This window comes from Phragmites australis, chromosome 1 (assembly GCF_958298935.1).
Source record: "Phragmites australis chromosome 1, lpPhrAust1.1, whole genome shotgun sequence".
Classification (NCBI taxonomy): domain Eukaryota; kingdom Viridiplantae; phylum Streptophyta; class Magnoliopsida; order Poales; family Poaceae; genus Phragmites; species Phragmites australis.
The window spans coordinates 16,955,402-17,027,490 of NC_084921.1; the positions used below are offsets into that span (position 1 = coordinate 16,955,402).

Here is a 72,089-nt window from a genome sequence, read left to right on the forward strand (position 1 = left end):
ATTCAAGGACGCCGGCCGGACTTCTGATCTAACCCGGATCAGGAGCAACCCCTTCAGTCCATTGTCGCAGGCAGGAGGAAGAAGATGACCTCGACCATGGCGGCCAGCAAGGCCGGCGGCGTGCGGGCAGGCCGGTGGTGCGACAATGCAGATGGCGGAAAGGAAAACGCCACCAAGATCGCCTCCAGGAAATCCGGAGGCAAAAGCCACTCAGTGGGCGACTAGGTATGGCGTTGCTTGCGTCATCGACTTCCCACTCTCGCGATGGAGCACACCCGCGGGAAGCTGTGACCTCACTTCTATGGCCCGTACAGGGTTGTCGAGATGATCAATCCGGTGGTGTACCGGCTCGAGCTGCCATCAGGATCCCGCATTCACGACGTCTTCCATGTTGAGCTACTAAAGAAGTTTGTGGGCATTCCCCCTACAGCTCCACTAACACTACCGCCCACACATAATGGTGCAGTTATCCTTGTTCCTGGCCACGCTCTCAAAGTCAGGTTGGCTCGTGGAGTCCGACAAATTATGGTTCAATGGCACGGCCAGCAGGTGTCAGCAGCTTCATGGGAAGATCTTCAGGAGTTTCAAGCGTGCTCCCAGAATTAACTCGAGGATGAGCTCTTATCGAGGGGAGAGAGATGTTATGCGGGGCCGGGCCTATAGCTGCCCAACCAGCAGTCTGATTTGATCTGGCTAGAAGATAACGGTAAGAGTCCGATTTGATTTGGTTAGGCGATAAGTTATGTAAGTTAGGATTTGGATTCGGATTGAGTAGGAGATAAGTTTGGTAGACCACAACTACTACCTACGCAATCAGCCCCAAAACACAAGTCACAACACTTGTATTCTATAGATATATTATTTTTCATTCAAAATTGAACAGAGCAGTAATTGCGAAAAGATGACCAAGGTTTCACTTTATAATTTATTATGAGAAAATTAGGCACAGTTAGACATGAATGTCAGTTTGAGTTCTTTTTATTTTCGATTATCATGCGGTGACTCAATTCTAAGGTCATCCAATTTTTTGGTACTTTCCATCTTACCGATCTACTCTAAGCTCATCAAAGCAGGACTGAGAGTCTGGCTCTACACACTACCGGAGACAGCTTCTTTGCCGAGTGCCTCAGGCACTCGGCAAAGGACGATATACACTCGGCAAAGGCTTTGCCGAGTGCTACACTCGGCAAAGGGCGCTCGGTAAAAAAATTGTCGGCAAAGACCTCTTTGCCGAGTGCACTTTATCGGGCACTCGGCAAAGGCTTTGCCGAGTGCTAAGCTGACACTCGGCAAAGGCCTCCGCTTTGCCGAGCGCCAGTGAATCAAACACTCGGCAAAGGTGGCGTCTGTGCCGAGTGCCACCTGGAGGACACTCGGCAAACAGGCCATCTTTGCCGAGTGCCTGGACCGTGGCTCTCGGCAAAGCATGTTGTCAATTTGCCGAGTGTCATGGCCATTGCACTCGGCAAAGTGACTGACAACAGCCTTTTTTATTTGTTTTTGACATCCCATCCAAACAAACAGATATATATATAACAAACATCACCAACATCACATATATATCATCAACAGCACATATATATCACCAACACCACATATATATCACAAACATCACATGTCTCACAATATATCACAAATAAGTTCACAAGTAATCCAAGTGCTCCATCATCTACAACCATAATTGCAAATAGAAGTACCATTAACAACCACAAGTATCATCACCAAGATGGTCAATGAAACTGATTTGGTGAATGATTCGCTGAAGCATGAGGATCGTTCGATGCCGCCGATTGATTCTGCACAAAGGAGAAGAGATTGCATGTGTGAGACAAGATAAATATATACCATACATGAATAAAACTTTCATACTCCACTAGGTTTGACCGTAAGCATGAACATACAAACTAAAACATTTATACTCACAGGAGTAGAATAGTGAGGAGGTGGAGGTGGAGGTGGAGCGAATAGCGAAGGTGGCGGAGCCACACCCGTAGCGGCGCCAATACTTTGCATGTACTGAAGAATCTCCACCATCCTCCGCTGCTCGGCCTCCATCGTCGCCTGCATTTGCTCCCGTATCCTCCTCTCTTGTTCCAGCTGGGCCTACAATATATTCACCCTAATGTTACAATAATGCAAAGGAAAGGTATGAAAAAACCAATGAACGACGAATAAACCAGGAATAACCTCGAGTGCCTCCACCCGGTGGTGTGAAGTGTCCTTCCGAGGTCGTATGGCCGGGCTCGTGCTCGTGCTGCTTGCTCGAATCTGGGAGAGACTGGGAGTAGCGGCCGAGTCGATTGCGCCGTCGCCAATCCAGTATCGCCCATGCTTCTTGCCTCCTCCCACCCTCACGACGACTTCTCCATCAAGGTCCTCGGTGCTCGGATCGTACTCTGGCCCATGGACCTCCCTTGCCATCGATGTGTACTCACTAAGGCAGTTGTGGACGGTCGCATTGCTGTACGCCTCGGGCCCGTCCTCCGGGTTGTAGTCGACGTCGGACGTCGCCTTGCCCTTGTGGGCCATAGAAAATGCCTTGAAGATGGAGCAAGGCTGGCCACCATGTGACGCCGACTGCGAGAAAAACAGCAAGATGATTAGAAATCATGCAGAATTGAGCGTTAGAATAAATAAATGAATTCGCGTACCCATGTTTGTGCGTATCCGCTGAGGTTGCGGCTGCCTTGATGGTGTGCTACACCTGGCATCATCAAACGCCGCTCCCGGCACAAGTTGTGCGTCTCCTCCCACTCGCGTGAGCACCACTTGTCCACCATCTGTTCCCAGCACTGGGGATGCACGGCGCACCAATAAGGAATCATCTACAGGCCATCAAGTACATGACATATCAGAAGATGAAATTAAGCCTACTTAATCTCAAAAGGAATCAGTATTAATGTTCTGTATTTACCTGCAGGTACTGGTCCCGGGTCAGCGTCATGGTTCTTGCGTCCCTTTTGGTGACCTTCGTTCCAACGACGGTCCCGTGGTAAGTTACGACGGCCTGGATGCGCGCCTCGTAATGCATGTCCACAACGAGTTTTTTGCAGCATTTGGTAGCCACCGCATCCGCCCTGGCCTCATGTCCGTCCTGGCATCTAAAGAAATCCTGCATACAAACACGATGTATCCATTCATTATTTCAAGAATGTCCAATAAATACGATGTATTGAGCAATGTAGTGCGAGGAAGACTTACCCACAGCTCTTGCTTCACCCGCTCCGCCTTGTTGTTGAATACCCTGCGGGCCCGATCTGCAGCATCGGGGGCGGCGGCGTAGTGGTCAAACGAGTAGGCCGGCCCCGTCACTCCGGCGTACTCAACCAGGCCAGGGAAGTGCTCCTTGCACAGAAGACCGAGGATGCCATTGACTTGGCGTGTGTGAGCACCTCCACTCGCCACAATCGTCCAGTTCCTGCCCAAGTGATTAACAATCGTCCAATTTCTATTTTGATATTCAACATATCATATAAAGTAGTGATAACATCTAAAGTTACTTACTTTTCCCCCTCGGGTCGAATCAGCGGGCGTCTCTCACGAGGTATCGGTCGCTGAGGGAGGCTCGCGGGACCTCGCAAGTAGACGCTGGACGAACTAGAGGAAGCGGAACCCCCTGCTGTCGCCTCCTCCAGCGCGTCCTCCAGCGCCTCCTCCTGCGCGTCCTCCTGCGCCTCCTCGGCGTCCTCCTGGGGCACCTGCTCCTCCTCCTCCTCCTCACGCAACGGGGCGGCAGGCGACGACTCCCTCCTGCAGCTGCTCCTCCTTGTCCTTCGGTACAAGGACGTTAGCTTCCTCATCCCACCGCCCACCATCTTTGTTCAATCACCTGCAATTAAAAAGAGTAAACCAATAAGCACAGATAAACAAGAAGTACTTAGAAAGAGATGCAAAATAAACAAAACGTAATTACAAAATAACATAGTATTACATGTATTAGAAATAATCTTCATGATCGGGATTAGCTGGATCATAAGTCTCATCATCACTATCAATCATGTCGAAATAATCAACACTATCCGAATGAGCAATGTTGCCATTGTCATTGTCTAAATGTAATCGCTCAAGCATTTGTAAGTCCTTCACATTTTGCACCTCATCTCCAACGTCCTCTTCAATAACCGTTTCATTGTCTACTTCCATTCCGATCGCTTCGGTTAAGTCTATCTCAAACCTCCCTTCTAGTCCCTCTTCTTGAAAGAACTCTCCGTCATATGTGTTTGGGTCTAAGTTGTAATCTTCATCGTTTGGGACAGGCACTTTACCGTGTGGCGATACCCTGTGCACAATATCCCAACCCTTAAGATGCCTTATGGTTTGACACGCATATGGGAGATAATAAACTTGCGTGGCCTGTTGGGCCACAATATAGACATCGTCTCCTGGTAAGACGGAATCCTGTCGAATTTTGACTAGCCCAAGATTACAATATGTCCGTCTCGTTACTTCAGGATCAAACCAATGGCATTTAAATATGACGGGATTAAAAGGTTTGGAACCATGAAACTTGAGTTCGTATATTTCTTCAATTCTTCCATAATACTCGACCTCATCAACGCCGGGCGTAAAAACTCCAGAACTTGTGGTTCTTCGATTGGGCCGACTCTGCTCGTAGCTTGTTGTGCGAAAGCGATATCCATTCACGTCATAACCAGAAAATGACCTGACCCTATAGGCAAAGCCATCGGCAACCTGTCTCAACTCGGCACACATAGACGCATCCCTCTGGCCCTGCAAGCTCAAGCAGGATACATCGTTATATTATTCGCACGTATGAGTAACTTGGAATGTCAAACTACGTACGAGATTGAGGGGGATAACGAACACGGGCCAACATGTGTATGGGGCAGCCATCATTCCATAAGGATTGAACCCATCTGTTGCCAGCGCAACACGTACATTACGAGCCTCTTTAGCTTTCTCATGATGAATGCCATCAAAGTGGGTCCATGCTTCACCATCGGATGCATGTACCATCCTGTCAGGATTGTATCGTTTGCCATTTTTGTGCCATGTCATCTGTTTCGCGGATTCCTCGGTCATGTATAGCCGTTGGATCCTCGGTATGAACGGAAGGTGCCGTAGGATTGTCACGGGAATGTCAAGCTGCCTCTTCTGGCCATCACCAGAATCTACCTCCAGGAACCTAGATGATTTACACTTTGGACAGTACTTTGCTTCCACGTATTCTTTCCTAAATAGGACGCACCCCTTCGGGCAAGCATGTATTTGCTCATACGGCATCTTAAGTGCACGAAGGAGTTTCTGGGACTTTAAAGCCATTATGCGTCCAATGGCATCCAGTTGAGAAACCTTTGTCTGGCCGTGAAGGGGTTTCTGTGCCGCGGCAAACATGTCGTAGAACGCCTTTGCGGTTGCCTCTGGCTCCTCCTCCGTACATCCTTCAGCGAACTGTGCCTCGTGATAGTCATTTAACATGTTTGCTACCCCGGCATCAGCATCATAATCCTCGACGCGTGGTCTCACCACCTCCTCTCTCATACGATCGGCTTCACCATGGTAGACCCACCGGGTATAGTCCGCCGTAAATCCATTCTTCCAAAGATGTTCCCCCATGACCTTCTTCGTTTGTCTTTTCCTGTTTGCACATTTGCTGCAGGGACAGCAAATTTTACTCGCTCCTTTAGCAGCCACGCCAAATGCCCGTTCCAAGAAAGCATCGGTCTTGTCGATCCATTCATTGGTGACCTGACCCTAACTTGCGCGGCCCGTGTACATCCACTCACGGTCCTCCATCCTCTAACATATATAGCGGCGAGTAATATAAACATCAATTGCATCTACACGACGTTCCTACTATCTAATAGGTGAGGATAGGTCCTAATCCCACGCGAGGATCCGTAGATGAGGTTAGTTTCCATGCTCTACTCCTATTCGAGACAGAATTTCGGCAGCACCTCCCCGCTGTTCTCCAAATACACGTCCTGCTAGGGAGAGTGTGTATCCGGAGAACAACAGGGAGATGATGCCGAAACTCTGTCTCGGATCGGAGCAGACCATGGAAACTAACCCCACCTACGCATCCGCGGGCTGTCCAAAAAACGTGGACAATTTGAAACAGATACGGTTTTAGATATGGAAATATCTGCATATTTCCAACCGTATCTCTTTCGAACGGGAGACGCCTAACTGGGTTACGTGATCTACGACCATGATACGGAAAGAGGGGTTATACCTAGGGTGGCGGTGGAGTCAGGCTAGCGGGGCCGTGGCGGGTCGGTGCAGTGGCGAGGCGACGCGGTGCAGGCAGACCCGCAGCGGCAAGGAAGGCGATCGGGGTCGCCGAGGTACTCCGGCGCCGCTCTGACTGGCTCTTCTCTGCAAAAAAAGAAACATAAAACTGTCAATACAAAATTTCGGCAGCACCTCCCCTGCACGGTGAGGTTTCCAAAACCTGCAAGAAATCCAACGGCACGATGGCCGACATGCACATATATATGAACGGCACGATGGCCGACATGCACAAGATTATATCCAACCACATATATATAACAATGTCATCATTCTTTTTCCCTCTAACTATGGTTCTAGCTTTATCCACGATGTATTGCAAACTAGGAAGGTAATCACACTTCTTCCATGAGCAGTCTCCAACCAAAACTACCGACTACCAAGGTCTTTTTTTTATACAGCACCAAAGGTTTAAATTATGCATTAGGACAGCAGGACTCTATCGCCGTACCTGCGGCGGACGGAGGAGGCGAACGCCGAACCGGTCTAGGGCCCGAGCGGCAAGGCCCTAGACGGCGCAGGGGAGGCCCGGGCGGAGCACCTGCACGGTGCGCACGGCGCACCAGGGCGCGGGCGGGCGCGGGCGCGGGCGCCGCGGGCGCGGGCGGGCGCGGGCGCGGGCGCCGCGGGCGCGGGCGCCGCGGGCGCGGGCGGCCCGGGCGGAGCACCTCCACGGTGCGCACGGCGCACCAGGGCGCGGGCGGGCGCGGGTTGCAAGCATCGTACGTGACAACTTGTGCAAAACCTTCTCAAATTTTTATCACAGCCTCCACATATGATATCATGACATCTTGACAAGTTTCATGATTTTCGGACTTCGTTTGCTTTTTATACAATTTAAAAATAACTCGACCGCAAGTTCGTGGTCATGTTTCGTGAACAAGATGTTCGAAATTTGTGGTCTGTTCCTGGATACGGCCTCACATTATACTAAATAACATGAATATCATTTTTCCATTCATTTTTTTTCATTATTCGAATGACTAGCAGTTATAATTTGAATTATCCAAGAAAATTTAATTAATTGAAATAAATTAAAGAAATATAGAAAAAGTCCGAGAAATGTGCCACATTGGAACATGGAGTACCAGGTATTGTATGAGGACTGCAGAAAAAGTTTGGAGGTCAAAAGTGAAAAAAAAAATTAGGGTTTGCCGAGTGTCAAAAAATGACACTCGGGAAAGGAGCCTCTTTACCGAGTGCCATATGTTTGCCGAGTTCTTTATCTCTGGCACTCGGCAAATTGCCTCTTTGCCGAGTTCTTTCTCTGTGGCACTCGGCAAAGAGCCTCTTTGCCGAGTGCCAGATGTTTGCCGAGTTCTTTCTCGCTGGCACTCGGCAAAGAGGCTCTTTGCCGAGTGCCCGATAAAAAGCACGCGGCAAAGTCTGGGACACTCGGCAAAGAAGCCGTCTCCGGTAGTGACAGGTATGCTTCCTCTTAATCATTTTACAGTTCTCCTATCTAAGCAAAGTAGACATTGTTGCTTATCCATGTACAGATATTTTCCTCTGAAAATACTTGCTGTAACCTTTCTGCAACATAATAAAGATTCTTATCTTTGGCAACTTAAACCTATAGAGTAAATGCCATTTTAGTGTTAGGGCTCCAAAGATAACTCTGTCAATGCAGTGGAGATGCAGACGGTAGGGTCCCAGTGATCGGGTCACGGTGTTGTGTGGAAGCCCTTGGCCTGCCTATCAAAAGACACAGTGGCAACCTTGGTACCTGAACAAACAGGTCGGAACTTCTGAAAAATTTCTCCGGTTACGACGATACTGTTCGTTAATTTAGTCTCTGAATGTATATCTGTTCGGTATTGTAGGTTGCAGTAAGATTTGTGGAGTACCATGGCATGACTATGGTGACAATCCAAGGGGCTGGCCATTTGGTGCCCCTCAACAAGCCTGAAGAAGGGCTTGCACTAATCGACACATGCCTTCTGGGGAAACAGCTTACCACGCACAGATGACAAAGTTTGGGGTTGTGGTGAGGTTTATTTGTGTCAAAAGTTGCTCAAGGATGAAACAATTACGTGAGAGGTGGGGAACAATAACATAACTGAAAGATACATAAGTTTTCTCTATCAGGAGTAGTTTTGATTTGAGGCTGATCCTATTGAACACTGAAGTTTGCCATTGCAGTTACATTTTGTATTTCCTACTGTCTTTCGAAAAGCTGCTTGGAAGTTTTCTGTTGATCAGGACATTGCACATCTATGGGATCTCAAATCTCAGGCACTTACACTGATGAAGTTGTGCTAAATGGTAAAAACAAATACCGGTGGCATGTACGAGTCTTTGTGACAATCGAGGCTTTGTTTCTCTTCTTCAGAAGAATGGAAAACATGTGCCACGTCTATGAATTATCATACATGGCCGATATCATTAGTTGAATTGACTATAAACCATTTCTCATGGTCAAATTAGCAAAAGTTTATTTAAGTTGGTGCGTACAATTGGTACATATAGAGCCTACACTGTATGATTTGTTATGTCGATCTCAATATTGATTATTTCTTCACTCTTTCTCATTCAGTAAATTTCATTCTGGTACTATCCATCAGTTGTTTTTTGTTGGCAGTTGTCTGTCTGAAAGGAAGGAAGTGATTATCACAAGCGCCTCTTCTGGCTTATCTTGAGGCACATCATGGCCAGCTCCTCTGACAGTGGCCATTGTCAGTCCTTCGTACTCGACAAACCTTCCAGCAACCTATATTGCATTTATTTAACATTGTTATAATATTAAATGGCTATTGCAAGATATTGCCACAGTAAATAGATATGGGAACTTAGGGCTTGTAATTAGGTGGCTAACCTGATCTTTCAAGTACCATGGTTGCCACTGTGACTTGACAGGAAGGCCAAGTGCTTCTACCCAATACCGGGATCCAATAACCGGAACCCTACCATCTACGTCTCCACTGTAAAAATAGAAGAAAAAAAAACAAAAACCTTAAATAACAAGGACCCAGTAAACGATGGAAAGAGTTGAACCAGTATCAAGGCTCAAATGAACATAAGAACCGGTCCTGAATGCAAGTCCGACAGTTAGGAAATTCAGTAAGCAAAATGAAGACATTCAAGGGCAGCCTGAGATGTTACAGGAAACTATATTTAGTTGAAACATGATGTAAGATTGACAGATAAAAGTAATGCCAATTAGATAACTCTACTCCTCTTTCTGATTTCTGATATATAACAGTTGTTCTCTTGCTCTAATTTCGAAAGGAAACAAGTAAATTGCTGGAGCCAAACCTGTAGATCCAAATTCTTAGTCCAGCCTTGACAAGCTTAGAGTAAATAGGACGAACAGAAAAGATGTTGTCGTGGTAGTTGTCGAAAATTGAGTAACTGCAACAAAGTGTACGAAGATATGCTGTCATGCCTGGTACCAATTAGTATTAGGGATGCATTAAAAAGAAGCTCATGCAAATATGCCACCTGCAGATACTCCATTTTCTATCCTTGATCCATCCACTGATATTCGCATGAAGTGATTTCTGTACATCCATCCTGTTCAAGTAATCTTCGATGTGGGTTGAGTAGCAAGGATCATATCCCGTGTACATCCTCAATCTTTTGAACTTCTTCTGAAAAAATTACATTCAGCTATCTTCAGTAGCTACCTTCATTTCACCCCATTGTCGTATTCCTATAGTACCAATAGAAGTCATTGAACAGTGCAATTACCTTGGCATTCATTTCTACAGTGCTGTCAGAGGTGGACGAAAGTGCTGATTCATCAGTATTGCACTTAGGTGCGTACACGTTAAAGATGTCGATCTTATCGTACTGCGTGTATACAAGGTTCATTGCATGTGCACATTCCTCGGTACGGGTATGGATCCTGAAGTCACAAACATTTTTTACACGCTCATAAAGTTGATCTGAGATCACAGAGTGGCTCCAAGCGAACTCGACTAGCCCGTTTTCATCATAGTAAACATCAGTCACTGCATTGCCAACCTGTTAAAGGTAGGTGCATATTAGTTGCTCGAAGTATTTTTGAGGAGCATCCTGTGTGCAGAATATGCTTTAGCTATAGTTATTGAGAGAAGTGCATACAAATTATTCGAAACTCAGTCACAGAAAAATGGTAGAACAACTAAACAAGTAACTACAAGGAAAAGAAGAACCATGTGAAAGACAAAATAAAAAAATGCACCACTGATTACTCATTTCCAGCTTTTTTGCGGGAATACTCATTTGCAGTTTTTGAAACTAGATGTATTCATTTTTTTCCAATAGAAAGAAATTCAGCAATTATCAGAAATAAACTATTTATGTATGACATGTACAAGAAACTACAATATGTGAGAAGTCCTAAATTTTATTTGTCCAAATAGACTTCTCAATTTCCAAATTCCCAATACAACAGTCATTGAAGAAGACTTAATTATTATGACTTTAAATGAAAATAATTGTCATGTATTTAGTATTTCCCCTTTCTAAATTGCCAAAAATGAAAAGGAGATGGTTTTTAAGTGCTTACAATAAATCCTTTCAAATTGGTATTTTGATTTGCCTCAAGGTGCTTGTTGCGCTCATACACCACTTCAGCAAGCTGAGGAACATAATGGCCTGTTACATCAAAGTTGGTAAGTGCCATAATCCTAAAGAGTTTGTTACATGTGTTTCACGGATTGGTTGTTGTGGTTTGCCGCATAGACTCTCATGCGTTTGTGTGTGATCAGTAGGATAACCACCATACTTTTCACCCTACATTTTGTTGGATCAGACACTTTTCTACTCTTTGACCCTCAATATGATTGTTTTGTTTTTTTCCTTTTGCAACAACAAACAAAAATAAGTATTCCAATTCCACTATTCCGACGTATTTTTTAACGGAACAAGCCCCATCAACTTGGTTCGGGACCTAACCAAAGGTGGTGATGGGATTCTTGCATCGGCGTGGACCGAAGACTGTAGAGAATAGGAACCGCATGTATTTAGGCCTTTTGACTAGAGAATATTGGACAGTGGAAAGATATGATTTATTCATGTTTCGCATGATTACTCTACTGATCATTAAAAAAAGGCGAAAGGCGGTATCTTTTCGTTGTGGGCTTATTCAATCTTGCAATTTATGTGTTGGGAGAAAGGGAGCTGTCTGCCCCCCTTACCTGCATAGCTCTCCCCTGAGATGTAGAAGTCATTGTTCTTGTACTGGGGAAACCTGTTGAACCAATTTACTAAGAAGGTGTAGGTGTCCTCGGCTGCATCATTTCAAATTTTCGGTTAAGAAACAGAGTATATCAAACTTGACTTTCTGTTCAGAAAAAATCATGAGATGAAGGTCAATACCGACAAAGCGATCATCAATGTTGTCTAGGTCAGAGGTGGTATTTGTGTATGAGAAGCCAACTCCAACAGGAGACTCCAAGAACAGCAAATTGGCCTCTGAAGAAATTTAGACCAAGGGAAAAAAATGAGTAACTGGGAATTTCTGAAACTATACTGAAAATCACCTTGACTTTCTGAAAAAAAAAAACATAAACACATTAATGCACCAAACACAAAAAATGAATCAGAGGACAAGAATGCAATATCTTTTTTTACAAAAAAAAAAAGGAATCTGGCCTTGGATGACTTCTTTATGAGAACATTCAAGAGATGTCAATGAAATTTTATATATAAATGCTAGATTTTTCGATTGGGCGCATAACAAACTGAGTCACATGCTCATATGGAGAAAGAGACATTATAAATCGATGAAGTTTTTTTCTTAAAAAGAAATGTCGATGAAGTTTATATGAAACATGAAGAGGCAATCATGTGGGTTTAATTTCATTAGTAACAGCGTTGCTGATGCGTCATCTGGATGTAACACACCATTCAAGTAGTAGTAGAATAAGATCGAGAACAGCAGACCTCTATTCCATGAAAATTCGTTGAACTCCAAACCGGTCCCATTGTCATTGACCAAGAGAGGCCCCAGCTCAGAAGCTGCTCCATAACCCACAGATGAGCAACCAGGGCCTGGACGACGGAAAAAATATTCAGTTAAATGACAGTGCAAATAAAGCAGGCAAATATTAAATTGGAAAATAAATACAGAAAGAAGACATGACTTCTAAAAGCAAACCAATGATTTTCTGTAGTAGAATAGAATGATCATAACTCAACAAGAAATAAATCTTATAACAAGTTGATTATTGATCATGGTTCATAGAGCATATGGCCATCATGTACAGCGAATCGCAGCACCAGCGAGGGCAAAAGGACAAGAAAGAGCCAAGAACTGCTTGTTTGCTAACTCATTGTGCATGGCAAGTCATGAAGCAAATTAAAGAAATGAGTCATGAAAAGGTATTTTGGATGAAGTAAGTGACGACCTCCATTGAGCCACAGCAGGAGAGGCTTCTGAGCCGGCGATGCCTGAGCCTCAAAGAACCAGTAGAAGAGCGCCCTCCCGTTGTGCTCGTTCACCGTGACGTACCCCGAGAATTGCGACACCGGAGGCCTCCCCGGCTTCCCGGGGAGGAACCCCACCCGGTCGCCGTCCTGGTCGTCTCGCGCTGCGATCATCGTCGGCAGCAATGAGAAAGCAACCAAGATGGCGAGGAGCGGATGCCAGCGTCGGTACCGGAGCTTCGTCGCTGCAGAAGAGGCCATGGGATCTTAGTGGTGGAGCGAGAGAGTACAGAGCTTTGTGTGTGTGCACTGTGCAGTGTACCACACTACCACTAAGCTCAGGAGGATGGGAGGCAGAGATGTTGCTGCATGGTTCGAGCCATTTATAGCAAGGCGCACTTCACTCATTTGTTTGTCACTTAAGGTGCTTTCCAAATATGCATGTGGGATAAATGGGAAGTCAGTGTTCGAAATGCGTTGACTGGTCAGATGTTCGCTTTGTGACTTGTGAGCCTACTACGCGTGTCGCATGCTCGATGCTCATCTTGCTGCAGCCTCTCGAGCCTCGAGGATGATTCTCTAGAACAGAGTAAATTTCCGAGACGAACTGGTGTTTTATCAGAACAATAAAAAGGCTATCCCTGCGAAACATAGTCCAATATCCCATTGTATATGCTTCAGAAAAGGCACTGAAAAGGAATTTTGGTCGCCCTTTTCAGCTTGGGTGCTTTTATGTGAACACATTGGCTCATGATATTGGTGCATGAACTGAGGTAAAAATAATCTTATTTCACCATTTTCAGATTTGATTTGTCAATCTTGTGGGCGGCCATTGATGTGGTTCTTATGGTTGCGTGGTGAAGGGTGGTATAAAATGTGCAGACCCAATTAATGCACAAAACAAGTGCATCACCGCCGCGCGCGCGAGAGAGAGAGAGGTCTTCAAATGTCATTTTCGTTGGTTCAGAAAAAAGAGTCACGCCAGTTGAGACAATCTAGGAGTCATATTGACGTGAACATCTGCAAAATCAAGTGCAGCAACAAATGGAACCACCTTCCCCTTCTTGTGTTCGTGCTTCTCGGTCGGATGTGGCTCCTTCCCCGCCTCTCCATCTCGCCGCCGGTGAAGACTTAGAACCCTCTCGGTACATTCTTAGTATATATATAACTGGCTTAATCTATGTTAGTGGCTTACACTTTGGGTGGGTTAGCGTGTTAATACGGTTTTAATGCGCGAACGAGTATGGAACCCGATTGGCAAAGCCACAAGGAGTGGCTGAGCCCGTCGGGGTTCGAACCATAGCGTCGCACACCTTGTTAAATAGCTTGTAAAGAAAGCTCCAGGTAAGAGAGATTGGCTTTAAAAAGAAAAAAGAAAAATGCCGATGAGCAGTTAGCATGTCACGCGAAAACCGTTTTGAACGGACTTATAGTGTAAATTAAACTGGTTTTGATAGATTGAGTGCTAGGTTTAGACAGTTTGTGACTTGTGGTTAGGGCTGAAAATTTAGCTCGAAGTTCGTGAGCCTGCTCGGACTCGGAAAAGCTCGGCTCGGCTGTGCCGAGCCGAGCCACATCTCTAGCTCGGCTGCAATTCGAGCCAAGCCGGAAGTGGCTCACGAGCGGCTCGGCGGCCCACTCGCGGCCCAGCCCGTGAGGCAGCAATAATGGAACCGGAGCGGCATGACTCATGAGCAGCAACAACCTGCGACTGCGCGCAGCCCACAGGCCAGAGCCCACTTCCTGGCACACGCGCACGGCTGTTTAGGCCTTTAGGGTTAGGGTGGCACACACAGCCTGTGGCCTGACGCAATGACACCCCGCACGGCCGCACTGCCGCACTGCCGCACGGCCGCCCCGTCGCCACCGCCCGCCCTGTCACACAGCGCACCATCGCCACCGCCCGCCCCGTCGCCGGCTCGCCGCCCCCGAGTTGCCAACCCGCTGCGGCTGTAGCGCTGCGCTGCCCTTCGGGAGTCGGGACTCTAGCCGTGCTGGCCGCCCGCAGCCTCTCCGATCGCACCGGCGTGCCGCCGCAATAATGGAACCCGAGCGGCAATGAAGCGTCATCTCACACGTCACCACCGCCACACAAGCAGGGAAGGGGCGCGCTTCCTCCGCCGGTGCCGAGGTCGCTGTGATGGAGTCTTCACTGGCAGCCGCTACAGATCAGGTACATCACTGGACTCTTCACCGCTGTGATGGAATCATGGAATTGCCTGTCGATTAACAGTTTCGCACAAATGGACCATTCGGTCTTCGTACAATTTTTGTGTGTATAGCATGATAGCACGAGCAACTGAGCAGTGAGCAAGAACGCATGTAGGAATGGGAAAGATTCAGTCAGTTCTTTGGGTTTGTCTGTGGGAAAGCAATTCGTGATTACATGAGTGCAAAAAAGCATAGTAAAATGTAGTTTGGTGCTTTTGATTCCTGGTCCTGCACTCCTGCTTAATTGCCCCGTCGGTTGCGTGCCTTTTGCAAGGAAATTTGCAAATACTCTATGGAAGTTTGTCAAGTTATATTTTCCCTGTTATTTGTATCTAATGTTTTGAGCAAATGTCACTTCTGACAGCACAAAGTAGTCTAATTTGTTGGAGTTGGAGCGAGAGGGAATGCTTCCAGGAGCAAGAGATGATGATGTTGCATGGTATTTATAGGGATCGATGAGTTTGCAGGTTGTTTTTGTCTATTTACATATGCAGATATGCTATAGCTTACTGTCTTGTGGACTTGTGGTGATGAGAGCACCAAACCTTGAACTCCTGAACCTGTGTTTTTATTTCTGCATCAATCATTTTGTTTCTGCAATGATGAATGATGATGTTTGTTTTGTATTTGCATTTGTAGCTATCCAACCCGGACGAGGAAGACCAAGAAGAAAATTCTTTTGCCAAGAACGATGACATGTCTGATATGTCAATGCCAATCGAGAGAGACTCGATTGATATTTCTGATGATGGATTGATCTCTCCAAGATGTAAGAAACAAAAAGGGGTGAAGGTTGGCAAGCGGTCCCTATCAACTTCAGAAGTTTGGAACAACTTTGAGAAGATCAAATTGCCATCCAAGACAGAGAAAGATAAGTTTGTTCTAAAGGCAAAGTGTTTGTTCTGCCATAAATTATATTCTTATACTCAAGGATCAAGTACTTCTCATCTTGGAAGACACATGAAGAAGTGTGCTGCATACTTGAACAAGTTGGCGAAGAAACAAAACCAAGCTCTCCTCAATTATGCTCCATCCAAGGCAAGTGATGTTGGTCTTCCTGTTGTAGTCTCTCCTAGTGAGTATAACCATGAGAAAATTCAAAAATTAATTGCTAAGATGATAATAGTTCATGAGTATCCATTTAGGATGGTAGAGCACACATGGTTTAACATCTTGATGAAGTACTTAAATCCTTCTTATGAGTTTATTGGTAGAAAGACCATAAGAAATGAATGCATTAAGGTTTTTGAGTCTGAGAGAGAAATCCTTTTGAAGAGCCTTAAAGGTGTGGATAGCATAAGTTTAACTACAGATTTGTGGATATTCAACCAGACACTTTCCTATATGTGTTTAGTTGCTCACTATATTGATAAAAATTGGAATATGCAATGCCGTGTGCTGAATTTCATCGAGTTAGACCCCCCACACACTGGATCTGTGATAGCACAAGCTGTGTTTGAATGTGTTGCTGCATGGAAGATAGAGGATAAGATCATCTCAATCACTCTAGATAATGCTTCCAACAATGATGCTGCTGTTCGGGGTTTAAAAGCTAAATTTGCTGCTAGACAATCAACTTCTTTCATTGCAAGATATTTTCATGTCCGTTGTTGTGCTCACATTGTTAATTTGATCGTGAATGATGGTATAGCGGTCATATCACCTTTGATAAGCAATGTAAGAGCATCTGTGAAGTACATAAAGAAGTCGTCATCTCGCATGCACAAGTTTGTAGAAATTTGTAGATCTCTTGCATTGAAAATTGGAGAGGGACTCAAACTTGATGTGTCGACAAGGTGGAATTCGACATACAATATGTTAAAAACAGCCATTGCCTATAAGGAAGCATTAGTGTCTTATGCTGATTCCGATGCAAATTATAGATGGGAGCCTAGTTATGAAGAATGGGATTTGTTTGAAACAATTCAGCTAATACTTGGATCTTTGGCAGAACTAACTACAATATTTTCAACTTCAACATATCCTACTTCAAATATATTTTATTCTCACATTGTTAATGTTAAGATTGCATTGAGGGATGCAAGTGCTTCTAGTAATGAACATTTGAAGGGTATGGGCATTGCAATGATGGATAAGTTCAACAAGTATTGGGAAGAAAAGAATAATGTTATGATCATTGCTACTATTTTAGACCCAAGGTACGAAATGAAATATGTTGAGTGGTGCTTTAGGAGGATTTATGAATCCTCAAAAGCTGAAATTGAGATAGAAGATGTTCGCAAAGAGTTAGAAAAGCTATATGACAAGTATGAGGTGGCTCAACGGCATAAGAAGGCGGCTGTTTATAAATGTGGTTCATCCTCAAGTTCAACTATGGATACAAATACCTCTATACCATTGAGCTCAAATGAGTTTCAGTCCTTCTTGCAATCATCTTCTATGGAGCCATCTAAGAGCGAGCTTCTCATCTATCTAGATGAGAAGAATGAGAGCTTACAAAACAAAGATTTTAATTTGCTTCAGTGGTGGAGGTTGAATGCACATAGATTCCCGGTAGTGTCAAAGATGGCGAAGAACTTCTTGACTATACCAGTCACCTCTGTGTCTTCGGAATCCACTTTTAGCACAGGGGGTAGAGTTCTAGATGATTATCGGAGTTCTCTACAATCATGTATGGTGGAGGCATTGGTGTGTGCTTCTAGTTGGATTAGAGGTTCCCATAATGATTTCAGAGCTCCTATGCTTGTGGTACGTTCAATTGTTCATTTTTGTTATATATGTCTTTCAAAATTTTCCTTTGTTGACATCATGGTTTCATGGCTAACTTGATCATTATGAATTTGACTCCCCAGGAAGAAGATGATGAGGATGATGTGGAGAGCATTCCATTTCCTACAAGTGTGGTAGAGTGCAACTAGAATTGGTATATTAGAGCTGGTTTAGTACTGCTTTTGCTGCTTTTGATTTTGGATGTGTTCTGGGTTGTCTACTCTTCTGTTCTAGAGTATGGATGTTGAGTGTTAAGTGTGGAACTTGAACTTGAAATTGGTTAGTGTGTCTATGTGACTGTGTGTGGTTGCTTGTTAAGCTTACAAGCTATTTCATTTTCATGTAACTCAGTCCTCTGGATAGATATTAGACAGCCATCATACATTCATACTTTTGCATATTTTGTCATGTGTAGATGTTGGAACTTGGAAGTTAATTCTTTTGCATGTTTTGTCATGTGTGGTTTAATCAAATGATGCACAAATATTACATATATTTTGAAATATGATATGTCAAATGTGCCTACTGTATTGCAGTATATTACCCTTATGGCTCCTATCAGTCCTATGCTTTTGTGGCCTTATGGTATATTCAATTAGTTGGCACTGCTGCATGACGGCATGACCTTAGGCAGGCTTCAGCAAACTAGGCTCGCGAGCCAAGTCGAGCCGACTCGAGCCACAACCGAGCCCGAGCCGAGCCTGGAACAGACTTTTTTTATTATATCCACACAAAAAACCACTTTGAACGGGCTCAAGATATAAGTTGAGCTGGTTTTGATAGTGCCAAGTTTAGACGGTTTGGAAGTTGAGGGCAGAAGCACGCAGAAACTGAGTTGAGGGTAGAAATTAGACAATCAGAGTGCGGTCGCTGGTGCTGACGAGGAAAGTGATACCATTCTCCAATGGAGACTACAGATTCTCATTTCTAGACGCTGAAAAAAAGGAGGCCACCTGTACTAACTGGACCTCTGAATAACAGAAAGCACTAGCCAGTGCAAATAGTGAGCCGACAACTTCAGCTGCTCAGAGCAAGGTTAGACTTCCAGTCCAAGAAAAGCCTTATCATAACAAGATTGAGAACAAAGCATCCAAATTGTTTCCACAGATCTGAATTAGAAGCTACACAAACATAAAACAAGCCCCATGTTTCAAAGTTTCATTTCAGTTGCTACACCTAACCACAGATGTCCTAAAGCTACAAACATTTGCTAACAACCTTCTGCCAGATGATTATTTCCCTTCTTAGCACCCTGCAGAAGATCACAAGATCCACAAGAGTCTGCCGGCACAACTATCGCTTTGAGGGTCTGTCATCGTCGTCATCACTGCCATTGTCGTCATCGTTGTCGTCATCAACGCCTGGCCTCTTCCTCTTCACTGAGGCCTGTGCCTTCACGGAATCCTTACCACCTTCGGCATCTTCATCTTCATCTTCATCAATCTCTTCATCCTCAGCTCCATCACCATTTTCATCCGGCTCAAAGTCGCTGGAATGCTCTTCGTCTTCAGCTCGACCAAGGGGCTGCACCAGATACTCAGTTCCCAGCTCCTGCAAAATTTCAACGAGTAGTGTAAGTGGCATAAAATCACAGATCTCTCCAAAACAAGCAGGCAGCTTCATCTTTCTAAAAAAACAGTCCAATCATAACCCTTGAGGTGAAATAAGTCGCTGGGATCAGACTGACGTGCAATTTTTCATCATTTACATAAATCCATAAAGGACATCTGAGATGAATTTTTCATCACTTCCCAAACAGAGCAAAATGAAGTCCACCCATACAAACATGGACACATGCAATTTCTCAAGGAAAGACCAAAACCACGAAAACTTTAAGAACACAAGATAATACACATGCCATTTGGCTGGAGGAACATGTAGGATGTAGTTTAAGTGTCGATGGCAAGCTAAGGATGTGTTCTGTATTTACAGAATCAGTCTGGCCTGCAATACTTTCAGCAGCGAGGAATAGAAATCTTCCTCAGAAACAGGCTCTGAACAAATCTTCATTTCCCAAAGGGTCAATAAAAGCACTTCTGCATGTTTTAACAAAAATAAGAAAAAGAACACTAGGCAAAAAAAGTTTCTTATTGTTAGTATCAGATCTCTAGAGTATGGGATCAGACTGACGTGCAAGGTATAATCAGAGGCAGATAATATCTACCCTCAAACAACATTTGGAATAAGTTCTCATCATTTCCCCGCAAGACCATGGAACGGATAGCAACAACTTTTTCAATTTGACCAGGAATTAGGCCACCTGGAACAGAGCTTTGTTTTTTTCAAAAGAAAAAAAAAAGAAATTGTATTAGAAGTGCTTCCATCAGAACGGTAAATCAGTTCTTTTGCAGCACTGGGAGAGCTCTTGGCTCATCCTTAGAAACAGCATCTGATAGGAATCATCATCTCCAAAAGCACAGCACAAGCAAAAAGAAAATTCTGCAGCTAATTTCCAATGTTGTAGATTTACCAAAAAAAAGAACTCTTTAAAGACATATCAGAGAGTTGGATAGTTGTGCGAAAATAGTTGCAGATCCATCCATGAACAGCCGATGGTATAAGTATTCGACAAGTGCTTTTGATCAGAACGGCAAATCTTTCTTTCTTTGTTCTTTTTTTTTTTTTTTTGGCAGCACTGGTAGAGCTCTTGGCTCACCTCAACCTCATAAACAGCCTCTGATAAGAATCGTCATCTCAAAAAGACATGGATAAAAGCACAAAGAAAATCCTAATAGATAATTTCCAGCTTTTTAGAGTTATGAAGATTCTTTACATATCAAAGGGCTCCTTGGGGATATAACAGTGCAAAACAGTTAGATTTCCTGCGAGACAGATCTATGTTGGGCAGGGCAGCCCATGATAGAAAGTCGATGATTTCCAAACAGCAAGCTGAAAGCCTGAAGAAATTACATAGAAGCATCCCCATGTTCAATAGAGCCGGATCTCTAAATAAAATTGCGTGCAGGCCATGAACAGGGCAGATAGATCCTCAAATCCTAGTACTGTAGCTGACGATGACCAGCAATCCAAATGAAATAGAAACATCTTTTAAAAAAAGGTAAAATAATTTCCAAGGGAGGTAGGATATACTGTTATGCCCATGGAGTATTCTAGGAAAGGAAGAAAATAGATGAGCTACACCTCAGACCGCACAAAGGCAAGACAAGTTGATAAGCCAAGTAAAATCCAGCATCTTTTCATGGCACCCACTCCTACACAGGCAAACAGTGTGGCAGGGTACAATCCCCAGATCTAAACGAACACAAAAGCAGAGAAAAACACATGGAAGATTGGGGAAAAAACTTTTACAGATCTAGTCGCCTAAACCATACTGCTCCTTTCAACGATCTGATTCTTCCTACAGATCTGAAGGCTTGCTAATTTTTGCGATATGATAAATAGAGCGAGATTTTTTAGCCTTCAGGAGCCCTTACGACAAGGCCCCAAAAACACACTAAAAACTTGTAAGAACGCAAGAGCCGAGCAGATGCATCTTATTTGAGAAGAAATCGCTGCAAAAATCATTTTTTTTTTCAAGAACAGAGCAGGATGGATCTGAAAAATGCTTTCACGGAATAACTCAAACACAGAATTAACAACAAAAACGTTTGCATACAGAAGCACCGGAGCACAGATCTACCAACACAGAAAGAAGCTAAACATATTAACAAGAACTAAGGACGACAATTTTACGAAATGAAGTAGAGAATTATACCTCCTGCTCCTCCTCGCTCTCAACCTCGTCGTCGTCGTTGTCATCGTCATCGTCATCGTCATCGTCGTCACCACCCTCCGCCTCCTCGCCGTCCTCCTCGTCGTCGTCATCCTCGTCGGAGATCTCCACCACCCCCGCCGCCTCTTTCTCCTCTCCCTCGACCTCGTCGTCATCCTCCTCACCCTCCCCCTCATCATCGTCACCGTCCTCCCCATCGACCGCTTCCTCTTCCTCCTCAACGTCCTCATCCTCCCCGTCCACCACCTCTTCCTTCTCGCCAACCTCCGCCGCCTTCTTGGCCGCCGCCGCCGCCGCGGCCTTCTTGCGGGCCATCTCAGCCTCCCGCTCGTCCGCCTCCACCGCTACCGCCGGCTTCATTTCTACGCGCACGAATTCTTCGGCGAAATCGTATTTGTTTGGGTTGGTGTTGTGGTGGTGGAAAAATCGGGGGAAATTTTGGGCGAATTTGTAAGCGGGCGGGGAAGAACGGGGCGCGGGGGAGGCGCTGGGGTTGGCCGGATGGGCTCGGGAAGATCCTGGCCGTCCAGTACAAGAACAGGCACGCGGATCGAAGACGTGGCGTACGATCGGACGGCTGCGGGGGCCTGGTTCGTGGGGGCTTAGGACTCGGGAGGGGTAGAAACTCGGAAGAACGGCTAGGGCTGACGTCAGTGTGAGAAAGATTCTTTTCTCCAAGGGGAAAAACTACGGTCAGTATATTTCACGGTCCTGATGTATTCCGTATACGGGTCCGGCAACGTACATTTTGTATTGTACTTTGTTCTCCCGGTTACAAGAAAGTGTCCTTTTTCAATTAGTACGTCAAAATAATTTTGACAATCATGTTATACGGTTGTCTGTTTATAGAATTATAATAATTTATAATATTGTATATTTCAAGGAAAATAACTCGTGTATTATGTGGCCAATACTAATCATGGAGATATTAATATTCTCAAAATATGGGTCAAAAATCCAAAAATGGATAACATATGTACTTATATTATAACATATTATAACATATGTACCGTTTATAGAATTAAAATAATTTATAATATTGTATATTTTTATAACATATGTACTGTATATTATAAAAATAGATAACATATAATATATTTACAAATTTAGCATATATATTCTGCACCTTATTTACCGAAAATGAGATTTCAGCACCTTAGACACCGAATACGGCACTATGCACCATATTCGTCACATGATGTGTATTAAAGTGCCGAATAAGATGCACAGTACTATATTTGTCACCTCACCTGCTGAATACAGCCTATACAGTGCACCACGCTCGTGAGAAGAATCGTTGTGCATTAAAGATTTTATTTAACTCACGTTCAAGATTTTTATTTAACTCATGATTTTATTTGGAAGTACAAAACTAGTTCAAAAATTCTAAACATTTTTATAAGTAAATTAGAGCTCACTAGCAACCTATTTTAATTGGTTTGATCCAAAAAGTCTAAGCTAGTATTTAATTAAAAAAAATTAAATAAGACAACTTTTATAAATTTTAGCAATTTTTAATTTTTCAAATAAATTCTCAAAAATCTAAAAAGAAACACTAATATTCTTTACATGTGATGTACTAATTTATAAAAATATTTTCAATCCTAGATTATTTGGTGAAAAAGTGAGTTCCTTTAAAATGCTCTATTTTTATGCATTTTTATCATTTTATGTGATATTCTCTTTTTAATTCGATTTGAATAAAAAATCAACATGCACAAAACCTTTGTTCTCAAATTAATATTAAGTCTTTGTAATGCTCTATTTATATACATTTTTATCATTTCGTATGATATTCTCTTTTAAATTCAATTTGAATAAAAAAAAATTAAACATGCACAAAACCTTGGTTCTCAGATTAATTCAAACATGCTTCATTTAATTTGTTGCAGACACCAAGCTAAAAACGTCAGGCAACCTCTCATATTAATATTAAACCTCTTGTTGTTGTTCTTTATGCTTCATTTTTTCCTTGGTTCTTTCTTCCTGTTTTGAGAGATGGCATTCCCATCTGTATGCTCCTTATCTGGTTGTTTAAATTTCAGATATATTATTTGTCATATTTAATTGATAAATATTAAAACTTGTTGTATCACTGCCTACTTTGAAAAGATTAAAGTAAATATATATTCGTAATTTCTGGGTTTTATGCTTATTAAGCATCTGCTTTATTATCTTAGTAGTAGTTATTAACCTGTCATGTATCACATGAGAAGAATATTAGTGAATTTTTATTTTTTTTTCTATGTATCAATATGAATGTATGCCTTTATTTTTATTCAAATTGAATTAAAAAGATAATATCACATAAAATGATAAAAAACATATAAATAGAGCATTATAAAGAACTTATTTTTTCACCAAATAACCTAAGGTTGAAAATATTTTTATAAATTATTATATCACATTAGAAGAATATTAGTGATTTTTTAGATTTTTGAGAATTTATTTGAGCCATTAAGATTGCTAGAATTTATAAAATTTGGCTTATTTGGAGACTTTTAATTAAATATTGGCTAAGGCCTTTTGGATTAAACCAATTAAAACGGGTTGTTAGTGAGCTCTAGTTTACTCATGGAAAAATTCAATTTTTTTTTAACTATTTTTGTACTTTAAAATAAAATCGTGAGTTAAATAAAAAAACTTGAACTTTCATGCACAACAGCTTCTGCCTTCCTTCTTCTCGCGAGCACGGCACACGTTAGAGGCTATATTCAATACGTGAGGTATCAAATATAGCTATTCAGCATGTTAGGTGTTGACTACGGCACTATACACAGTATTTAGTATCTCATGTGTCGAATATGGTGCATTGTGCCATATCCGGTATCTGAGGTGTTGAAATCACGTTTTCAGTAGATAAGATACCGAATACACATATTAGTTATAAATACGGTAATATGTTATCTATTTTTTAAATATACGGTGCGTATGTTATCTATTTTTTATTTTTACCCAAAATATGCTAATATTTGACTGAAAGGAGTATTTTATTTCTTCCATATTCTAGAATCTTATTTATTTACTAGATTTTGTGCAAAAATATAGAATTACATCGCCGTGTCAAGAGATTGACCAGAAATGTGTAATTACAGTTATACATTATTATAAATATTATAAATTATTGCAATGGGTATTCACTATACACGTGTTGTTAACCTGATATGATATGTTTTATTATTCTTTATCATGTTCAATATAAAAATCATCCCTAAATTACAAAGAAATCTTCTACATGTTTGAAAGAAATAAGTTACACTCCGTGTTTCTGAGTATAATAGGACTCTTTTTGCTCTGACTATATAATTGTCAAAGTAAACTTAAAACACGGGGTTACCAGTGTTGCATAAATGTACTCTAATAACTTCTAATTTACCTTGTTAGGTTTAATATACTAAAAATATGCTAATCTCACTTCATATGCACTGATCGCACGCAAATGACGTAATTAGCCATAACGAACCGCTACCCGCGCGAAGAAAGCCTGTTTGGGCCGTTGCGGTGTCGCTCGCAGGATCTAGAAGCCACCTAGTTATCTTCTTAGGTAGGATCTTCTGCGGCGTCTTGCAAAATCAATGCCCGTCTCTTCGACCAATAACTTGACGGGCAGATAGAGGTTACAGAGATCCTCAGTGTCGGCGGATTAGTGTCTCTGTCTCATCCCATCCCAACGAGTGGAATTTTTAGAATTTGATTATTCTTTAAAACTTTTTGTACGTACGAATCTATAGGAAAATAACATCAAAAAATTAATCATTTTTACCACACATAATATTTAATATCGTGATTGAATAGTACAACGCTGTGACAATTAATATCATGTAGCTATTATGTATAATTTTTTAAATAAAAAATAAAAAATCAGTAGTACAGCATTAAATATCATGACACCACAACATTAAATATTATAGAGTCATGTACATGTGAGTCTATTAGCAGAATATATTTTAAAAAATTAAAATGTAAAAATTTTACTCCCAACGAGACGTACGGCTCTTGGGTTCGAAGCATTCAATTTGATGTGAATATGCATTTATGCCCTCTATGAAGGCTCCGTTTCACCCCCGGGTCCATCTGCGGGAAAAGAGGACCAAGGGCGCAGGCCCACAGGTACACGGCATATTCCATTCCACGGTGGTCACGTCTCACCTCTCACGTGTCGTGCTCTCAAGAATACCAAAATATTTATTATGTTTAGAAAAGTAGTAATGATTTTGATAAACTAGAACACTAGAGAGATGTCATGTTTGGCATAGTTTATTATTGGTTTCTGTTTCTTTCAAGCTATAAGTTGAAATATATAGATTGGTTTTTAAAAAGCTGATTTCTAATCAAATGAACTAAAAGCTGATAAACTGATTGAGAGTTGCTTTTTTAAAAGCTAGTGTACTAAGAGTTTAAAAATTTCTCCTAAAAGCCAACAACTTTTGGCGTAAACCATATGTAGTTTTCAATAAAAACTGATTCTGAGCGAAAACTCGTAGACTTCAGCTATGCCAAATAGGACCATAAACATATTGGATGAGTTAATTTAGGGTTCGAGTGCCCAGTTAAGTTTTACTGTTCCTTTTTATAATATTCTTAACCAAATTATAAATTTCAGTTTTGCATTGTCTTGAACAAAATTAACATGTAGGAGTAAAAAATATTATTTGATAGAAAAGTTAGACCTGAAAATATTTTATTTCATTAACTACACAACTTTATTGAATAAGACGAATGTTTGTCTACACAATCGTGAGCTATTACGACAATTTCTTTCGTGATAAACTATGTGAAATATGTCCTTTCTACATTTTATTTAGGGGTAATTGTGTTCTTAACCCTAATTTGGAGTTAATTTATGAATTTACCCTTACTTTTTAGGCTTTGTAATTTTGCCCCGTTTTTCTACTTGAAGATTATGTTTGCCCCTATTCCGTTAAGAGCACTTAACTGTGTCAATTTAGCTGTAACAAGACTAGTATACATTACAGATTTGTCCCTACTTTTCTTAGGATTATGTGATTTTACCTATGTTTCGGCATCAAGCATTTTGACAGCAAAACTTAATAGAATTTGCATATATATTTTAAAGTATGCTAGTGGTTCAGATGACCCCTAAACTGTTAAACCATTATTTTACTCTCCCAAACTTCGAATACCAGATTATATATCCCATGAGATCAGTTTTACAAGTAATTTTGCCACTGTGACTGCCACATCACCCGATTTTTTCCACTGGCTACCATATCATCTCTCTCTTTCTAGCCACGCGGAGGCCACAATGGGCGCCTCCTCCTTTCATGGCAAAAACATCCAAGGTTTACCCCAACCATAAAAATGATAGGGTGGGACCTGAGGTCCAGTTGACCGGCTCAAGCTTGACCTCGGTCAACACGACCACGACAATTAGCCGGCATGCGCCCAGGACGCGATGGCAGCCTCACTGATGAGGCGGCCAGCGGAGCCCTGCAGCAGCACCAGTGCACAAATGTGAGCTCATTTGAGGGGTTAGGGTTCGACGAGCCCTGGTGGACGATGGCCGACGACAAGCACCCTTGCAGTAGCACCAGTGCACAAGAAGAAAAGAACGAGAGAGAGGAGCACGGGAGAGGGATGAGGAAGAGAGGGGGGCACGAGATATGTCACGGGACAGAAAAAAGGAGGAAGGAAAGGCACTACAATCATTTAGTTATTTTCCAACTATTTTTTTCTTTTTTTAATTCTTTTAATTGAGCTGCCCCTAATGGGAGTTGAAACAAGGAGCAAGCAATTCACTCATTCAGAAAAAAGGAGGGGCAAAATCACAAAATATACAAAGTAGGGGTAAAATTACAGTTGTACTCTAAAATAGGAGTAAGAACATAATTATCCCTTTCATTTAGTAAAAACATGATGCAAAATTGAACACTCAGAATTATCGACTTCAAAATTATAAATGCACATGGTATATACAAAACTTATGGATTTAGGAGAGAAAAGTATATACAACGTAATAACTTGGTCTATTTGTTTTGAGAAATGCTTCATAGACAACCATTTGAGTATAACTCGAATACTCAAATAGTTGGGAAAATTCTATACAAGTAATTTCAGTCATTGGATCTTAAGTTGTAGTCAAATGGTTGTAGATATCAGTGCCCGGTTGGTTATATCATTTTGCCAAAGTTGGAACTGAGTTAAACTCAAATGGCTAAAGTGATTGAATTATCATTTATGTTGGCATGGTTGGGTTAATGAGGTTCGGTCTGTGTTCCGTCACCCATGTAATAAATTAATTACATAACAAGTGCAATTGCTGACACATTTGCCCTTCTAAAAAAGCTAGGAGCTTCGACGTTCTCTTAAAAAGGAAGTGAGCATCTGATTTCGAGCTCGAGCGAGGGTGACGCTCGACCACCCTCTAATAACCGAACAAATGCCCGGTCTCCATTTGTCCTTTTGTTTGGGGAGAGGAATTGCATCCGTTAATCTTTGTTTTTTTTAAAAAAAAGTTTATGTCATTACTAGTAGGATTGACTGTTAAAAAAACTCAAGGTTTGCGAGCTGGCTCAGCTTAGTTCAGTTTGCTCGGCTTTTTAAACAAATTGAGCGAGCCTCCTACCTAGTTTGTTTTCTTATCGAGTTAGCTCGTGAGTCGTTCGTGAGCCTCTCTATTAGCTCGTTAGATTCGATAAGTATGACAATCTTAAATTCTGAGTTTAACAGTATAGTCATATCATTATGTTTAACAAAGCTCAATTTGTCATCCAAACTATAAACCAAGCCTATTAATGCAAATACTACGTTGAAAATCCAAACATATATGTTTTTTTATTTGTTCACCCGCATTGGTAATTTTTTGTCATGTCGTGGTGTGTTATCAATTTAGATATACTATAACATGCTTAAATTATCGAATATATAACTACAGGGTACATACATGTAAGGAGTACATCGTATTCAGACAAGGTATACTATAGCTGTATTTAGCTACTCTAGATATTACGGAACCAAATCTGTGGATCTTGATTATATCTGGACATCTAGAAGGCATAGGAAGGCCTCAAACGGTTACCCGACTCGAGTACGACCAGTATCCAGATCAGATTCATCTGCTTTGCCCTGGACAACAAGTTGAGTGACTCCTTATCGACTATAGATGGAACCAAGGCAGTATCTCAGCCCTATATAAGGTGGAGACTCAGATCCTCGAAAAGAGTAGGAAAAGGCTAATCTAGTGCATCTCATGGCAAGCGACACCAAGACCTAGCAATTGAGAGACTCAGTGACTTTAACTCTAGTTTAGTCTAGATCCAATTTACTTGATTGTAATAGGTTTAGCCACATTACTTGTACTCGAGATACCAATATACAACAAGATCCACATAGGATGTAAGGTATTACTCCAACTGGGGACCCGAACCTGTCTACATCGCGTGTCTTGTTTCGTGCTTGATCCCTAATCTCTAAGGTAACCCTTGTTCAATTTACAAATATATTATCAGGAACAAATCTTTGACAGTTGGCGTGCCAGGTAAAGGCCTTCATATGCTTTTTAGGATCAATCATGTCTCGAGTACATGCTCAAGTTGGATTCTCTAACGACGGCTTCTACGACCACTTCGAGTCGACGCCGATCATCTTCACATCACCTCCTATCGGGTCCGAGAGGATCTTCGGAACTATGGCATACCACTGGGACACTCAAGGTAGATTGATCCACACTAGTATCATCGAATCCAGCTCATTGGACACATACTACGAGGTGGGACACCTTGACTAGGATCCCTAGGAGCCCAATGTTCTCTAGTTCATGGATACTAATAGCGACGGCAAGAGTCACGAAAAATGGTGATGGCAACTCCATCGATAGTTAGAGCAGCCAAACATATCGATTCATGTTTATAGCCAGAGGAGTTAAAGCCACACCTGTTGACCCGAACGTGGAAGATCCAAATGCCGTGGTGGACAATGGTGGGGAAATCCCCAAGGACCCTGCAGCAGGAGTTGCTGCCCATGGTACTAGCGCCTTCGTGGAAACACAACCAGAAACATCCGCTGTTGGAGCCTTACGTGCCCCTGATACCACTCATCATTGACGGGTCACGGAGATTCCAGTGAACCCTAATATTCGACGATGACTTGTTGAGCAGACGACTTGTTGAGTAGACACCAACAACAGTTCCCATATCGAGGAACGAACCCTCTCGAGACAACCATCATGAGGCAACATCGGCTCTACCGCAGCCGAGCTTCGACAGTGTTGTCTTTAGTACTCTGGAGGCCAACGTCTAGGGAGCTCATCTAATTTTAAGATCCTTACCTGAGTTGGATCCGATGAATCTCTTAACACCAATGGTTAACCAGCTGAAGACTTTACTCGTTGCAGCTCAAATCCAGGCCGCTCGGGTAAACAATACAAGCGACTCTATGCGCCCTAGCCCTCAGGGTGTAGGTTCGAGGAGCCACAGGTGTGGACACCCCTGAGCTGAGGGGTCACAGGAAGGACGCTAGAATGGTCGAGCTCGAGCGCAACCTTGCAATTCAAACTGCAATTGCCCCATCTATAGGCGCATAAACTAGAAAGACCTAAGGAGTCTTATCCCTCATGGTAGACGCGACTTACAAGAGGTCATCAATAACAACTATGAGGAGCGACGTGAAGATGATCATCGTTATTACGATGGTACATCTCTAGAATGGCATGGTCGACGTGACTCCCTTGCTCGGAGGAATAGGCATGATAGTCCTCTACCATCACCCCTTGAAGATTTTGATGAAGGTTATGAAGCCTTAGCACTTGAGCTCCGGTCGATACAATGGCCTGAGACGTTCAAAGTGGGATAGAAGTACGACAGGAAGCTCAACCTCAATGAGTGGTTACAGTCTATACCACTGTCATTTGAGCAGGTAGCAGTGACTATACGGTAATGCCCAATACCTGCTACCCGCCCTCGACGGACCTACAAGGTCCTAGTTGTTGAACATGCCTCCTAATTCGATCCGATAGTGAGCTGAGTTGAAGGCTCAGTTCATCACCAATTTCTAGGGCACTTTCGAGCACCCGTGGATGGAAGATGATCTTCATTAGCTGAACCAGGCAAGGACAAATCTCTTCAGGACTTCATCCGTAGGTTTAGCGATAGGTGCAACATGATCCCGGATATATTTGACCGGTTGGGCATCATTGCCTTCAAGAGATGTGTTAAGGACAGAGATCTAGTAGGGAAGCTAGCTATCTGAAAGATCCAGATGGTCAAGGAGCTCTTTGAGTTGGCCGACAAGATTGCAAAGTGTGCTAAGGCTCAAGCTCACTCCAAAACCCCTCAATCTAATAAGGACAAACCCAAGTCTTCGAAGAATGAGGGGAAGAAGGACAAGTCTGGTGACAAGAACAAGGTTCCAGATACAACCGTAGCTGTGACCGAGAGGAGCAAGTCGCACAACACTGGGGACAACAAGGCCTAGAGCCGTGGTGACGGGAAGTGGTGTCCCATCCATTGGTCCAACCAGCACGACTTTGACGAATGCCAGGTTTTTAAAAAGAAGCTTAATGGGAAGCTCAAGGCTACATTTGTTGACTACAAAAGCAAACAAGCCAAGCCTGGTGCTGATAATGACGAGCCTGAGTTTTGTGGGTCCGATCAGAGCTTAGCACGCATCTTCGAAGGATCCGCCATGTACGAATCTAAAAGGTAGTACAAGGCGATCGAGAGAGAGGTCAACTTGACCTTGACAGGGCCTACTCTGTACCTCAAGTGGTCGGAGGTCCCCACCACCTTCGATCAAGTCGACCATCCAGTCGCAATTCCACACCTCGGTCGATACCCGGTTGTGGTTCAGCCTACAATCCACATCAAGATCCATTGAACATTGACCGACGGGGTAGTTTACTCAACCTCATTTTCGCTAAGATGTTGGACAAGATGGGAATTTCAAGGATAGAGCTCAAGATGGGAGCTGAGCCTTTCCATGGGATAACTCCAAACTCATCAAATATGCCTCTTGGTCGGATTAAGCTGCCAGTCACGTTTGGCGCACCTGACTACTTCCACATAGAGAACCTTACCTTCGATGTTGTAGACTTCGAGACGACGTACAACTAGGTTGCCCAATGATGGATAAGTTCATAGCCGTGGTACACTATGCTTACCACACTCAAGATACCAGGCCCTAAGGGTGTCATAACTGTTAAGGGTGATCAACGTGCAGCAGTTAAGTGCGACAAGCAGATCCAGGAGATGGTCGAGCAGTTCTGTCGAACAATGACTACCTCCAAAAAAACTTGGAGTCTAAGTGTCAAAGGCGTAAAACCACCACCCAGGGCCAGGACAGTGCCACAGACTCCAAGCTCATGAGCTTCGCGGGTACTTCCAAGGGTGAAGCCAGTGACAGCGCCAAGGATAAGAAGATTGATGGGGGTGTCAAAGCGGTACCCTTCGACCCGTTTGAGCCAGCCAAGACAGTCAAGGTAGGGTCCAGCCTCAACCCCAAATAGGAACTCGAGCTCATCGCTTTCCTCGGGGCAAACCAAGATGTGTTTGCGTGAAAATCGTCTGATATGTCCGGGGTCCCTAGGGAGGTGATTGAACATTGATTAGCTATGGAACCCAACGCCAAACCCGTGGTTAGAAGCACCGAAGATTTGCGAAGGATAGAAAGCAAGACATCCAAGAGGAGGTCGACAAACTCCTAAAGGCGGGCTTCGTTCGAGAGGTTTGTCATCCTATATGGCTCGTGAATCTAGTCCTCATCAAGAAGGCCAATGGTAGGTAGAGAATGTGTAAACTTTACCAACCTCAACAAAGTTTATCCCAAAGATCCTTTCCCTCTCCCTCGCATTGGCAAGATTGTCGACTCTACAGTGGGTTATACGCTATTATGTTTTCTAGATGCCTATTCAGGGTATCACCAAATTAGCATGGGAGTAGAGGATGAGGAAAAAAACTGCTTTTGTTACTCCTTTTGGCGTATTTTGCTATGTAAATATGGATTTTGGTTTGAAGAACGCTGGAGCTACTTATCAACGGTGTATTCAAACTTGTCTATAACCCCAGATCAGGTGCAATGCAGAAGCTTATGTTGATGATATCATAGTCAAGTCTAAAACCGAAAGTGTATTGATTGCCGATTTCAAGGAAACATTCGACAACCTTAGGAAGTATCACATGACGCTCAACCCCAAGAAATGCACATTTGGTGTCAAGTCTAGGCATTGAGGCCAATTTGGGCAAAATTGAGGCCCTTGACCAGATGTGGTCACCCCGAACACTGAAGGAGGTTCCAAAACTAACAGGATGCATATCGTCCCTTAGTCGATTCATCTCCAGGATAGGCGAGCGAGGGATGCCTTTCTTCAAAGTGCTAAAGTAACACGACTGGTTTGAGTGGATGGAAGAAATGGAGAAGGCTTTCCAAGACTTAAAAAAGTATTTATCGTCTTCGTTAATTCTAACCCCACCTAACGAAAAAGAGAAGCTCTTTTTGTACATTGCAGCTACCCCACAAGTTGTAAGCATGGTCCTGGTAGACGAGCGGGAATGTTACTACATGAGCAAAGTCCTACACGATGCTAAGCTACAATACCCACAAGTGTAGAAGTTAATGTATACAATCTTGATGACTTCCTAGAAGCTATGACATTATTTCCAAATCCACAAGGTCACTGTTGTGACGACATATCTGCTAAAGGATGTTGTATGCAATAGGGAGGCTACCGGATGAATCTCACAATGGCAGTCGAGCTCAATGAGTTAGACGTAAGCTACGCACTACATACAAGCATTAAGAAAGGAGTACTAGCAGAATTTATCGCCGAATAGACAAATGTTGAAGAGACAAAACCTAACATGGTTGAGGACCACTGGATGCTCTTCTTTGATGGATTGCTCACACTTCAAGGTTCGGGGGCAGGCATTGTACTCAAATCTCTACCAGGGAATGAACTCATGTACATCATTGAATTAGATTTTAAAGCTTCTAATAATATTGCAGAATATGAAAGACTGGTAAACAGGCTCTGCATAGCTATGTTACTCAGAATCAGGCGACTTCTCATGAAAGGAGACTCACAGCTAGTCATAAACCAATTGCAAAGGAGTACCAGTGTCTAGACGACAACATGGCTGCTTATCTAGTCAACGTGCGAAATCTTGAGCAAAAGTTCGAAGGGCTAGAAGTCACACACATCAGGAGAAGTGATAACTCTAGTGCGAATGAACTTGCTAGACTCGCTTCTTCTCGAGGACCGGTGTCCACGGGAGTCTTCGTTGAGAAACTACTTAAATCATCTATCCTGATAGTTTGACGTACGTATGCTGCCCAACTCGACTAGCAACCTGGTCAGGTCAGCGAGGCAGAAACCACAGACACAGAAGCTGCACTACTCGAATGCGAGCCGACTTGGATGACTCCATTCTGAGCCTATCTCGAAGGTCGCGAGATCCCTGAAGATGGTCCATCTACGAAGAAAATTGCGCGTAAGTCCAAGCTATATGCTTTGGTAGATGACAAGCTTTACCAAAAGAGGAGTAACATAATCTTAATGAAGTGCATCTGTTAGGAAGAGGGCAATACAATATTGCTAAATATCCATGGAGGAACATGTGGTAATCATGTGTCTTATCGCACCTTGGTCGAGAAGGTTTTCCGCCAAGGATTCTATTGGCCGATTGCCCTCCAGGATGCTTCCGAGATGGTCAAAAAGTATGAAAGCTACCAATTTTTCAGAAGGCACACTACTCGACCAGTCCAAGCTTTTGTAAATAATTCCTCTTTCTTGGCCTTTCTCTATCTGGGGCTTGGTTATCCTGGGACATTCCCAAGGGTCCAAGGCGGTTATAAGCTCATATTTGTGGCTATCGACACGTTCACTAAGTGGATCGAGGCTGAACCCGTGGGAAAAATCACGTAGAAGTGGCCAAGAATTTCACAAGGAGCATAATTACTTGATACGGCATTCCGCATTGTGTAATTTTAGATAACAGTAGCCAGTTCAAAAGCAGGGCCTTTATTGCCTTATGCGAAGAATTCAGCATTAAAACCTGTTTCGCTTCAGTAGCTCACCCTTAGAGCGGCGATCAGGTGGAACGTGCAAATGGTATTGTCTTGCAGGGTATTAAGACTCGGGTATTCGACAGGTTGAAAGCTTACTCGAAATGTTGGGCGAAAGAACTTTCCTTTGCACTATGGGTTGTTCGCACCTCAACTAGCAGGGCCACCATGAAACTCCTTTCTTCTTATTGTATGGAGCTGAAAGTATGGATCGCCTCGAGTGGAAAGTTACTCGAAAGAAGGGAAAGCACAATTATGAGTGGACAATATCAATTTAATTGAGGAGTATGGTGACCGAGCATCAATATGAGTGACTAAGTATGAGCAGGCGTTGCGTATATATCATAGTCAAAAGATCCAGCCTAGGAAACTCATTGATGAGGACCTTGTTCTACTAAAGGTGCAGAAACAAGCCCAACGCCATCACCTAAGTGAGAAGGGCCCTATGTGGTAGTCAAAGTTACTCGACCTGGATCAGGTGGACTATCTACTCCAAATAGTGAGGTGCTCAAGACTCGTGGCATATCGACCAACTTCGATAGTTTTATTCATAGAAAAGGTAAATCAAAGGTAAGTCAATTACATTTGATTAGACTAATTATTCGATTATATACTTTTTGTTTTCCTTCCAACATGTCTGGCTAGTGCAAAGTTGACATAAAGGACCCTCCTAGCTCTTGCAAACAGGGAAGGGCCTACTTTCGTCGAACGACTCGAGGAACCTCTTCTGTTCCTCCTTAGGGTGGTAGCTAATTACCCCAGAAACCTACCGCTGACCAGCATAAAGGCCAGGGAGAGTGGCCGAGGTGAAGACCCAATCTATGCTGGAGCTACTTATTGGTGTCGACAATGATGAAGGACCCTCCGCAGGATGCAAAGGCGATCTGGCGGTTGTCGACGGAGATGATGATCGCGCTTTCTTCACCATCGGAGGCTCGAGGGATCCATCACCAAAGACCTCGTTGGTGACCTAGTCAATGATCTCGTCAAGATCACCACCATCTTCATCCCCCTCCCGTGCAGTCCGTGTCGCTCGCTCCGTAGCATAGGTGTCGAGGAAGCATCAGAGGTGCCGGGTGAAGGATCGATGACCTTTGACGGATTCTCTGCAGTCTCTTCTCCTATGCCTCTCAGTCGACTCCTCGTCAGAGGAGATGATGATGGTTCCCAGCGGAACCATGATGTGAGGCTTTGGGGTGAGGGTTCCCGCTTCTTCAATTTATTGGCTTCGCTCGGGAGATGATGGTGGAGTGGAGGCCATGGGCTCGATCTGTACTAGTGCTACTGAGCAATGCGCTAGGAAGAACAGAAGGAGATGGATGGGGATGAAGAACAAATGGCCTCACATTCCCCTATTAATAGTCATGGGAACAAGTCATACTATATAAACGACACCGTCAAGATCCAATAGCGTTTTTGAGGATGCCTCAGTCGCATGATGTCCATAGGCTGATGAGTTAGGCGGAAGTCAAGATGTCGCTGAAACATTATGGCACGTCCAATCCCGGCGTAGAGGGATGCTGTGTCATTATGAAACGTGAAATCAAGAGTTGCGATGAAAAATGAGCATGAACGGGAGTGGATTTTTAATGTTGACCTACCTGGCAGCTCGAATTCCCTCGATGACTATGACATAATTACAGCTATGTAATTGGGGGCTGGCTCCATCGAGCATACGGTCGTGCAATGTGTTGATGCTTACGCTCTACTCTCTGTCTTGATTATCGCATCAAATAGAGAGTCAGGGGCTACATCATATATTTTTGATGCTTATGTTTTACTCTCTGTTTTGATTATCACGTCAATCTAAGAGCCGGAGGCTACATTTCATAATATGAGCGCTTATGCTCCACTTTCCACTTGATTCAGTCGTTAGCAATGAGTTAGGGACCACATCGAGTACATCTCTGATGCTACAACTCAACTCTCTATCTTGATTATCACATCAAATAGAGAGCCGGGGGCTACATCGTATACTTTCAATGCTACGAATTTATTCTCCATTTGGTTCATTCATCGAGTAGAAAGTCCGGGGGCTACATCGCGCATTTTTCGATGGTACATGTATGTTATTTCTGACTCTCCAATTGAGAAATCTTCTCCTTGATGAGAGAGTTGGTGGCTACATAATAATACCATATTTCTTACATATATATATATACATATACATACATATATATATATATATACACACACACACACACACACATATATATATTTGCAAAAATTTATCTAGCTATGCTTCGACCATATTGGATTGAACCAATGGAGGTATGTGTTTGGTTGATGACGGAGAACTATACCTCATAAAGTATAACAACACAAGGGATTGCCAAACATCTCATGTCTAATGGCCTATGAGGCTTTGAATTTCTAGTCGACCCCATATGTGTTCTCTATCGAGTTCACGTTCACATGTTGGTTAATTATGCAAGTCAGTGAAATTTTGCAAAAAACCATTGTGCGATCTCTTTTTCTGGTCTGCACTAGTCTGTTTTATTTCTCCTTACTCTTTTGGTTTACTCAAGTGTTAACTCGAAAACCAATGCATTTAATATTATGTCTAATTGAGCTTTCAGGTGTCAACAGATATACAGTTAATCAGTTTTGAGGATGGTCATACAATGTACTAATCATATTTGAATCTATTTATGCTAACACTATTTCATTGATAAGAAACAATGGCATAACATATTAGATAAGAAAAATAGCAGTAATGTTACAAGCATCCCCAAGATGCGGATCAAGAATTCAAATGTTTCAAGTCGAAAACAACATGAAATCAGCTAGAGGGACCGCTCTCACTTTCGTCGTCAGGTAGGCTGAGCCCTAAAGACTCGATGAAGGTGGGAATTAGAGTGTCAATGCTTTGCATGATACTTCTTGCCTCCTTTGTTGGACATCCAAACCCCTTTGTCACTACTGATGTCTCGAGGTCGGGGTTGTAGCTCTTGAGGAGACCAAGCATTATCTTGGTGCTGATGGAGGTCGATTGGTTCATGCGGATGAGGGTTTGTTCCCTTAGCTGTTGAAGTGTTGTAACACAGCATCTCGACTGGCAGCCGCATCATCTCGATCACCTTTTGCCTTCTTCAAAGCATGAACCATGGTGTCCCGTTCGGCAGCTATAGTGTCTCATTCGATAGCCATGATGTTCCATTCAACAGTTAATGCACTTTGGTTAGCTTTCGCTTGCTTGAAGTCGCCTTTGAGTTGTTCCGTATATTTATCCTTGTTTTTGATGGTCTTCATTTGTCCATCAAGAAGAGCATCTTTGTCCCTTAAGATGGATTCGAGAACTGGGAAAGCAAACAAAAAGTAATCATCAGTAGTTGCCCAATGTTCAAATCACATACTAATGATCGGTGGTTAGACTAATCGTCAATTCTTTCTAGGCTAGCAGCAAGCCGTGCATCCTTTTCCATTCGACAATTATTGTGGTCGACTTCTAAATATCGAGCCTTAGGTGCACCGAGTTTTGAGCTTGGTTCAGGAGCCAACTGGGCACTTGCAGCCTTGAGGAGATCCTTGAGCACCACCCAAGGATCAACAGTTGGCAGACTCGCTGGGGCCTTAGGTGCACTGAGTTTTGAGCTTGGTTCAGGAGCCTCCGCTGAAGATTGCTCTACTAGAGGAGGCAAAGGCTGAGTAGTGATGGAATCCAGAACCACTTGATTAGCTGAACCGCTTGCTGTCTATTCCTTCAATTTTTCCAGACTCGGCAACCTAAAATCGACAGGGTTAGGAAAGGAAAGAAAGGCTGCAAGCCAAGATAAGCATTCAAATCAAACATTTTGGCGACTGGTATGTGCAAGATGATGTTTGACTTCTGCTTCTTGATGGTAACCTTCTTCTTCATCATACCAGTTGGTGGGTTTGGTTGTGTTGAAGGATTGACCTAGGGGTCAGACGAAACCAATGCATCCATTGCCTGCAAAAAGCCAACCCATAATGATTTATCATCATTCTGGACTTATCGAGTAAATACTTAGAAGAATGACCAATGTGGGGGAGGTAGCTCGAGTTACCTTTCTTACTGAGTTATCAGACATGTCGATTGCTCAAGGAGGTGATCGAGTAGGAGATCCGGTGGTCTCGTACAAGAAATGCCACCCAATCAGACTAGGCGTCAGTGGGTAAATACTCGATAGCCAAAGTAGTAACTAAATAATCACCTGACAACTCAATGTCAGTACCAGTTGGCTCTTTCTTTGAGTACGCTTGAGGGGTAACAGATCATATATCAAAGACGATCTCTTGGATAGGAGAGACCCTTCAGCTTTTTGATCAGTAAGAGTTTTCCCCTTGGCCTTAGCTTTTTGGGCAACACCGCTGGTTGCGGAGTAGGGGTCTTGCTTGTCATTGGCACCAGAGGAGGAAGTGTCATCAAGATCAAGGAGCTTAGTCGTGAGATGTGCTCTTGATGAAAGATTGGGACCTAAAATTAAAAAGTCAAATCAGGTTGAACAAGTAGTAGTCAACACTACTCTCTTACTCGAGAAATTCTCATCTTTGGTCGAGGATTCGCGAGGGAGTATGGCTGCACAGAGCATTGTTGTGGCTCTTCAGAAAATAGCTTGCTCATTGAGCAACATTATCCTGTAGAGACACAGCTAAAAAAAGAAAAAACCACTCAAAAGAGCTTGACTGCGATAACATAAGTAGCAAATTGCCAAATAAATTTTTACCTCCAACGGTGTCCTTGGAGCTATCATTGTCTCCAGAACACTAACAGGCAAAGTGATCATGCGCTTCCAAAGGGCTTGACCTCCGACTAATGAATTCTTTAGCCACGTGCCACCCAGTTATGACACTTTGCTTGAGTTCACCAATCTTAGTGACGTAGTAGGCGGTGTGGTTAGATTTGCGATGCTTCTTCGACTAGGTTGGATTTTGTAGGGGAAAGAGGCCTCTATAGACTAAGGGGGAGTGGATTGGGTCGGGGTTGGAGACATAAAACTAGTGTTTTTTTTCCAATCCTTTTGCTAGGAGAAGATTAAAGTGACTGGGATATAGGAGTTTTTCATTCTAGGTCACAACTGGAAGCCACAGCCTCTTACACTCTTGTTCTCATTATTCCTCTTTAGATGGTAGAAATATTGGAATAAATTCAGACTCAGCTCGATACCAAGAAAAGCTTCACACAGATGGACAAAAACACTCAACATAGTGATTGAATTTGGATTTAGATGGTGGAGCTCAATTTGGTAGAAATCAAGTACAGAAAAATGATTCAAAGATCACAATCTCGTGGTCAAATTGACAAGAAGGGAATTCCTCTCGTGAGGAGGAACTATTCCTTCAGCTTCAAGCTCCTTTAGCCTTGATTCCTGCATCGATGAAATTGCCCACGCTTCAGTGTCAGGAGCCTCATCTCATCCAGCTGCTCTGGTGAGGTGTCAGTGGTCTTTGTGTTAGATTTCTTCTATAATGATGTAGGAGCAGTGGTCTTCGCAAAGGGAATCGGGATCCATGGGTCTATGTTTTCTTTGTGCGCAAGCTTGGGCAGAGAAAGATGGGGGCTTGTGCGAGAAGGCTGATGACAAGAGCGAAGAAAGATTGCTACAGTTGAAGTTTGGATGGATAAATAGTTCAAGTTTGGATGGATAAATAGTTCAAGCTAAATGTCTATTTGGTAACCACTCCTGTCTCTATGGTGCCTCGATCGGCGAGAAAGATGGGATGATGGCGTTGTGCGAATCTTTGCATGCCCAACTGTACGCATTAAATGCTCATATATTCAACATTTCAAATTTCAGAATTCTCTTTTAACTCTACCTAGAGTCGAGTGTTGATAAGTCGAGTCTTAAGCTTTTTTGAGTCTCGAGTGCGGACAACAGTAGGGCATTTGACCCAATTGCGTTCCCACTCGATGTTTGAAACAGGACCTGTCTTACTCGATTCTTTCGTCTACAAGCTTGATCCACCTTACTCAACCCAGCCCAGACTTGGCGGTACTCAAGTGGGTACTTGTGGAAACCCTCCATACTGAGCATAGTTATAGGGCTACTGTCGAATATATAACTACAGAGTATATACGTATAAGGAGTACACCGTATTTGAACAAGGTACACTATATCCACATTTAGTTACTCCGGATATTGTGAAATCAAATCTGCGGATCCTGATACACCCGGACATCTAAAACGCATATATTAGGAAGGCCTCGAACGGTTACCCGACTCGAGTACGACTATTATCCAGGTCGGATTCATCTACTTTGCTTTGGCCAATAAGTTAAAGGACTCCGTATCGACTACGACTGGAACTAAGACAGTATCTCAGTCACATATAAGATGGGGACTCAGATCCCTAGAAAGAGGAGGAAAAAGCCAATCCAATGCATCTCGAGGTAAGCGACACCAAGACCTAGTAATTGAGAGACTCAGTGACTTCAACCCTAGATTAGTCTAGATCCAATTAACTTTATTATAATAGGTTTAACCACATTGCATGTACTCGAGATACCAATATACAATAATATACACACAAGACTAAGGGTATTATTCCAACCGGGAGTCCGAACCTGTCTACATCACGTGTCTTATTTTATACTTGATCCCTAATCTTAAAGGTACCCTTTTCAATTTCCGAACATATTGTCGGAAACAAATCCGACATAAACATTATCAAAATACTTAATCTCACCTGCACTCTTGACGTTAAAGTTGAACTATGTTTGGCTCATAACCAAAGGATCCAGCTGGAGCTTTTTAACAAACTGAGCCGAGAGACCTTTCCAATTCGTTAGTTATAGTAAGCTGAGCCTTCCCAGCTCAAAATCTAAGCCCACTGTCTGTTCCTTGGCTGGCCCAACGACCCTCTTGGTCGTGTGGGTCGGCACATGTAAATTGAGCTTGCGTGTTCCTGCTGCCGATGAAAGCAGCCAGGCCAGGGTTAAAAAAGGATGGTAATCGAGCAAAAATTGTGATAACCGGTCATCTCGATTAGGTTCGGTTTCAGAAACCAAACGATAATCGAATTTGAATTCAAAAAATTTAAAAAAATAAAAAAATTCAAAAAAAATCTTAAAAAAACTAGACACAATTCTAAGACCTTCTGTGAATTTTTTTTTCAAAATCGTTTGCATCATATTATATAGAGAGGAAGTTTGAAAAAATGAAAAAAATTGAAGCGGTCGGTTTAGTTATTAACTCATGTTAAGGAAAAGTTTAACATGTAAACACATATTTTTCTTACGTATAACGTATCTTAAGAGGATCTTTAAAATTTATTTCACTTTATTTAGAGTTTTATTAATTTCTCTATGATTTTTACAAAGTTCACAAGCATAAAGTGAATATGTTAAGAAAAAGTTATAATTAACTTTTTCATGTTTACTATTATTTTTCCTACGTAAATCATAGTATAAATAAACTAATAAAAGTGGTTTCACTAATTTTGAGGCGTGATGGGTCACTTATGAATTAATCTAGTCGCAACACATTTACACAATCCTGCATGTTACAATAACTAATTCATAAGTTCATGTATTTTTAAAAGGTATAGGATCATATAAGAAGACTAACAAAATTAGTTTCATGGTTTTTGGATTAACAAAGAGTAAACTATGCATTAACTTGGTTTAATAAATACATTTTCTCACAGAAAATTTTGAACTTTTTTATGAGTATAAATACTTTTATCATGTAGATCATGTTACAAAAAAACCAACAAAATTTGTTTCACTTCATTTGAAGCTCAGATGAATTAGTTATTGATTTTACAAGATTAAAATAATTTTTAGATTTTTTTATTGAACTTCACTTAAAATCGAGAAAACCGCTCGATAAATCGAGAAAATCGAGCGGTTACCGATAATACGAAAAATTCAAGATTAGACCGGTTACCGAGCGGCTAAAATCATGATTTTTTCTCCCAAATTTCAAAATTTTCCAAATAAATTTTATCCGAATTTTTTTTAGCTCCTATCGATAAACTGAACCCTGAGCCAGTAATGCATCATCTGCACCATGGGGCAGCGACATGCATACACAGTGGACGCATGCGGTGAAGAAGTCTCACTCGAGTCCTGTATGCAGCTACGAATGGATGTGCCGAATGGCCGACTAGCAACGTTCACAAATTTCGTTTGATAAGCGAAAACAGAGGTCAGCCAATTCTCGGTTTTCATAAGTATCGGAAAATGTGACCAAAATTCGGCGAGAATTAAACTGCTCAAACTCTTGAATAAGGTAAAATCCAGTCGAATCGACCACTTGGTAACCGACTGAAAACTAACCGTATTTTCTGCATTTCGTTTGTGCTAAAAGGCTGCTCGATTTTCTATGAAAACCGCTCGAAGTCAATCAAAAACCGTTCAGTTTTATCGAATTTTAGTAAAAGTCAAGAAAAACAAAAAATAGCTCAAATTTATAAAATTGTAAATAATTCATCTGAGATTTAAATCAAGTGAAACATCTTTTTTTGGTTTCCTTGTAACATGATCTATATGGTAAAACTATTTATACTCATAAAAAAGTTGTATATTTTATATGAGAAAATTTATTTCCTAAACCTAGTTAAATTCATAGTTAATTATTTGCTAATCCAAAAATCATGAAACCAATTTTTATAATCTTATTACATGATCCATATCTTCTAAAAATACATGAAATCATGAAATTGTTATTGTAGCGTGCAAGATTGAGTAAATGTATTACAACTAGATTAATTCATAACTAATCCATCACACCTCAAAATTAGTGAAATCACTTTTATTAGTTTATAAACAATGCTTTGTGTAGGAAAAATAATAGTAGATAGGTCAAAGTTAATTACATTGCTTTTTCTTAAAATGTTCACTTTATGCTGGTGAACTTTATAAAAATCATGAAGAAATTAATAAAACTCTAAATGAAATGAAACTAATTTTATAGATCCTCTTAAGGTACGCGTTACACACAAAAATATGTGCTTGCATGGTAATATTTTCCTTAACGTAAACCTTATTAAATGAGTTGCACGCTTTTAAAGCATGCTTTTTATTCTTTTTTCCCAAGCTTCCTCTCCATGAAATATGATATATAAGATATTATTTTTGATTTTTTTTCGCAGAAGGTCTTAGAATTGTATCTAACATTTTTAGAAAATTTTAATGATTTTTTAATTCAAATTCGAAAACCGGTCGAATTCAGAATTTGGTGGTGACCGAATTGACTGGTTTTCGTGATATTCGACCGGTTTTCGATAAATTTTCGAACCGTACGGACTAGTCACTCGGAGGGGCTATGTCGACTAGTGACTGGCTCAGCACCACACTATGATCAGTCATCACCTCTTCGACAACACACAACAACAGAGGATTTTTTGTGTGAGAATGTTACCTAACTTCTGGGACAATTTCCCTAATTTTCACAAAAAAACAGTGTTCGATTTACATTGGAACTTCTTGACGCCGAATGATGCCATGCCAAATACTAAGCATCTCATGTATAATATGCAGCAAGTAGCACCCAGGATACCCTAATTATGGTGCTGTGTTGTCGGACCTTAGTCGTCACCCATGCTCGGGAGGGACCCTGTCAGAGCACGGATGGACGATGACTTATCCTTGGTCTTCGAGTTCAAGAACATGTAAAAATATAGATTTGGAAAAGAGAACAGAATTATATGAGCTAGGCAAAACGAAAAGGTAATGTAAATTGTGTTTGATCAATTGTATTAATTGTTCTCAATCGGCTATGACCCTCTCATATTTAAAGGGAGGCATGTCATAGCCGTTAGAGATCATAACTCCTAATTCAAACCGAAAAAGACTTACAGATATGATTCGGCTATACCACGGCACCTGATCTCCAAACTTTCTATAACTAACATATCTTTCCTAGTCAACCACATAAACTCCCATATATTTACCCAAGTATCCTTTATTGTAGTTCGGGCATTCTTGGATTCGACTACATACTCAACACAAACATCCGCTCGTGTACTACCTTCTGAGTCTGACTACCTGCTTAGTGTAACACCCTAATTTTTGATTTTAGAAATAGTAAATAATTTTTGTTGTTAGAATTAGCGGTGTTAAGTTTAGTGTTGGAAAACCCTAGGAGAAAAATTTAATTTCTAGATAAAATAATCAATCTAGGTTATATTCTTTTATTGCATTCAAGCTGGAGTAGATGCATTAGAGTTTTATGTGTGGTAATGAATTTTGGAAAACCTCGAGGCGCGTCGTTTAATTTTTGGAAGAATTTGAAAAGGAGTTGCAAAAGAAAAACCAATTTTCTCTCCTTGGGCTCTAACCCTCTCCCTTCCTTTCTTTTTCTCTTTTCGGCCCATCTCTCTCCTGGGCTGAGCCCTCTCCGCACCTCCCTTCCTTCTCCCGCCTCCCCGCCCGCGTTGGCCGAAGCCTCCCCTGGCCCATCTCCGCACCCGGCCGAAGCCAACCCGCTCCCCCCCGCGCTTGCTGCCTCAGCGCCGCTGACGCGTGGGCCTCGCGCTGTCTTCCTCCTCTGACCCGGACTGGATCCCACGCCGCACCGTGCGGAGACTCAGTCGGCCAAGACAGTGCCACCCTCCCCGAGCCTGAATCCCAACAAACTCGTGGTAATCCGACTCGCTCGTGTTCTCCTGCCTATATATGCGCATGCCCCCTCCCTGTTTCATCTATCTTTGCAACCGAGCGCTAAAACCCTAGAACTTGCACCGCTGCCGCCCGCCATTGCCGTCGAAGCACCAAGCTCGTCGACCGCTATGTCCGCCGTCTCTCCGTCGCATCCGAGCACATCTTCGGTACCGCGTGCTCGCGAGGAGCCGATTCTGCCACTCCCCGTCGCGACCTGGCCACTGGAGCTTCATCCCCAACGCGCAACTGTGCGCTGTCGCCACCCCTCTCGCCGTCGACTACCTTCCCGGACCGTGCCGCGCTAGGTAAGCCAGAAAACGGAAAGCCCTCACTCTCTCAAGTCTTTTGCGCCACTCACCGTTGTCATCTGTGCACGGCAACGAGGTCTCTGCCTCTCTCTGGCGAGAGCGCTTTCGCACCCGAGCTCCTGCTGCTGTGTCCGCTCCACCGTCGACCGTTTACTTCAGTCCTGCCTCTCAGCCATCGGATCCAATCTCCATGGTTTAGATTAGAACCCAGATACCTCTTCGCCGAACCAATCCCGTGGTGCCACGTGTCGTCACCTTAATCCTAGTCTGCCCCTGTGCCAGCTCATCGCCAAGTCAGCCGACCACCTTAGCAGATGTGCCTACGTGGAATGCCACGTCAGCTAACCTAGCCCGGTCAGCAGCCCAGTCAGCAATTCAATTTTTTCTAATACAAAAATAATTCCAAGAATTCCAGGAATTGGTAATTTTGCAGATAAGCCCCTGTACTTCTCTAAAATTACCAAAAAGCCCTTGTCTTTTTACAGTTTAAACTCTAAACTTTTCTAAAATTACTTTTAGTTCCCTCTATTTTTACAAAAATACCCTAACCTTTCTATTTTATTCGAAATAGGTCCTTTTCTTTTTCAGATTAACCCTAAACTTGTTTTTAGCGTATCTTTCTCGTTCTAGCTCCGATTTAGGTGATTTTCGCACTCCTGCGTTCGTAGCAGCGTGTACTATTGTTTAGTACCTTTTTTTAGATGTTAGCTACTGTTTGGTGTACTGTTCTTGATTATTTTTGTTTTGTGTTTTTCTGGTGTGTTTCGAGAGCAGACGAGGAGCAGTTCGAGAATCTCCAGGACTAAGTATTTGAGGAGTCTGAGCAGCAAGTTGGAAGAGGCAAGTGTCCTTGAACATTTTGATCCCAGTTTTCAAATCCGTTGTTTATTTCAAACATGCATGCTGTTAAGTCTGAATCCTATTTACTTATATATCTTGTTCCATATATTTCCTTGTCGCCTAGTTGTTAGCAATGGATATGATGGGTAGTTATGCTTAGCTTTGCATAAGGGGATGGAAGGGTTAATGGTTAAATATGACTAATGAACTATGCAACTATGAGTTGGGAATACTAGAGATGATATATCAACATGGAACCTTAGGCCTTGAGCAAAGTAGTGTTGTTGATGATGATGGTTATGATGTTGGCTTAGCGTTTGCTCAAGCGACCTAAGTAAGGACCAGTTTGTGGAGCAACAACCCAAAAAATATCGTACCAACCACAAGACTTGGTATGGGACATGACTAGCCTATTAATTAGTGGATTCTAGTTTTGTGCGTGCCAAACGGAAGAGTGGATGTGTGAGGACGGCAAAGGCCAGAACCATTTGGTTAGTGGTATGGGATGGGTAGTGGAAGTGAAGGGTGAAAACTTTCTGGAGACTACAAGGCGCAAAAGGGGGCTTCTGGGTGGTGTGAATGCCATTTTGACGGCGGTGAAACCTAGCGGGCATGCACATACTGGATGAAACTTTGTAACGGCTTTGTAGTGACTTTTTAGGCAACACACCACTAGCATGTGTTAAGTGTTTCGCGGACACGGCAACAAAGAAATTCAAGACTCATGGGGAAAGCTGTACAACCTCTGCAGAGTGTAAAATTTGATATATCAGCCGTGCTCATAGATATGAGAGACTTGGATCCTCACATGATTAGTTGGATGGGTTTAGTTTAGTTTGGTTGGTTTGGGAACCTGATGTGGGATTCAGGTGTTTGGGAAATATGTGGAGATGTTTCTAGGAGTTAGAAGTCTAGAGATGATTCACCTAGTCAAATAGGATGCTTTTATAACTCTTCGTTAGTATAGTTGGCTTTTATGTCAAGTTAAACTGTTACAGCTTGTTCCTTTATTTAAGCTTGCATGATATTTATTTTCCACACTTGCGGAGTACGATATGTACTCATACTTGCTGTTTCCATCCAAATGTCTACCAAGTGCTGCTCAGACATTGAAGGAGAACCAGACTTCTAAGTCGATGAAGATGAAGATTGCTAGGCTGGTGGTCCCCCGGTCAATTGTCTATGGAAGTTGGAGCTTCACCGTGTTTAGTTTTTGTGCTTTTGTTTAAGACTTTGAGGTCTTTCTATTTTTGTTTAAGTTAAACGTTGTAATAATGACACTGTGTGTGATACACTGATGAAGTTGCTGCATGTATGAAACTTGATCCTGACATACATATGGTTTACATCTGGTTTTGTCCCTTTATAAAACCGGATGTGACACTTAGAGATCAATTGCTAGATGTATCCATATGCTCAAATCCGACCAGTTCTTCCACATGTTTTGGAAACCAACTGTTGAAATTCACTATGTTCAGAGATCACCATGGTCGGTGGTCGCCTGTCCATGGTCGCCTGGTAGGTGGTCACCTGGTCGGTGGTCAATGGATGTGGTCACTAGTCGTGGTCACTGGATGTGGTTGCCGGTTGTGGTTACTGGCTATGGTCACTGGACGTGGTCACTGGTCACCTGGACAGAGACCACCTACTCGGTTCAATCACTCTCATGTATTCGACCAGCTCTAACAATATCCCATTAAGTCGATCATCACTACAATAACCACTATATATGTGAAATCTTGTCATCAACACATGATCCACTATTTTTGGTAGACAAACATGTTTGACACAAAACAATATCCTCATTTGTTCCTCAAGACGATGGTAAGAAAAATATCGGGCATATCTTATCTAAGTACTTTGCCATACAATAGAATAATACTTCTTCAAGTATCATCTTTTAATAGATCTATGCAATTTCTCCCCTTGGGCGGTTTCTGACAAATAAGAATTCCCGGGGACGATGCTTACAACTCTGTATGGACCTTTCCATCTCGGAGACCACTTGCCGAACGTAGTGTCTTTGACCCAACCGGCAGGATAGCCATCCATACAAGATCTCTAATTTGAAATGACTTTGCTCTTACCTTCTTGTTGTAGGCTTTGGCTAATCTGGATTTGTCCTTTTCAGTTTCCCTTAAAGCCTGTAATCTTTCATTTGTCACTTCATCAATCCTATCTATCATTAGATCATAATAATTCATAGCCCACAGATTATTCTACTTGGCCAACCTCAAAGTATCAAGGTTTACTTCAACAGTAGTACAACCTCTTGTCCATAAACAAATTCATACAATGTTCCTTTTAGTGGCACCATGTCTAGAAATACGGTGTGCCCATAAAGCCTCCAATAGAACTTTATGCCATCTTTTGGGGTGTCATGTCCCAAAATGTTACTCATGTAATTAAGCATAAATAATCATCATGGCAATTGTTTCTATGTGTTTATTTATAAAATTCAGTTTCGAACGTGTTTCAAAAGTACTTAGGAGATGGCCTAGAGATCTTTAGGAAAGTGCTAAATACTTTGGAGAAGAAGAAAAATAGAAAAAGGAAGAAAAAGGAAAAAGACCATTTCTGCGATTTGACCAGGATCCCTAGTGGTCTGACTGCCATGGGCGACCACATGGGCTTTCCACGGTTCGACCGGTAGCTTCCATGGTCTGACCACCAAAGCTCAGATGCTCGACTTAAGTGAGTCGATCACAATCTCGATCTTTCTCTTCTCTTTTCTCTTTCACTCCCTCTCCCTCACCCAAACCTTAGAGAGAGGAGAGGATGACCCTGAGGATCGAAGATTGACGGTGGGGACTTCCTCGAGCTCCCCGAAGGGTTCCTTGAGTTCTTCCCCCTCTTCTCCATTGTCAAAGACGCATTTCCCCAGGCTTCTTCATCTCAAGCTTAGAGACCACCTCGAGGCTCGATCCACAAATCAAAGCTTCCCCGAGGTGAACCAATCCAATAGGAAGTTCCCCTACGTTGAGGTAAACCTTCCCTTGCCATTTTCCGTCATTTGCGAGCTCTAGTTGCTCGCTGTTTTGAATTGAACCTAGAAACCCAAGTTAAACCTAGATCTAGATCTCATCCATAGGGTTTCACATGTTTGGATCGTGCATGTTGTCCAAACAATCATAGAAAACATTCCCCTAGTCTTTTGGAGTAGTTTGGTACCCTTCGTAGTTGAGTTTCACCGGAGCCTTCACCAGCGACTTCAAAAAGTGGTGTCGGTAGAGTCTCGCGGTCTGACCTCCACTTAGGCCAGTTTGACTACTAGTAAGTTAGTTCAAAACCACAGCAAAACCCAATAGTCAGGAGTCAGACTGCCACTAGGGTTGGTCTGACCGCCAGTTGCCGGTCTGACTACCACCGTACCGTCGGTTTGATCGCCAAGGCCCTAGACTCTCTGCACGCCACTAGGCTAACCCCAATGATACCGTCAGTCTGACTGCTAGTAGATCCAAGCTTTATGCACTTAGGTTGTCTTATCCAAGGTTCAAATCTTTTCTCACCCAGCTTGTGCAGACCTTTGCAAATGTTTTTGGAACATGACACTTTATTATTGTTCGAGCATGCATCATATGCACACTTTTCCTTATTATTATTCGAGCATGCATCATATGCACACTTTTCCATCGTTCACTTGTTTGTGCGATGCATTCCTAATTCGTTTAGAGAGTGTCGCGCCGATGGTCCAAATGGTTGAAGGCGACACCGGACCACCGGAGTTCTGTGAGTGCTGTGCAGGTAGCATCAAGTAAGTGTCGAAGCAGCAAGACAAGCATCTAAGCATATTCAACCCACTACATTGGATCAATTGTGTCTAATATGAAAAAATATGCTTTATGTATGTTTGCATGATTAGCGTACCAGAGTCGGGTAATATGGGTAGAACCTATGTTGATGCATTACCTTAACCTTGATATTGCTGTTGATCCTTATCCTTATAACCTGGGTATGAAAATGTTGATGTATAACCTCAAAGGTTAACTGAAATACTTAGCAATGAATAGGTCATTGGTAGAAGTCAAGTGGTGGTTCAACTAATGCTTGCGAGCTTTGGGCTTACTTATGGTACACAATGATAATTATATTGGGATGGATGAGTTGTGAGGATGAGGTGAGATGTGACCAATTCTAGGGGTAGGTCGGGAGAGGAAACTAGATGCTATAGACCACTTGCATCGTTTAAGCACCGGCCATTGTTGTAGTTAGCTTTAGCACTTTCCATACTAACCACATGTCGATTTAGTGGTAAGATAAGCTAATTATCATACGCCATGCTGACGCTTGCCTTGTGGCCCTACAACATGTAGAGAAAAAGAAAAGGAGAAGTAAGGTGGCACGAAGCCGGAGGTGTACAGGACACGCTCGGTAACCCTGGTGCCATAGGAGCATGTGCAAGTGGGTAGTTCTGGGTATGAGAAAGGATGACATGGTACCCCTTTATGTGGGCCCATGTGGTTGCACAAGCCGAATGGTCCTCGAGTCATGTGGGTAAAGATGTACCCCCTGCACGGTGTAAGAACAATTCAAATAGCCGCACTCTCGGTCATGAGAATGCTTCTGTCCATTTGTAGCAGTCGTATAGTCACGAACGTGGGATAATGTCGTATGGTATGTTGGGATGTGGTTGAGATGATTTTGTTACGAGTATGTTTATGATAGTTCTAGTTACATATAGGTTCATGTTGAGGACTACAGGGTAGAAAGGTGCATGTGGTTAAGAGTAGATGCTCACATATTTGTGTCAAAACCGCTTTTGCATATGAACTTTACTTAACCTTATGGCCGATCCTTGCTAATTCATCCAAATGCATAATCCTTAGAGTCGGGTTATTTATATGTACCCAATATGGATTAAGTCTTACGAGTACCTTCATACTCACGCTGCTCTTTCAGGTGCTTTGCACTTGCCGAGGTAGGTGGCGGGGATGAGTAGTGCAAGCTACTTGTGTGATGTTATTTTATGGTAGAATCTAAGGGCATATGGCTCAACCTATCTTTGTTGTTAATGGATTTTGCCTTTCGCTGTGTAGTTTCTCTTTTGGCTAGGGATGATCTATTTTATTGTTCCCCTATCTCTATCTTTTGTTGTAAATTGTCAGAAATTGTTAATACTTAAAGACTTATAATATAATTTCATTAATCCCTCTTTATTAAGCTTTGTTATGATGATACATGTTGGAAATGCGTGTGTTCTGATCTTGGGCATAAAACACATGCTGGGACTACCAGAATGGTATTCTAGTTAATCATTACAGACGTGATTATAGAAATGATCGACTTAATGATTAATTAGAATACTATTTGGATGGTTCCCCATAGCGTGACATCAGAGCTTGGTTTAATGAAGTAGACTAAAAATGCTTAGGATATGGTTAATATAACGTTTCAACTTCACTAAAGCAACCCACTAAAATTTATTTTTAGATCATAAGTGTTTGTTCTACCTTATTCCTCACCTTTTCTTAGGTTTTGTCGTGCCTCATTTTGTTAATAAAATGTTTAATCTTGATCCTCGACTCATTTCTTTCTAAGGGGGTTAAGAATTATCACCTTTTTGGGCGAGTGGTCCTAAGTTAGTGAAGACATGAAAAGTGAAATAGGGCACCATTTTCTTTCATTAGTTTTGAACGGTTAATTAGCTATATTATGCCCCTAAGTGTAATGTATTCGTAAACGTATCTAGATGACGATCATGGTTGTTTGAACGAAATAACTTTCATAGTTGGGAAGTTCTATTGGGTGTGAATTGCAGCGAAAAGGCTACTGCTGGCAAGAAACTCCCAGCAGTCTGACCGCCAGGTAGCTATCTGACCGCTAGCGTTCGTGGTCTGACCGCTGGCGTCCGTGGTCTGACCACCAGGCGGTGGGCTGACTACTGACACTTGCGCAGAAAACATTGTGAGTTGTGAGCTAGGCTACATTCTCGCATATGTTGCACTACACTTTTGATCATGCATTCTCCTTATATTATGATGCTCTAGTGTGCATGATTTGCCTTGGTTCGATTAATATCATTTCCATCAAGTCGGAGTTTAACCTTTCACCATTTTTCTTCACTACTACAGAAAATCCCTTCACCGTCGGCTCCAAAACCCCCTTCACTACCGGTTTTGGAGGCGGCAGTGGGCAACGAGCAGTTATAGTCGAGGACTATCACTGCCGGCTCGATGGACCAGCAGTGAAGGGGGTTATCACTACCGGCTGAAGGATTCAGCCGGCAGTGATACCCAAGGCATCACTGCCGGATTCAGTCAGCAGTGATTCTCGGGCATCACTGCCGGCTGTATCCTTCAGCCAACAGTGATTTGTTGGAATCACTGTCGGCCGAAGGTTTGAGCCGGCAATGTTTTCCCTCTCCCCCTCCACAGTCCTCCTCTCTATCCTCTCTGTACTCTCTCTGCTCAATCTCTCCGTCTCTCTCTCTCAATACATGCATACAATGATACATATATTTACTGTAAATCAATAATAAAAATACCTTCATTAATACATAGTAATGAACACATATTACAAGTCAGGCATGGACAAAAACACACTATTACAAGTCACCCCCTGAAAAGTTAGTTGAGTTGAGCCAGTCTAGTATCCCTCTACCTCTCCCACGACGAGGACCTCTGTGCTTCTTCCGACGACTTGTACTCTGCAAAGGCTTGCCAATAATCTTCCAGTTGCGGCCACTTGCGAAAATCTGGCATTGTACCTTTTTGCACATATGTTATGTTCAGTGTGCCCTTCTAGTACTTAAATGAAAGTCCCATGATCATTAGCGTCTTACGCTTAACTACTTCCATATCTGTCCCTTCAGGGAAGTCGAACTTCTCTAATATCTTAGGCCACAAGATGTCATTCTTGATCGAATCAGGAACCACATGCAGATCATCTCGTTCACCAGTCCACAATCTGTAGCTGATGGGCACGTGATCCTTAATAGCAATCCCACATTCTAACTTGTATGGCCCCAGAACTCTCTCAGGTGCAGTTGGCTCCCTTGCTGGAGAGATCTCAGTGATCACAAATCGCCCAGTAGGCATCTTCAAGGGACCTCGAACACGATGCCACGCCTGGGATTGCTCATTGTTGTGACCCTTCGGAGCTTCAAGCATCTGCCCAGATGCGAAAAAACTATTGGGAACCTATACGATAATATGTAGAAGAGATGCATTCATCTAATTATGAATTACCTCATCGACTCCACAGGAGTCTATTCGTTCTAGGTTGAGGTAGTGGCTCGGGCTACCTTCTTCAATGTTTGATGGTGGCATTACATCTCCTTCTGGCTTCTGGGCCAGATCGGTGGTTGGTGGTGCTATTCCTTTTTGGAAGTTCTGCATACGATGATGATGAGCGGTTGAGTAGTATACATATAGAGATCTGAGAAAGGAGGGAGGTAGAGATAAAGTCGACGAGGGAGGGAGAGAGGCTATCGAAAGAGTCAGATAACCATGAAGTAGTCGATAGATAGAATGCATACATATACAATATTGTAATTGAGTACGTTAGAACCACATTTAACAAAAAAATGTCACATCTAAAGTAGCAAAATAGGCATAAGGGTACTGATAATTGACACATTATTCTTACAAGTTAGCATTATCTTACATAGCAAGATAATGATGATTACAACCAGAACTAGCATTAACTTAGGCTAAAAGAAAACTATTTAGGTCAACCTCAGATAGGACGTCCAGCTCGTCTTGAGAGAAGCTGCTCTCTAAACTAGTAGGACTAGCACATAAATGCTGACTTGAGAAGAATGCTTCCTCTCCGAACCCACAAAATCAGTACTAAAGTCCTAGAAGTATTTCAAAAGAAATGTTTGCTTCTCCGTAGAGAGCATGATATCAAAAATAAGCATAGCATCAATATCTATACATTAGGGTGCATTGATCAGTATGAAAATAAGCATAGCATCAATATCTATACATTAGGGTGTAATAAGAAAAGTAATAAACAAAAACAAAAATCAGTCACCACCATCTGATGAGGGCATGCCTGATCTTCCGAAAGGTAATATAATAAGTCGATTGGTGGAGTTTCGACGTTGATGATCCAAAGGCTCTGATCAGAACAGATCAAGAACCCTCGCAACCACTATACCACTACTCCATTATTACCAACCGTGTCAAGATGTGGTTGACCTCGCCAAGAAGGCTTTTCCTGCAAGCAAATCGAGAACACAAGCAAGAACAGGTAGATGCAATCTGAATATTGCTAATTACAATGAAGCACTCGAGTTTGGGGGTTCAACAAACTGATAAACGGTGAAACTGTATTAAACAGAATAATCTAAACTAAACCCAAGTCTAAACTTTGATGACTACTGTGTATATATAGGGGAACATGAGGAGGTCGACCTAGGGTTGTTTAACCGTGGAGAGAGGCGTGTACAACCTGGACTCTGACTCTGACACGATTACAAAACCCGGCAGGGTTCAAAATGGTGACGTAGCACCTTATTCCTTTGACTTTGACTAAACTATAAGGAATATTTGGTCGAGCTTATATCCATTGGAAATGGCTTATCGTAAGCTTTCTAGAATGTCCAAGATTGCCTAAAACGGACTTTGTATGAGAGAGTTATGCCCATTTTATTGACGTGTTGTCCTGGAACTCGACTTCGACTATGACCACGACTTCGACCAGAGCTCAGCCTTGAGTCCTAGTAGACTTGGCTTTTGAGTGATGACATCCAGGAGGGGTTGTGATGCTTCTCCCATATTCCTAAAAATAACACAAAATTTAGTAGTACTCTATTCTTTTACGAAGAAAATATAAACAATAAGGGGCGAATTCACCTTGTGTGTATCTGAGGGAGCCGTGCCCTTATCATCCTCCCCTTCTTTACAACAAACCATCCTTGGTTTGCGTATAGCATTATCTTGCCCATAAATTTCTACACAAACTAAAATACACAAGAAACTCTCGTTATGCAATATCATAAATTCTTTATCAAACAATTCTAATTCTCTTTGAAACGATTGTACCTGATCATCATTGGTCATAGTAAACATCATTGGTACAATGTAGGCATATATCACTTCTTTCTCCCTTTCTTTAAAAGAAGTGATATTTTCTTGCTCCCCTTCTTTAGAAGAAGTGCCATTGCATGATAACCTAGTAACAATTTGTATCTTCTGTACAAAGAAAGGTGAAGCAATGGTTGTGGTGCAAAGTAGCATCCAACAACACTTCCATTCCTGTGAACTGCTTAGTGGATTGCATATAGAACTAGAAAACCTTGACACGACACTAATATTGCAATTGCAGTCCTCTAAATATTCACTCTGTGGCACAATAATAGGAGGTTTCAGATTTGAACAAATATAAACTCGATGCACCATATACTCTAATTTGTCATTGTACTTGCCAATAACATGAAAAGTATTCTGTGCAAGCATGGCAAGTTAGAATTAAGCTTTAATTGCTCCTCTAAACTATTCAGATTACAAAGAACATCAATTTCAATATAACCTAAAGTATTTAGGGAAGATAGCAATTTCAGCTCTTCTTACTCACTAGCAATGAATTGAACATGTTTAATTTCAGAACAAGTACTCATTTGTAAAACAAAATTAACATGTTCATGCATAAGTTGTGGTTGTGATATAAGTAAAGAATTACTACACAACTCTTCTTTATCACAAGGAACAACAAGCAAATCATGTGACAAAGGTAAATCAGCAATAGGATCCACTAATAATTGCTCTACAATAGCATGGGTAGTGGGCAATTTCAGCACATCAAAATATTCCTCACCTAGTGTGAGCGTAACACCTTTTTCATTACCTTTGTTCTCTATCTTAGCTGATATAGGTGCATTAGCATTTGTACCTTGTTGTAACAAGCATGGTGTGGCAACTTTCTCCTCTTTCTCCTTGCTCTTCTTCTCATTTTCCTTCTCTGGTTTATTTGCATTTTCTGTGGGAGGAGATGTAGCAGTGGTGGTGTGGCTCTCAAGCAACTTCTTCTTCTCTTCATCCATTGCTTGGTTGATGCAATCTGAATATTGCTAATTACCAATGAAGCACTCGAGTTTGGGGTTCAACGAACTGATAAACGATGAAACTGTATTAAACAAAATAATCTAAGCTAAATTCAAGCCTAAACTACGATGGCTACTATATATATGTATATATATATATATACATATATACATATATACATATATACATATATACATATATACATATATACATACATACATACATATATACATATATACATATATACATACATATATACATATATATATATACATACATATATACATATACATATATATATACATATACATATATACATATACATATATATATATACATATACATATATATATATACATATACATATATATATACATATACATATATATATATACATATACATATATATACATATACATATATATATAGGGGAATATGAGGAGGTCGACCTAGGGTTGTGCAACCATGGAGAGAGGCGTGCATAATCTGGACTTCGACTCTGACATGATCACAAAACCCGGCAGGGTTCAAAACGGTGATGCTGTACATTATTCCTTTGACTGTAACTAAACTATAAGTAACATTTGATCAAGCTCATATCCATTGGAAAGGGCTCATCGTAAGCTTTCCAGAATGTCTAAGATTGCCTAAAACAGATTTCGTATGAGAGAGTATACCCATTTTATTGACGTGCTGTCCTGGAACTCGACTTTGACCACGACCACGACTTTGACCATGACCACGACTTCGACCAGAGCTCAGCCTTGAGTCTAAGTAGACTTAGCCTTCGAGTGATGACGTCTAGGAGGGGTTGTGATGCTTCTCCCATATTCCTAAAAATAACACAAAACTTAGCAGTACTCTATTCTTTTATGAAGAAAATATAAACAATAAGGGGTGAATTCACCTTGTGTGTATCCGAGGGAGCCGTGCCCTTATCACCATCATATACAACCACCATCCAACAAAGAGGCTATTATTTGATTGATCCGCATCAGATTATGGAGATAATTATATACGACTGCAAGCTCGACTGGGATAGTGAAAAGACGTGCAAGGTGCTTGTGTAATAACCATCCCAGTCGAGCTTTGTAGTCATATGTATGGTAATAGTTATCTCCTTTCATCAATTACGACTGCAAAATATGCTTGAGGACCACCCGATTATAAAAATCAAGAAACAAAATAGTTCATATACACTGAACATGAACATACACGTAAGTGCCATAAGTACAAAAGTAAAAGCACCTCCCATCAAGCAAGATAATGAACTAAACAACACATGGATGATTGAATAAAATTGCTCTCAGATAAATATAACAATTGGCCCCAGGACTACGATATCCTACTCCCTAATTGTCCATTTGACACATCACAAGTTGGGCTAGAAGCTAAGATCACAACTAGATGTAAAACTGAGAAAATGTTCTATGAAATTGAGCTTTCTTCCTGGACAATGCTGCTTGACATAAAAGCTGATAGGGAGAGGATTACTCTTTAAGAAACAAACACTAAACGAGTAGCAAAATATCAGAGCAGTACCAAAGGTTTTTCCGCTCTTCCAGAATTCAATCAAAATAAGATTTATTGAATCAACAAATACAATAGCTCCTAGTCCAGGAATCAAACCTAACTGGCAATGTACAGACTACCAATAATAAGCACAGGGACTGAACAATGGAATGCACCACTACTATTAGGGCAATATGTGGTGATCCAACAACAAAGAACAAACAGATTTAACACCTATTGCACTTAGACATCTAGCCCAACCTCAGTGTTCCATTTGATCATCACAGAGCATATCACCAAGCTGTCCAAAGAGAAGAAATGAAAGGGAGGAGAAAAACAAAATACTCATAGTGCAATTCGGCTAAAGGCAAAATCAATACAGTCAATAAGCACATCCAACACAGCACCTCCACCAACTAAGCACTACCACCAATCGATTGCCTAAGAACCAAAGTTTGAAACACCAGAACCGAGCTCACTTGGCTCAATTTTAATTGACTAAACCACCCAGTTGTGAAATCAGAACTCAATTACCAAATCAACCATTAACCTCACAATACCTATCACTTCGTAGCAACCACAAACACCGTTTGGGAGGTGGAGGGAGATGGTGGGCACTGCGATGATGTATTGGAGCTCGGGGATGATAGCGACTTGAACAGCCATGTGGAGGAACGCGGCCCCGGGGATGGGGCAGTGGCGTATAGGAGGCGACTCCGAGGAAAGCGGTGTTGGGGACTGAGGACAGGGTCGGTATCGGGGAGGAGGATGACGGCGTCGAGGAGGACATGGAATGGTGTCGAGGAGGATGAGAATGGCGTCAAGGAGGAGGATAGCAACGGCGGCGGCGAGGAGGATGACTGCGTCGAGGAGGATGGGAATGGCATCGGGTAGGAGGACGGCGACGGCGGCGGGAGGAGGACGACGACGTCGAGGAGGACACGGACAATGGGCACGGGCTCGTGGACCTCCGGCGGTGTGGGCTCCTCGATGTCGGGAGGCGTTTCGCCGGATGGCACAGGGGATGGGAAAATTTTTCTAAGTGTCAAAGGGCGCAGGGTGTCGAGCTATTTTATAGGTGAGAACTTTCACTGCTGGCTCAATATGACCACCGGCAGTGAAATGGTACCTTCACTGCCGGCTCACTAGGACAACCGGCATTGAAACTACTTCCATTGCTGGCTCAATAAGTACATCAGCAGTGAAAGTAGTTTCACTACCGGTCCAATATGTCCACTGGCAGTGAAGCCCCTTTCATTGCTGGTACCGCGGGGTGCAATAAATTTATTTTAGCTTTGAGCGCGTGCGCAGAGACTCGAACCCAAGCCTTACACCAAGTAAGACTGAACAAACCGCTGTGCTACTTTGGTGATTTCAATTGAGTTTGTACTATCTATATTTATTAACATTAAGTTGACCTAGCAGACCTAATACATATTTATTTAATTTGAACTTGCTATATACCAAAATTAATTTTTGTATATACCTAAAATAAAAAATGCATATGGTCAATATAAATATATCTTCCACCATACACTACAAATTGAAGCTTCCATAACAAAAGTGAGGTATAATTGCATCTAAAATAAATTTGTACATAGTAATTATACAATTTAGCTACTTTGTCTTAACGATTCGCCCTTCATTATGATCACGATGTACATAGGGAGGTTCGTCGGTGTCTTCCATGGGACCTAGGTCAACGTCCTCTCCGAAAGGAGGTAGCGCGTCGAATTGATTGTAGTCTTCCTCGTCAACAACATTCTCCACTCCAGTAATCCTTCTTTTTCCTTGAAGAGCCATGTTGCGCTCCTCCTTGTTAGCCGGGTCCGGGTCCTTAACATAGGAGATCTGCATAACATCATTTGCAAATACAAATGGTTCTTCTTTGTACCCAACGAGTTTTTGGTCCACTGTAGTCATACCGTATTTGTCGATCTTCACCCCCTGGGAGTCTGACCCACTAGCACCGGAAAAGAGGAACCTTTAACATTCCATAGTCGAGCTCCCATATCTCCTCTATGAGTCTGTAATAGGTCTCCCTATTTCCATTGCAGTCGTAGGCATCTATACAGACACTGCTATTTTGGTTGGAGCTCTTATTATCTTGAGCTCTCGTATAAAATGTATAGCCATTCTCCTATAGCCTCCCCTCATGGCGAGATACAGGTACACCAATCAATTTGAGATTCATGTAGTCGACGCAGAAATCAATGACCTCCTCGGTTCCCTAGCCCTCGGCCATGCAGCCTTCCGGCCAATTTTGGTTACGAACATATTTCTTAAGAACTCTCATGAACCTCTTGAAAGGGTACATCTGATGCAGAAACACGGGGCTAAGAATCCGTATCTCTTTCACAATGTGAACAATGAGATGCACCATGATATCAAAAAATGATGGAGGGAACAACGCCTAAAGCTGGGATAGAGTCTCAACCACGTCTTCCTGCAGCTTATCTAGCTTGGTCGGATCGATGGCCTTCTGTGATATCGCGTTGAAGAATGAACACAACTTTATGATTGGGTTTCGGACCTTCGGCGGTAGAATACCTCTAATTACAATTGGAAGCATCTGTGTCATCATCACATGACAATCATGAGACTTCATGCCAGTTAATTTCATGTCTTTCATGTTTGCTAGTCTTTTTATGTTGGCGGAGTAACTGGATGGAACTTTGATTCCATGCAAGCACTTGCACATTGCAATTTTCTCCGCCATGCTCAGATTGTAGCTCGCGGGGCCAAGATATTTGTTGCCTTCTTCCATCTCTTTAAGATGTAGATCATGTCTGTGTTTCAAACATTTTAGGTCCTTCCGTGCTTGGAGTGTATCCTTTGTTTTACTAGGTATGTCTAGTAACATACCAATCAAGCTATCACACATGTTCTTCTCAATGTGCATGACATCGATTGCGTGTTGAACCACCAAATCCGGCCAATATGCTAAGTCATAAAAGATATATTTCTTTTTGAACATAGGAGCTCTAAGATTTGATTTCGGAATCGGTGCACTCCCGCGTCACTTTCTAAGGATAACCCTAAGTCCCTTTACCATCTCATATACCTATCTCCCAATGCGATGCTTAGGAGGTGATCGAGTCTCAACTTTCCCATCAAAAGCTCTCTTGTTGCTGCGGTATGGGTTATTATTGTGAAGAAATTTATGATGACCTAGGTACACCATTTTTCGAGTGACTTCAGCCACGAGCTCTCTGTTTCATCCAAGCAATGCACGCATGCACAGTAGCCTTTGACAGTCTGGCCCGATAGGTTGCCAAGGGTTGGCCAATCTTGGATTGTTATGAATAGCATTGCGTGTAGGGTGAAGTTCTCTCATTTGTATGCATCCCATAGCTGCACACCATCGTTCCACAGTATTACAAGATCTTCCATTAATGGTTTCAGGTAGACATCAATATCGTTGCCAGGTTGCCTCAGCCCTGGTTTCAGCACCGACATCATAATGTACTTATGCTTCATACACAACCAAGGAGGAAGGTTATAGATACATAGAGTCACATGCCAAGTGCTATGACTACTGCTCATGTTGCCGAATGGATTAATCCCATCCGTACTCAACCCAATCTTATATTCCTCACATCTTCTGCAAAGGGCTTCTTGTATTTCCTATCGATCTTTCTCCACTACGTTGAATCAGCAGGGTGTCTCAGCATTCCATCATCATTTCTCTCATCAGTGTGCCATCGCATCAGTTCGGCATGTATTTTGTTTGTGAATAAACACTCCAAACAGGGAACTATAGGAAAATACCACATCACCTTCACGGGACGTCTTTTCATCTTTCCTTCACCATCGATATCATCACTGTCACACTTGTACCGTGATGCACTACATACGAGACACGCTTGCATGTCTGTACGCTCTCTGTGATACAACATGCAATTATTTGGACATGCATGTATTTTCTGTATTTCCAACCCCAATGGGCACACAACCTACTTGGCCTGGTATGTGTTTTCTGGCAGCATATTTTCCTTTAGAAGTAATTTTTTTCAAGAATAGTAACAACTCTGTGAAGCTTATATCAGACCACCCATTGCTTGCCTTCAATTGCAGCAGTGAAAGCACGGTACGCACCTTCTCCCTGCCCAGGAACAACGGTGTTTTAAAGTCATCTAACATACACTGGAACTTTTGAAACTCTCTTTCATTGGTGAAGTTCCCCTCCCATCATGCAACATCTACTCCAGATCATCGACGTCGGCGTCGGCCAACATCTCCTCTAGATCATCATCGGCCAGCGTATCTCCGGTAGGCGGCATATCGATGTATTCGTTGACTGGCATATCGGTGCATATGTATTCGTCTTCTCTTTCAATGTATTACCTTTCCTGTACGATCTCAGCTTCACCGTGCTCGGTCCAACAGGTATAGCCAGGCATAAAGCCCCTTGGCATCAAGTATGAATGTATCTGTTGGGTGGTGGAGAATTGCTTCTTGTTCTCGCAATCGACGTATGGACAACACATGTATTGAGACTGTGTATTTGACTTGTGCGTCACGGCTTTTACCAGGAAACAATCCACGCCGTTCTTGTACTCTGCGCTCACACGGCTCGCATCGTACATCCATCTTTTTCCATCTACAATTATATCATTATTGTAAATTCAAATTTATAACATCTAGAACATTTTGCGATCACCAACAAATAAATTACCTCGTCATCTCCTACTGGCAATTGGCCCGGGTTGGAGGAGCCGTCTTTTGCATGCTTTCACGTTCGCTTCTGATGAGTATTTGTTGATGCCATCCCTAGAACTTTTCTTTATTATCCAACACCTTATATGACTCATTAAGGAAACATGAAAAATAAATACGCTCATACATAAATATAATTGTATCTTGCTACATACCTAAATATCATGGCAAAATTTTCTAATTCATTAAAAATCAAAACAAATACGCTCATACCTAAAGTTTCCATATTGGGAACATGCTAATTAATTAAAATAGAAAATGTATAATTGGAGCTTTCTACATACCTAAATATCATGGCCAATTTTTCTATTTCACTAAAAATCAACAATAAATATGTTAATACCTAAAGTTTCTATATTGGAGCTTGCTAATTAATTAAAATATAAAAAATATAATTGGAGTTTGATATATACCTTAATATCATGGCTAAATTTTCTAATTCATTAAAAACCCAAAATAAATATGCTCATACATATAGCTAATGTAAATCAATAATAAAGACACTTTTCACCAGAATTGAAGCTTCTATATCATAAATGAGGTATAATTGCATCTACATTGTCTCAAAACATCATGGCCATAGGTTCATCTCCATCATTTCAAAATCTAGAACAATTTAGCAAATAAAACTCAAATAGAAATGGATTGGAGAGGAAGTTGCACACCTTGGAACACCTAGGGCATGAAGATTCCTCAAAATTTTGAAGCCACCAAGATCCTGGTGAGCAAAAATGGCCTCCACCGAGCAAGAATAGAGCTCCTCTCTGTTGTGCTCGAGCTTGCGGAAGGAGAGGGCGACTTTTATATAGCCGAGACATCACTGGTGGCTCATTTAACCAGCCAACAGTGATGTTATGCTCTCACTGTCGGTCGGTGGATTAAGCCGACAGTGATGAGGGAGCAGGGCATCACTGCCAGCTCAATCCATCGACTGGCAGTGATGACCCTTATCACTGCCAGTTCATAAGCCACGATAGCTGATTCTTCCCGCGCAGCTTATGAACCGGTAGTGATGCCCCATCACTGCCGGTCCATTAGGAACCGGCAGTGATAGGCTAGCATATAAGGTCAGTTCTGTAGTAGTTCTTTTTGCCGTCTCTTATAGGATGAGAATTCGCCAAAGTCTAGGAGATCTTCCTGTGGTCCCAATGAGGATAACCCCGTACCACCACCACCGTCGAGTATGGCGGATGTCTTAATGCAAATTGAGCAAAATCGTCAAGTTCAAACATCTCTCCTCGAAGCTCTCGTGTGTAACACGACCCCTCAAGGAGGAGGTGGAGCCAGACGCCAAGATGACTTCTTGGATTTCCTCCAAACTTAGTCACCCACCTTCGCACGCGCTATGGATCCTCTCGAAACTGACCATTGGCTTCGCACCATTGAGTGGAGAAGGCTATCTTCACCGGCCATCAACTCCAAGGCGCGGGCAGTACATGGTGGACCAACTACCTCACCATGCACGCCACCGATCATCGCATCTCTTGGGCAGAGTTCTGCCAAGCCTTCTGTGAGTATCATATTCCCAAGGGGCTAATGGAGATCAAAAGGTGAGAATACCTGGACCTCCAGCAGAGAGGCAAGTCTGTTATGGAGTATGTGCAGGTGTTAAACCACTTTGCATAGTACATGCCAAAAGAGGTCAACATCGGTGAGAGAAAGCAATACCGTTTTGTGAATGACCTCTCTTCCAAGATGCAAGACCGCTTGTCGACTCATGAGTTCGCTGACTTCAACAAGTTGATGAGCATATCTCTCACGATCGAGTTAAAGATGAAGAATCACAAAGAGGAGAAGAAGCGCAAGAGGGTCCCATCACCTTCTGTGGGCGGGAGCTCTCAACGTCCATGTACGGAGAGTCAACCCCCTCCATCTCACATGACAGCTTTGATTGCTCCACTACCAATGTGTATAGTGTGGCATCCGTCTTCTTCATCGCAAGCACAACCTCTAAGACATGCAGGATCTCAGGGGAGTGTGACAGTTGGCCCTGGCGGCCTAAATTACAACTGTGGGCGTGTTAGGCACTTTGCACGGGATTGCCCTTTCTTGAAATCGGGAGCTAGGGTGGCTGCTCCAAGGCATTCACTATGGGTGCAACCCCCTCCCCAAGCTTCCAAGATGGCGCACGTTCCCAAGTGTGGTCAAATGAACCACATCACCATCGAGGAAGCTCGGGAGGATGAAACGTGCTCATTGGTACGCTACTTGTGAATTCTCACCTTGTGGTTGCTCTTTTTGATTTAGGAGCATCTCATTCTTTTATCAAGGAGGGTTATGTTTTGAGTCACAATATAGTCACTGAGACCTTACCTTCTGCCTTTAACATTGATGCACCCGGTACTAAGTTAAAAACCAACCGAGTTGTTCCTAAGTCTAAGGTACTCATTGAAGGAGTTCATTTGCTGCAAACCTGATCATGTTGGATACTAGGGGAGTTGATGTCTCCTTGGGAATGAATTGGCTAGCCAAGTATGATGCTCATATTGATTGCGCCAAGATGGTCGTTTCCCTCACAAATCCGAAGGGTGTTCGGATTTCTCTTCACCATGGAGAGGGTGGTCTCCACTTATATGCTTTGATGACTGTTGCAACCATGGGTCTCCTAGATATTCCTGTGGTCTGTGAATTTTCTGATGTCTTCATAGAAGAACTACCAGGAATGCCACCTGATCGAGCAATGGAACTCTCTATTGAAGAAAGGAAGTGTGTTCGAGTGGTCGCGTAAATGTGAGTCAGCTTTCCAAACTTTTAAGAATCTGCTCACGACCGTTCCCGTCTAGCTTAGCCTGAAGTGCATAAGGGTTTTGACATCTATTGCGATGCTTCCCGCATAGGCCTCAGATGTGCCATCATGCAAGAAGGCCGAGTTGTTGTATATGCTTCATGCCAATTGAAGCGGCACGTAGAAAGTTATCTGATGAGGACATCACTCTTTCGGATACACACACAGACACACACCGAGTATTCCTCCAACAATAGGTCCATTGACACGAGCTCGTGCATATCAACTAAATCATGAGGTGAGCTCGTTCCTTAGTGTTCCTTTATATTTTGATAAGGATGGGATGCTACTGAATAATTATGATGTATTGTTACTTAGGAACACGGGAGAAGACCAGCAAGGGCGCCCAAGCCAAGGTGGAGGTCCAATCAAGTTCGAGTCCGTTTCGGAGTCCAGGACCAGACTGCACTAAAATTGTCGCCCAGGATGCATACGGACTCCGTTTTCGACGTTCTACACATGGTTGGAAAGCTAAGGAGAGAGGATTTCCAACAGGACTGGTCCCATGTCCAAATTCTTTCTGAGTCAACAAGAATTTTTGAAACAAGTGGACATCCAGAATCTATCAGGGTGCTGCGCCACCATCTTTTGGCCCGTTAGACCGTGTAACGTGTTGGAGTCCATTAGGGATGCGTCCAGGGGTCCTTGGCCGACCCTAGTCTCTTATATACAGTAGCCGCCGCTCCAATTAGGGTTGGATTTTGTTTAGATATTGATCTACACACAGATTGTGAGATTTTCGCTCTTGTTCCGGACCGACTAGGCCGCCACAAGTGTTTGTGGAACCCCAACTTTGAGTGCTTGAATTCTATTCGCAATATTTCAGATTGCATCTTCTATGTTCTTGCTTGTGTTCTCGGTACGCTTGCAGGGATTGAGCCTTCTTGGCGAGGTCAACCGCGCGACACGGTTGATAACCAACGGAGCTGTGGTGTAGTGATTGCAAGGGAGATGATCTGTTCGGATCGAAACCTTTGGATCATCAACATCGAGTTCTCCACCTACCGACTTATCGCTACCTATCGGAAGATCCGGCCAACAATCCCAACTCATGACTTAGAGCTTGCAGCAGTTGTGCACACTCTGAAGATTTGGCGCCACTATCTGTTGGGCAATCTGCATTGTATCTATACAAATCATAAAAGTCTCAAGTATATCTTCACTCAAGCCAATCAGAACATGAGACAGAGATGATAGCTCGAGTTGATCAAAGACTATGAGCTGAAAGTTCATTATCATCTCGGCAAGGCGAATGTTGTCGTTGATGCACTGAGTCGAAAGGCTCAATGCAATTGTGTTTTGCTCAAACCTAGAGTCACCATACTTTGTGATGATTTCCGAAGGCTTGGACTCGAGATTGTTTTGGAGGGATTTATTGCAAACTTGGAGATCAAATCCACCCTCCTAGATCAAACTAAGGAAGCTCAAAAGGATGATAAGGGCATGGCCCAAATTCGAGATAAAATGAAGGAAGGCAAAGCTACTTGTTTTTCTAAGGATGATCAAGGCATCCTGTGGTTTGGGAAGAGGCTAGTGGTTCCAAAGGTTGATGTATTGAGGAAGAAGATTCTGGATGAGGCCTATGATTCTTTGTTGTCTATTTACCCAGGAATTACCAAGATGTAACAAGACTTCAAGTAAAGATTTTGGTGGACCTGCATGAAGCGTGAAATCGCTCATTATGTCGCTGAGTGTGACATTTACCGGAGGGTAAAGGCCAAACACCTCAAGCCGACCGGTACGCTTCAGACCTTACCTATTCCCTCTTGGAAGTGGGAGGAGGTCGGTATAGATTTTATTACCGGGTTACCCAAGACCTCTCAAGGGTACAACTTGATTTGGGTCATCGTGAACTGATTGACCAAGTCAGCTCATTTCTTTCCTGTCAAGACCATGTACTCAGTCAAGAGATATGAAGCTATACCTCAAGTTGGAGCTATACCTCACTCGAATTGTTTGCCTTCATGGAATTCCAAAGAAGATCATCTCCGATTGACGTACGCAATTCATCTCACATTTTTGGAAGAGCCTTCATGAAGCCATGGGAACTGAGCTCTTCCACAGCACCACCTACCATCCTCAGACCGATGGTCAAACAGAGAGAGTGAATCAAATCTTAGAAGACATGTTGCAAACTTGTGGTTTCACATATGGGAAGAAGTGGAAAATTTGCTTGCCATTTGCAGAGTTCTCCTACAACAATAACTATCAGTCGAGCATTGGAATGTCTCTATGCTAAGCTCTCTATGGCTGAAAATGCCAAATGCTATTGAATTTGTCTGAATCCGACAAAAGGGCTTTTCTAGGCCCGGATTTGGTCAAAGAGGTAGAAGAGCATGTTCTGAACATTCGCAAGTGTCTCCTCATGGCTCAATGTTGCCAAAAAAGTTATGCAGATCGTCGTCAACAAAAGATTGTGTTCGCCATTGGAGATTTTGCATATCTCAAGGTGTTGCCTCTCAAGGGGATTTGATGCTTTCAAATCAGAGGGAAGCTAGCACCTTGATATGTTTGGCCTTTCCAAATCATTGCTCGGTGTGGTGAGGTGGCCTATCAGTTGGACTTTCCTCCATCTCTCTTCGCCGTGAATAATGGTTTCATTTCTCGCAATTGAAGAAATGCCTTTGAGTCCCAACCGAAGTCATTGGAATTGCAACTAGATCTATCTTATTGTGAGCGACCAATGCAAATTTTGGATGAAGTAGAACACAAGGCTCGATGGCATTCCATAAAATTCATCAAACTGCATTGGAACAATTACTCAGAAGATGAGGCAACTTGGGAGAGCGAGGATCGAATCCGCTTCGACTTTCCTGATCTTTTTGAAAACTTGTGAGTATTGTTTTCAATTATGCATATATTGAACATCTCACATGTCTAGGGTTCATTATCATGTTGGTTGGAAACTTCGCTCCCAAAGGAGTACACCTAGAAATAATTTTAACCAGGAGAACATACTCTTGGCGGTCCAACTGCGCCTCTACCAGTCTGACCACTAGAGGCATCTAGAGGCCATTTTGCTCTTCACTCCAGCGTGGTTTGACTGCCCAAGGTTTGTGGTCTGACCGTGGGAACCAAAAAACTCCCTGTATAGATTTTGATCTAATCGCCGTACCCGCGGTCCAACCGTGTCGCGGTTTGACCGCTAGTGCACAGGAGGTCCGGTAGCTATCTTATCAGTCTGTCAATGGATTTTGTCAAAATTCTTTTCCATTTATGGGAAATTCCTTCCCACTTCATCACCATCCCTTTCTCCTTGAGTTTTCTGAATCTTGGGATGAGATTCTTATTACGAGGGGGGGGGGGGAGGAGGTTTGTCACGTCCCAAAATGTTAATCACGTAATTAAGCATAAATAATCATCATGACAATTGTTTATATGTGTTTATTTATTAAATTAAGTTTCAAACGTGTTTCAGAAGTACTTAGGATATGGTCTATAGCAATTTAGGAAAACCCTAAATACTTTGAAGAAGAAGAATAGAAAAAGGAAGAAAAAGGAAAAAGACCATTCCCGCGATTTGATCAGGATCCCCAGCGGTCTGACTGCTAGGGGAAGCCACGTGGGCTTTCCGTGGTCCAACCGCGAGCTTCCGCAGTCTGATCGCAAAAGCTTAGAGGCCTGACTTAAGTGAGTTGATCACTCTCTCTTGCTCTGTCTTTCATCTTTTCTCTCTCACTCCCCATCCCTCACCCAAACCTTAGAGAGAGAAGGAGAGGACGACCCCGACAATCGAAGATCGATGATGTGGACTTCCTCGAGCTTCCTGAAGGCTTCCTTGACTTCTTCCCCCTCTTCTCCATCACCAGAGATGCTTTTCCCTGGGCTTCATCTCGAGCTTAGCGACCACCTCGAGGCTTGATCCACAAATTGGAGCTTCCTCGAGGCGAACCAATCCGACAGGAGGTTCTCCTACATCGAGGTAAACCTTCCCATCCCATTTTCCGTCATTTCCTAGCTCTAGTCGCTCACCGTTTTGAATTGAACTGAGAAACCCAAGTTAAACCTAGATATAGATCTCATCAACTATGTTTCACGTGCTTGGGCCATGGATGTTGTCCGAACAATCATAGAAAACATTCCCCTAGTCCGGTGGAGTACTTTGGTACCCTTCATAGTTGAAGGTTTCAATGGAGCCTTTGCCAGCAGCCTCGCAAAGTGGCACTGGCAGAGTCTCGCAGTCTGACCGTCATTCAGGCCGATCTAACCTCTGATAAGTTAGTTCAAAACCATAGCAAAAACCCAATAGTTAGGAGTCAAATTGCCACTAGGGCCGGTCTGACCACCAGCTGCTAGTATGACTGCCACAGTACCGTCGGTCTAACCACCAAGGCCCTAAACTCTCTGCACACCACTAGTCTTACCGCCACTATACCATCGGTCTGATCGCCAGTAGCTCTAAGGTTTATGCACTTAGGTTGTCTTATCCGAGGTTTAAACCTTTTTTAGCCTGGATTGTTTAGCATTCCTTTACAAATGTTTTCGAAACATGACACTTTTTTGTTGTTCGAGCATGTATCATATGCACACTTTTCTATTGTTCACTTGTTTATGCGATGCATTCTTGATTCATTTAGAGAGTTTCACGCCGACGATCCAAATGGTTGAAGGCGACACGGGACTACCGAAGTTCTATGAGTTCTATGAAGGTAACATCAGTCAAGCATCGGAGCAGCAAGGTAAGCATCTCAACATACTCAACCTACTACTTCAGATCAATTGTGTCTAATATGATAAATTATGTTTTATGTATGTTTGCATGATTAACATTCCTGAGTTGGGTGATATGGGTAGAACCTATGTTGATGCATTATCTTGATCTTGATATTGTTGTTGATCCTTATCCTTGTAACCTGAGTATGATAATATTGATGTCTAACTTCAAAGGTTAATCGAAATGCTTAGCAATGCATAGGTTCTCAGTAGAAGTCGAGTGGTGGTTCAACCATTGCTCGCGAGCTTAGAGCTTACATATGGTTCACAATGATAATGACATTGGGATGGATGAGTTGTGAAGATGAGACAAGATGTAGGCGGTTCTAGGGGTAGGTCGGGAGAGGAGCCTGGATGCCATAGACTGTTTGCATCATTTAAGCATCGACTGTTGTTGCAGTTGGACCTTGGGTTACGCACTGCCCAAGTCTTCTCCTGGTCCCTGTTGCCACTACCGGCCTCCGAGTGGGTACTGAACTAAGTTGAAGGGGTTGGATCAAGTACTGCCCATTCAGGTCATGTGGTTCTATGATTGAATACTAGGTACGATGTCACAGCAAACCAATCCTTATATGACCGAGGCAAGTGTCTCTCAGCAAGAACACCACAAAGGCAAACCTTGCTCCAAGGTAATTCCCACCTTTGTAGGGTACCTTACTCACCCCCCGTCAAAAACCACTAGGATTTCCATGAACACAAATCTCAACACACACACACCAAGCACACATCACTTCACACTTTCTGAAAGGGAAGGATCAACATATGTAATTATCCTAGTTCTTTCATTTGAGCAAAGCAATCCTAAGCATGCTAGTAAACAAGCATTCATCCAAACAATCATCATAGTTGATGTTAGAGACCTTCTAGGGTTTCAATGAATAAAGGTGATAATATCAAGGCATGGCATAAACAAGCTAGGTCATAACTACATTAGCATATTTTTAAAATTATAGTTATTAACTTAAGCATGTATATCCCTATAATTTGAAACAATGGCTCTACGGGTTGTGTTTGAAAATATATGATCAACATGATCAACGGTGTAGGACTTGCATTTGTTGAAGTTCTCATCCACTCCTTCTTCAAACTCCGGATCCTCTAGGTCTTCCTCGAACGTGCCTTCCTCGAACATACGCAACAAACAGCAAAAGTGCATACACAAGCAATCAATCAAATTATTATATTAAAAACTAATTAAATTACAAAAATTATGAAATTAACATGGTTGGGTAGATGTCGAATTTAGATGAATATCGGTCGAAGAATCGTCTAGAACGGAGAAGAAATGGTCTTCGTAAGTTTTGTCAGGAGAGAAAATCAGAAAAAGGAAAAGAGCAAAATATTCTTGGAATATCCCGATTTGGGCTCGGCTCGTTTTGGGACCGGCTCGGTGGCTTGGCTTAGCTAAAGAGATAGGGAGAGAGGGGGGCGCCGGTTCTGTTCCGATCGGATCAGATTAAGCAGAGAGAGAGAGAGAGAGAGAGAGAGAGAGAGAGAGAGAGAGAGAGAGAGAGAGAGAGAGAGAGAGAGAGAGAGAATGGGGAGGAGGGAGGTTATAGGGGTAGTGAACGTCGGTGGTGCACTGGCGATGAAGTGTGCTCTGGCGGGGTGGCAAAGGTACATGATAGTGTTAGAGTCTGAGGGGATCTCGGGTTGGCTTCTAGGAAGGAAGAGTAGCATGGTGCTCACCAGCGGTGTTCGCGCTCTGAAGGCAGAGGTGGCGGACGGCTTCGGTGGTGGTGCAGCGGGAGGGGCAGGCGGTGGAGAGGAGAGGTGGTTGTCGTGCGGAGGGAGGAAGAAGGCATTGTTCCTCTTATAGGAGGTGACAGCATGGGCATAGTGGTGGTGCGGGGCACGAGGCGGCGTAAGGAGCGAGGATGGCCTGTAACACGTGATGATGGGATGGGTGGCACGGCGGCGAGCGACTCTGGGTCAGGGGATGAGACAGAGGTAGATGGGGAGAGCGATGAGATCTCAAGATTTTTTCTGGGAAAACGCGGTGTGACACCGACGACTTGTCCTTGGTCATCGAGATCAAGAACATATAGCAATGTAGATTTAGAAAAGAGAACGGCACTTTAGGAGCTAGGCAAAACGAAAAGGTAATGTAAATTGTGTTTGATTGATTGGATTGATTTTTCTCAATCAGCCATGACCCTCTCATATTTAAAGGACAGTAGATTTTAGCCGTAAGAGATCAAGACTCATAATTCAAACTGACCTAGCCTTACATATATGATTCAACTATGCAATGCCACCTGATCTCTAAACTTTCTATAACTAACATATTTTTCCACATAAACTCCCATATATTTACCCAAGTATCCTTTATTGCAGCTCGGCTTTCTTGGATTTGACT

The 72,089-nt window shown here is 42.6% G+C and overlaps 2 protein-coding genes and 4 non-coding genes across 7 annotated transcripts; all 6 read right to left on the bottom strand.

Annotated features, from left to right (window-relative positions):
• Positions 1-8,246: 8,246 nt before the first annotated feature.
• On the bottom strand, positions 8,247-12,945 carry LOC133911607 (serine carboxypeptidase-like 26). 2 transcript variants are annotated; one of them, XM_062353937.1, is made up of 10 exons: positions 12,588-12,945; positions 12,124-12,231; positions 11,557-11,652; positions 11,376-11,468; positions 10,745-10,833; positions 9,943-10,218; positions 9,694-9,839; positions 9,508-9,603; positions 9,068-9,173; positions 8,247-8,962 (listed from the first exon to the last, which is right to left on the bottom strand). In XM_062353937.1, the coding sequence occupies exons 1-10, from the start codon at positions 12,865-12,867 to the stop codon at positions 8,813-8,815; spliced, it is 1,440 nt and encodes a 479-aa protein (XP_062209921.1). In that variant the 5' UTR covers positions 12,868-12,945; the 3' UTR covers positions 8,247-8,812. The 2 variants fall into 2 exon arrangements, with proteins under 2 accessions (XP_062209921.1, XP_062209915.1); XM_062353931.1 differs by having other exon boundaries at positions 9,694-9,842.
• Positions 12,946-18,589: 5,644 nt separating this feature from the next.
• LOC133911627 (acidic leucine-rich nuclear phosphoprotein 32-related protein-like) lies at positions 18,590-21,744 on the bottom strand. Its single transcript, XM_062353957.1, has 2 exons — positions 21,263-21,744; positions 18,590-19,098 (listed from the first exon to the last, which is right to left on the bottom strand). Exons 1-2 carry the CDS (start codon positions 21,638-21,640, stop codon positions 18,841-18,843), a joined length of 636 nt encoding a protein of 211 aa, XP_062209941.1. The 5' UTR covers positions 21,641-21,744; the 3' UTR covers positions 18,590-18,840.
• Positions 19,218-19,303, bottom strand: LOC133891461 (small nucleolar RNA Z122). The gene has a single exon (XR_009904222.1). It is a non-coding gene; the product is annotated as a small nucleolar RNA Z122 (small nucleolar RNA).
• On the bottom strand, positions 19,661-19,752 carry LOC133891468 (small nucleolar RNA Z122). The gene has a single exon (XR_009904225.1). It is a non-coding gene; the product is annotated as a small nucleolar RNA Z122 (small nucleolar RNA).
• LOC133891486 (small nucleolar RNA Z119) lies at positions 19,864-19,961 on the bottom strand. The gene has a single exon (XR_009904230.1). It is a non-coding gene; the product is annotated as a small nucleolar RNA Z119 (small nucleolar RNA).
• On the bottom strand, positions 20,123-20,248 carry LOC133891494 (small nucleolar RNA Z119). Its single transcript, XR_009904232.1, has one exon. It is a non-coding gene; the product is annotated as a small nucleolar RNA Z119 (small nucleolar RNA).
• Positions 21,745-72,089: the final 50,345 nt, after the last annotated feature.

What these genes read in the sequence shown, in the direction of transcription:
- LOC133911607 (XM_062353931.1), bottom strand. Translation starts at nt 12,867, where the DNA reads ATGGCCTCTTCTGCAGCGACGAAGCTCCGGTACCGACGCTGGCATCCG. An exon ending in CGAATTTTCATGGAATAGAG is followed by an intron (nt 11,653 to 12,123) that starts GTCTGCTGTTCT and finishes AAATTTCTTCAG; the next exon opens with AGGCCAATTTGCTGTTCTTG. An exon ending in CTCAGGGGAGAGCTATGCAG is followed by an intron (nt 10,834 to 11,375) that starts GTAAGGGGGGCA and finishes TTGATGTAACAG; the next exon opens with GCCATTATGTTCCTCAGCTT.
- LOC133911627 (XM_062353957.1), bottom strand. Translation starts at nt 21,640, where the DNA reads ATGAAGCCGGCGGTAGCGGTGGAGGCGGACGAGCGGGAGGCTGAGATG. An exon ending in AGAGCGAGGAGGAGCAGGAG is followed by an intron (nt 19,099 to 21,262) that starts GTATAATTCTCT and finishes GAAATTTTGCAG; the next exon opens with GAGCTGGGAACTGAGTATCT.